This window comes from Pan paniscus, chromosome 10 (assembly GCF_029289425.2).
Source record: "Pan paniscus chromosome 10, NHGRI_mPanPan1-v2.0_pri, whole genome shotgun sequence".
Lineage (NCBI taxonomy): Eukaryota > Metazoa > Chordata > Mammalia > Primates > Hominidae > Pan > Pan paniscus.
The window spans coordinates 26,607,153-26,679,241 of NC_073259.2; the positions used below are offsets into that span (position 1 = coordinate 26,607,153).

Consider the following 72,089-nt stretch of genomic DNA (forward strand, 5'->3'; position numbering starts at 1 on the left):
GCATCCATCACTAGATCAAGCATTTATTGAGCAACTACTATGTGAGGGATGTAGAGATGAATAGCATTGTCCCTGCATTAAGGAAATAAGGAAAACAGAGTAAAGAGAAACAGACAGAGAAGGGCCATAGGTAATGAAAGATAATAGATTTAAAAGAAGGAAAGAAGATACACTCAAAGAAAACTTTGTCAAGATGTACAGGTGGAAAAGATTCCAGTCTGTTCTGCCTCACAAAAGCTGGCTGGGCACCCAATCTTTAAGAACATGGCAATGAATTGATTATATCTTTTTTAAAAGTGAATTCTGCAAAAGATTACAATTTTGTTTAAGAAAATTAACCATAACTAAGTAATTATATTAGAAATTTTCAGTTATTAAAGTGGGCAGCAAATTCTCCGAAAGCAATAATGAAATAGAAAAATATCAGTTAATGTTCATGATACATTTCTGAAGCAAATATGTATAGGCCCTAAAACAGCTTACACATGATTCTAAAACTAGAGAGGATCTAAAACTCTTCAAGTATGCCATTGGAATATGCATTGCATTCTGTCATCTCATTTGCAAAAAAATGTGAACAAATTGTCTTCTGTGAAGGAATATGAAGGAAGGAAAAATAAATGGAAAATTAGAAGCTGCACTCAGAGGCAAGCTCAGCACCTGGGAGACAAGCTTCGGAAACTCTGAAACATGAGAGTTCTTGGAATATTGGAGATTGTCATTGCCTTCTGCCTGCCTGTCCTTCTCCCTCCTCTCCACCAACATGTACCTTTGGTTTATCTCCAGCTCATTGACCTTCTTTATTCTTAGAAAAGGAAGGTCTCAGGTATAGGGTTTGATACAGTTTGAGTATTTGTCACCGCCCCCAAATCTCATGTTAAAATGTAATTCCCACTTGAACCTGGGAGGCAGAGGTTGCAGTGAACCGAGATCAAGCCACTGCACTCCAGCCTGGGCGACAGAGCAAGACTGTCTCAAAAAAAAAAAAAAATGTAATCCTAATGTTGGAGGTGGAGCCTGGTAGAAGGTATTTGGATTACTGGGGTGGATCCCTCACAGTATGGTGCTGTCTTCATGATAGTGAGTTCGTTCTCATGAGATCTGATCATTTAAAGGGTGTGACACTTACCCCCCTACACTCCCCTCTCTCTCTCTCCCTCTCTCCTGCTTTTGCCATATGAAGTGCCTGCTCCTGCTTCACCTTCTGCCATGATTGTAGGCTTCCTGAGGCTCCTCTAGAAGCCAAGCAGATGTTGGCACCATGCTTTCTATCCAGCCTGCACAACTGTGAGCCAATTAAACCTCTTCTCTTTATAAGTTACTCAATCTCAGGTATTTCTTTATAGCAATGCAAGAATGGCCTGATACAGGGTTTTACCTCCTAAATATTATTTTCCCTTATGCTGATTTTTGTATTGGGTTAGCCCCTCCTTTCTGCTTTCATACATTCATTTTTCAGCAAATATTTATTTAAATGAGTTCATACCACACACTGTGCTTTGAGTGTGGGGGCACTCAGGGCATCTGCTAATCCCTCCAGCTTTATTGAAATAAGATTTATTTTCTTTTCTCAGTCATCATAGATTTTCTAGGTTTTTATTTTGCATCTTGAAAAATATAGATGATTTTTTTACTACCTCAGGAAAAGAAAAAGACACACTGATAAATTGTGTGTCACAATGACTGTGGCCGGTTCCACTGACTACCATGCTTCAGATTCTGCCACTTTTTTGACAGGTATAATGTGTTCCCTGTCTGCGTTGTTGGGATTTTATCGGTGGGACTATTATAACTTGGTGTGGGGGAGGGTGCCATTTCTCCTCTTTCTTCTGTTTCATTCCAGCATGAGAGTTCGTGCACAGAGGCAATAGTTGAATCCATAGATTCAATGACGTGCCCAGAAGGAGCACACAGCAGGGAATGGCAAACTTTCTACAAAGGACCAGAGAGTAAATATTTTTGGTTTTGTGAGACATAGAATTTCTGTCGCATCTAGTCAGTCCTGCCATTGTAAGGCAAGAGCAGCCACAGCCAATACACAAACAAATGAGTGTGACTGTGTCCCAGTAAAACTTCTTTAATGGACACAAATTTGAATTTCATATAATTTTCCCATGTCACAAAACATTATCATTTATTCTTTGATTCTTTTCTGTAAAAACTGTTATTAGCTCATAGGCTATAGAAAAGCAGGTGAGGGGGTCTGATTTGGCCCACAGGCAGTAATTTACCCATACCTGTTCTAGTGGAAAGAGAATAATCTCAGTGTGTGATCAGTGTGTGAATATCATCTGTGTCACCTACCAGTCAGGTCCATGGGAACTAATCTAATATATTTGGGCCTTTATTTTCTTATCTGAAAATGGAAATAATAAGTTTGACCTTACCTGATAGTTATAAAGAGGTTAAATGAGACTAGCAATACAAGTAAGGTATTTTCTAGGAATAAAAGAGGCTGATGTGCTGGCTGGAGGTGAGCTGAAGGAACACATTGGTGGGAGGAAGGACAAAGACATCAGGAAACACCATTCCTTCCCTGCAATGTAACAGTTGCTTACCTAATGACAGCTGTTCTTCTTCTTCTTCTTACTATTAGTCAAAGAATAATAGAGAAAGAGAAGTAACAAGTAACAACAGATTCAGAGGAAGGAAAAGAAAGAAGAGCTAGAAAAATAAAGTAAGAAATAGTGAGAGAGAGAGGAGGAAACAGCCATGAGAGCCTATTGTTCCAAAATCTTCCCCTTGCTCTGATCTCCCTCCCAAACCTCAGAAATGGGTTTTCCAGTGCCCTCGATATATTCACCACTGTATCCTGCTGGCATCTCAAATTGAGCATGACCCAAGTGAATTTATCTCCCTCTAATCTTAACTTTCCTTTTCTCCAACAATTTCCATTTCTATTAATAATAACCTCCAAGCTTCAAACAGCTAGGTCGTATTTGATTCCTCTTTCACTTTTACTCCTAGTCTTTTTGAGTTTACTTTGAAATGTTTCTAAGGTCCATATTCTCCTAGTCTTGACACTCACAATGTCTCCTTAGACTCTCTTGGTAATCCGCTGTCCATGGCAACCCTGCCATCCAGCTCTCAACATCCTAATTTCACCTCCAATACATCTTACCTACAGTTTACCCACAGGGGATTGTCCCAGTCAGAACTAAGGCACTGTGCTGTATCCCCATCACTGCAGAATATGCCCTCCTTAATCAGAGGATCTGATCCTCCAGGACTGCCCCAATAGCCAATCTGATGTGATTTCCAACAAAACTCCTAACTACTCCATCTGTACCTCAATTCCTTGGTATCTGCTGTTTCCTCCACCTGGAATGCCCTCTTAATTGTATTTCTAAATCCTGGGAATTCCTCAAGGCCTAATGTAAATACTTCCTTGCCCAGCAAGCCTTCAGCTGAAAGTGATTATTGTCTCCTGTGAATGTCTACAGCGTTTGTTTATCTGTATTTCTTTCTTGTCAGTCATCATTTGCTATCTTTGTGTTAAGTGTGCATATGTTTTATCATTTGTAAAAGACCAGTGGTTGTCAAATGGAGACGATTTTGTCCCCCAGGGAATATTTAGTAAGGTCTGAAGATGGTTTTGGTTGCTACAACTCAAGACGGGGGGTACTACTGGCAGCCGGTAGGTAGAGGCGAGGGTAGCTGCTAAAGATCCTACAATGCACAGAAACCCCCCACAACAAAGAAATGACAACAGTGTGAGGTTGAGAAACCCTGGACCAGACTCTAGGTCAGCAGGCCCCAACGTTTGGGCATCAGGGACCAGTTTCATCAAAGACAATTTTTCCACAGACCAGGAAGCGGGGGATGGTTTCAGGATGATTCAAGTGCATTACATTTGTTGTGCACTTTATTTCTATTATTATTATAGTGTAATATATAATGAAATAATTATACAACTCACCGCAATGTAGAATCAGTGAGACCCCTGAGCTTGTTTTTCTGCAACTAGACGGTCCCATCTGGTGGGTGATGGGAGACAGTGGCAGATCATCAGGTGCTAGATTATCATAAGGAGTGTGCAATCTAGAACCCCCACATGCACAGTTTACAATAGGGTTCGTGCTTCTATGAAAATCTAGTGCCACCGCTGATCTGATAGGAGGCAGAGCTCAGGCAGTAATGTGAACCATGGGGAGCAGCTGTAAATACAGATGAAGCTTTGCTCACTTGCCCACTGCTCACCGCCTGCTGTGAGCCCCAGTTCCTAACAGGCCACAGACATGCACCCATCCACAGCCCAGGGATTGGGGACCTCTGCTCTAAGCTATTGAAGAAAGGGGTCCATAACCGATTCCCTTGTGTTTCCTACAGTTCCTAACTCAGTCTTACATATGGTCATTGACGAATACATATTTGTTGAATTAATGAAACAATAAGAATTTTTAAAGAAAACATACAGTCCTGAGGGATAACACATCCTATCCGTTTCCAGTGGTATATGGGTGTATGTGTACAGTATATCTTCTTCATTGCAGATGAGGAGCCAGGGCTTTCCAATATCTGCACATTTTCATCATCTCGCTTGGTGCAGAAAGTACAATTGACTGCCACAGAGGGTCTCCTGAGCATTGTTAGTGGAGGATTCAGGTTTTGAACACGTCTTTCAAAATGAAGATTCTTCTATAAAACATGTAAAATGATGCTTCATTTTCTTCTAGCATTTTAGCATTCTAGGCAAATAGCTTGATTCTGAGTGAGTTGCATGATTTTAAGCAAAACAAGGTCCTGACACCATGCAAAGCTGGCCTCTCTCCTTCAGCAAGGCATGCAGTTCAGACATCCCAGAAAGACTCACCTTTTGAAGACTTTCAAAGATTATGTTTCTGAGGTTACCATTAACTTGCATATTGTTTAAATAACCATCTATGTTTTTTTTAAAAAAAATCCTTGCTTGGTTTTTTCCTAACTTAACACTCACTGGTGTTTAAACCTGCTTTTTAAAAATCTGCTCTGAGAAATAGAGACTCATTCATGGTAATATAATACAAATAATAGTAACAAATAACAACAAATTCCTTCGGATTTATAAAGCACTTTCTACCATATGCTTGCTTTCCCATGTACTGAATGAACAATGCATCACCCCTGCGGTGCCAGAGCTGCTCCAGACTCATCCATTTTCCTCCCCTCTATTGTTTCTTGGCACTTTCTCCACAGAGGGAACCGGAAAAATAAGAGGAGATCTTTACCAGTCATTTTTGCTAAATCCTGGTTTTAAGTAATGGTTAATTTCAGATTTGTTGATAACCTAGGGACTGCTTAACTTCTTACCCATTAACTTAAAAAAACTGCAAGCTGTTGGTAATCACACTTAAACCCAATTATATCTTGAAAAAATCTGAATTTGTTAAATAATTTTCAGCTCCCAGATCTCATTTATTTCCTATCAAATCATTTCCCAAGTATTTTTTACATTTCACAGGAAGTAACATGTTTACATTGGTATTTCTAATATAGGATATGATATTAAAAAGTAAAATACAGGCTGGGCGCGGTGGCTCACGCCTGTAATCCTAGCACTTTGGGAGGCCGAGGTGGGCGGATCACGAGGTCAGGAGTTCAAGACCAGCCTGGCCAACATAGTGAAACCCAATCTCTCCTAAAAATACAAAAAATTAGCCGGGCGTCGTGGTGGGTGCCTGTAATCCCAGCTACTCAGGAGGCTGAGGCAAGAGATTCACTTGAACCTGGGAGGCTGAGGTTGCAGTGAGCCGAGATCGTGCCACTGCATTCCAGCCCAGGCAACAGTGCGAGATTTCATCTCAAAAAAAAAAAAAAAAAGTAAAATAATTCCATGATTCACATATTTTAAAAGTTTTTAATGCAAGAAGGATTAAGTCTCTATAAGAATTTCTAACCCAGGTCTTCATAAAACTATGAATTGTGTATACCATTATTGCAGTTTGCCTATGAAAATATAAGTAAAATTAATATAAATTAAAGATAATTTTCAGTATCTTGGTGACCTCGATTCCTAAATACGAAAGCCTACTCCCTTTTAAATGAAATTTCTATTCCCAAGTGTCACTTGTGATGGCTCTGCCTGTGACTGAGAGTCATTAAATTTGAGGCTATTGCTAAGAACATTGTGAAGTTGTAGCTCATAAGAGAAACTGATAACTTAGGGAGAGGCTGGGTTTTTTTTAACATACAAATCTGGAAAGCAAACTTTTCTGAATTTGATCTTGATTTATTTCTCTTAAAGATATATTATTGTCAACACTAAATAAGGATTTTCACTTTTTTTTTTTTTTTTTTTTGAGATGGAGTCTCACTCTGTTGCCCAGGCTGGAGTGCAGTGGCTCGATCTTGGCTCACTGCAACCTCCGTCTCCCGGGTTCAAGCGATTCTCCTGCTTCAGCCTCCTGAGTAACTGGGACTTACAGGTGTGCGCCACCACACCAGGCTAATTTTTGTATTTTTTAAATAGAGACGGGGTTTCACCATATTGGTCAGGATGGTTTTGAACTCCTGACCTTGTGATCCCCCAACCTTGGCCTCCCAAAGTGCTGGGATTACAGGTGTGAGCTGCTGCACTCGGCCTGGCTTTTCACTTTTTATTTCAGAGTTGCTAGCTAAAGTTGTGTATGTTATATGCATAGGGTACCATTTCACAAATATTACCACACACCTTCCAGCACCTTACATGCAGTATTATTTAATCCTCTAAACAACACTATGATATAGATACTGCTATTATTCCCATTTTATAGATGCAGAAACTAAGGCTCAGGGTTAAGAGGCTTGTCCAAGTTCACATAGCTATGTAGTGCCAGGGCCAGACATGTATTCGAGCCCAGGTATGTCTAATTCCAGACCCCACATTCTTCAAGCCTTTCTGGTCCCCTCAATCTTGGCACCAGGATAATGTAATTAGACTCTCCCAGGTCCCTTAAAAATACCTGAAGACGGCCAGGTGCGGTGGTTCATGCCTGTAATCCCAGCACATAGGGAGGCCGAGGTGGGCAGATCACTTGACATCAGCAGTTCGAGACCAGCCTGGACAACATGGCGAAATCTCGTCTCTACTAAAAATACAAAAAATAGCCAGGCATATTGGTGCATGCCTGTGATTCTAGCTACTCAGAGGCTGAAACAGGAGAGTTGCTTGAACTGGGAGGCAGAGGTTGCAGTGAGCCAAGATCACACCACTGCACTCCAGCCTGGGCAACAGAGCGAGACTCCATCTCAAAAACAAACAAACAAACAAACAAACAAACCTGAAGAGTTTGTTTTAACATAAGACTCTATAAGGACAAAAGAAGTAACAATTGAGGTAAACTGAATTATATTTTGGATGAATTGTATACATATTTTGACAGTTTATTAAAAAATATATATTCATATGTACATGTGGATATATACATAATATATGTAATTATAACTGCATAAAGTTTGTATTTTTATATACATATATAATATTCATTATTCATGTTACAAGCCCAGGATTTTGGTTTGAGTCTTAACAGTGTCATTTGATGTTTATCAAATTACTTAAAATTTCTAACCATTCTCATTCTCTTCATAAGTAATGGAGATATTAGTAGGATATATTCCATTGGGTTGTTATTGTGACAATAAAATGAGATAATTGTTTGAAATGTAGTAAAATTAAAAATAATTTTACCTGCCTCACGCCTGTAATCCCAGCACTTTGGGAGGCCGAGGCGGGTGGATCATGAGGTCAGGAGATAGAGACCATCTTGGCTAACACGGTGAAACCCTAACACAGTGAAACCCCAACACAGTGAAACCCCGTCTCTACTAAAAATTCAAAAATTAGCCGAGCGTGGTGGTGGGTGCCTGTAGTCCCAGCTACTCGGGAGGCTGAGGCAGGAGAATGGCATGAACCCGGGAGGTGAAGCTTGCGGTGAGCCGAGATTGTGCCACTGCACTCCAGCCTGGGCGACAGAGCGAGACTCCGTCTCAAAATAATAATAATAATAATAATAATAATAATAATAATTTTACCAGCTGGCACCAGAGTCATACTACCAGACAGAACTATCTGGTGTAGGAAAATGATATATATCAAGGGGCTTGGGATGGGGGTGGGGCCAAGGGCTGGAATAATGCAAGAAAAATAATGAAAATGATCAACTTCTCTGCACCATACATAAGCAGGACTTGGAAGGAAACATTGAAGGGAGGAAAGGAAAGAGGGTAAAAGGAGTAGGGAAGAAAGCTGCACAGCTTGGGAGGCTTAGGAGAAAGGCACCCAGAGAAGACTTTCTCAAAGGTGAGGAGGCCAAATAATTTTACAAAGAAAATCAATGTCTCCTGTCTGATGTTAGATTTTCTGTTTTTCTGTGATGTAAACTCCCTCTGTTACTCCAAAGCTTCAGAAAAGTCTGGTGCACACACACACACATTCATGCAGAGTAGCTTGAGAGGGAAGTCAAGGAAAGGAGCCACGTGCCCCCATCTGGGTGGGTGCAGAGGACACAGAAGGCACCAGCCACGGAGACAGGGTGTGGGTGAGACAGAGATTCAGGCCAAAGGGTCCCATGGAATGTGAATCCCTAGAAAGTCATAGAAATCTAAGGAGGACCCTGGGTATTTCCTCAAGATGTGGGAGAGGGGCTTCCACCAATTTCTATTAAACCTCAGAGTAACTAGAATCCGGATTACACATTCATTCAATCAACATTTATTAAGTGCCCACTGTGTACCAGGATATTTACAGGCACTGGGATTTCTGTGTTGAAGAAGGCAAACTTCCTGCTCTTTTACCTGACTTTCTAGGTGGGGAACAGAACAGGAGCAGATGAGGAACAGACAGTAAACAAATAAAAAAAAAAACTAACAGGATTGTTTCAGGTAGTGGGTGTATTATGAAAAAAATAACTAAAATAGGGACTGTTGGGAGTCCTTCAGTAGAGGGGTAGGGTGCCCAGGAGTAGAAGTGGGGTGCTTAGTTAGATCAGGAGACCAGGTGCTGTTGACCTGGGACCCGAAGGACAGGAAGGAGCTGGCCATGGGTGAACCCTGGGGCTTTTGCTCCAAGCAGAGGGCCTGAAGGCATGTATAGAAGAGAGCAGTGTGACTGACCCTAACGGGCTAGGGAGAAGGGGACTGTAGTAGTGCCCTAGGGTTTTGCCATAAGAAAATACCACAAACTGGGTGGCTTGAAATAATATTTATTCTCACAGTGCCAGAGGCTAGAAGTCTGACACCAAGGTGTCAGAACCAAGGTGGTTCCTTCTGAGGGCGGTGAGGGAGAATGTGTTCCCAGTCTCTCCCCTAGATTCTGGTGGCTTGCCTGTCATCTTTGGTGTTCCTTGGATTGTAGATTGATCACTCCAATCCTCTACCTCACGTGGCCTTCTCCCTGTGGCTTATCACATAGGCCTCCCTCTGCGCATGTCTGTCAATGTTCACATTTCCCCTTGTTATAAGGACACCAGTCATATGGGATTGGGTCTACCCTAATTTTAACCTTGTTTGAATTAATTATCTCTTTAAAGACCCTATTTCCAAATAAGATCAACATTCAGAGGTAGAGAAGATTGGGACTTCAACAGATCTTTTTGGAGAGACCCAATTCAACTCATACCAGTAAGATATGGAAAGGAGTTGGATTTTATTCTAAGCACCCATGTGAAATGCCTGGCACAGTGCCTGGCACATGGAAAACAATAAATTTTAGTATCATTATTATGCAGAGAATTTATTTTAAAATACAAAATTTAACAGGAGAGTCTTTAAAAACATGAAATTGGATTATGTCACTGCTCTGGCTAAAATCTCTCCAATGGCCCCCTTTTGTACTCCAAAAAAATTCCAAGTCCTCACAGGGCCTTCAAACCTGCTAGGGTCTGAGCCCTTGGTGATCTCAGACCTTGTCTCCCACCAGCCCCCACCTGTTCCGTCCACTCCATTCACCCTGGTCTCCTTGCTTGTCCTCAATCACCCCAAGCTGCCCCTCCCACCTCAGAGCCTCTTCCTGTTTGTTGCTTCTGCCTGGAATGCTTATCTCCCAATATTGGCAAGGCTGGCTCTGCAATGTCATCCAGGCTTCACCTCAAATACCTCCCAACTTCGCCCAGAGAAGCTGTCTCCAAGAGCCCTCTTTAAAATAATGCCCACATCACTTTCTATCTCCTTCTCTACTGAACTTTTCCTCATACCTTTTACAACTACTTAAAATTATTCTCTTTCTGTCTTTCTGTCTCTCTCTCTCTCTCTCTACACACACACACACACACACACACACACACACAACTACACTATATCTAAAAATATATAATTAATTAATTGTGTCTGTCCTTGCCAACGTAATGTCAGCTCCATGAGAACAGGGAAAGGTATGTTCGACGACAGAACCTTAGCCCTTAAGAACAGTGCCTGGCACCTAGGAGATGCTCAATATATGTTTGTTGAATAAATGAATCAAGGATGTGGATACAATCAGGAGTAATGAAGTGGTTGGTGAACCTGTTCTCATTCAAGTGCAGTTTTCCCTGTGTCTGTGCCTGCAACCCATAAGCTTCCCATTATATTTTTGTTTCACCAATGATGAGTCTTGATCCCCTATACATTTGCCTTTATTCATTGTAGAGCACTCAGAGATGCATATTTAAAAGACAGATTTTTATCTCAGGAACATGGAGTTCAACAGTGTGTTTCTATTTTATTTTGTAGTTTTCATCTTGCTGTTGCATAAATCTGAGTTATGCAGAGATGGGGGATGAGATGCCTTTAAAATACACCTGAATATCTGCAGATGCTCTTTTCTGTACTGCAGTGGTAAAGGGATTCCTGAGCTCCAAAAGAGTAATTATGTCAGATGATTACTGGGAATCTAAAACATTTTCCTCTATAGCATAGAAGTAAATTAAACAGCAATCAAATAGGAAACAAATATTTATCGCAATTTGAAAAGTGACTTCAGATGCACTCGGAACCACTCAAGAAAATTAATGAAATAGCTTTAAAATCCTATGTTCTTGTATTGCTTTGTCTATAGTTCCAAAGATTATAACACAAGTTGATCTTTTATTTTATAAAACTGATTTAAGAACAAATACATTTTGACTATTTCCAACATTCAAATCAGTCTTTGATGGAAGAAAATCTGCCATTAACAATATTCAAAAGAACATGCTATAAGTTCTTAAATGAATTACAAAGACACAGCCCAAAAATATTTTGGAAAACGCAACATTGCTGAAATAAATTAATAGCTTTCCAATGTGACTGCTCAATTAAATGCCAAAATTTTGCTGAGATTTCTAAAATACACACACATCTCATGATAAACTTACACATATTTAGTTTGTGGTACATTAACTTTTCCAATATACATCTTAGCCTATTTAAAATGGTTCTTTACAACTTTTACAAATTACAGTAGTTATGACAGAACTACATATTCTCCAGGAAAAAGAAAAAGAAAAGATTATTTAATTTGAAAATGCATGGTACTGGTCAAGCATTTTAAACTATGCAAATAGTTATAAAATGTATTTCATTATTATATAACTCCATTAATTCCCTTGAAGTTCTTACTTTTAAAGAGGCCTTCCTTAAGGGTGTTTATTCAAAAGACATCCCTGATTAAATGCCATTATAAGTAATGAAACTATTAAGAGGAAGGAGGAAGGGAAGGAGGGAGGGAGGGAGAAAAACAAAAACTTCTGCGTGACTTAAAGATTTCTAAATCCCAGCCAACATACCAGTAATTTCAAATAGTATTCACTACAAACGTTTTAGCAAACCAAAATCATGAAGCCTTTAGAATTTCATTCCCAAACTTGATTGGCAGTGAATTCAGATGTGTATCATGTGTATCTCTTTTGAGCTATTATTATATTTATCATTTGAATTTAGTAGCCAGTTCACCCAGGCTGGCCCATTCCTTCAAGTCAACACTCTAGTATTTTTCCGCATGGCCTGGATAAGCAACTTCAAATAATTTACCAGCCAATTCAGCTTAAAGAGGCAAATCAGTAATATACACAAGCTCATTCATTATAATCTCAGAAAAAGTCACACTGGTATATTATAAGTAATTGCAGCCTAGGAGACTAATAAAGAAAGGCAGCCTTAGGAAGTTCTCTGCATCATAGAATGCTCCCCTTTATTACTTTGCTAAGGCTTGTTTGGGCTTCATTCTATGTGACAAAAATTTTTCATAATGGGCTGGTAAATGCCCCATGGCGTATTTAAAGGAAAAGAAGATAATGATTAATGGTAGGATAGCTTCATGCTAAGGTCAAAACCCCTTTTGTGGAGGCAAATAACACACAAGTTTCTACTTACTAGAGAAGAAATGGGAGGGAGGAGGGGTTCCATCATAGACACAATAAAACAGAGAATGTGTCTTACTCCAAATCATTTCAGAGACGTAGATTGCTCTAGAAACCTAGAGCTAGTTATAGAACACTGGCCTTGAAATGAAACTGCCACTGGGGAAAAATGGAAACAGAAAGGCTTAAATACATTTCCTCAAAGCTCCCCAGGGCTTTTCTTTATGCCCAAGGCATTTCTGGTGGAAACAGCCTAAAGAGACAAGAGCGATGTTTTAAAAATTATCCTCGTTTCTTTGGAACATTGAGAAAAATACTTACATACTTTAGTTCTTCCACGCCTGCCTGCTTTTTGAGTAAAATTTATATTTAAAATATTTTATTTATCTCTTAGTTGGCAAAATCATTTAATTTTGCCACTCTTCTAAAATTTATGTATTTATTCAATATTTCAGCAATTTTAAAACTTCATAGCTAAATGTATTACTTAATCATTTATACAAGATATAATTACTGAGCTCCTACTAGGTTCTAAGGATACAGCAATGAAAAGACTGCCAAGTTCCTTACTCTTCTGAAGGTTACTTTGTAGTTAGGGGAGAGGAAGAACTAAAAAATAAAAAAATAAATAAATAAATAAATAAATAAATAATAAAATAGCAGGTGGTGCTAATGCTGCAAAGAATCAAAGTAGGGCAGTATGATAGAGAGGGACAGGTGGCTACCCTAGACCGACCGGTCAGGAAAGTCCTCTCTGATGAGGTTAACAGCTGACCTGAGAATTGAATGACAAGAAGGAGCCAGACATACAAAGATCAAGAAGAAAAAGCATTTCAGGCCGGGGAAACAGCCAATGCAAAGGCCCAAATGTAGAATCATTGTGGTCTCTTCTGGGGACAGGAAGAAGATCAGGGTGGGAAAGTGGGACGGAATGAGTTCAGAGGAATAGACATGGACTAAATCCCAGTCCAGAAATTACGATCTATGGCTGGACGCTTGATTGAATTGGGAAACATCAGAGCAACACATTTTAATCTGATTCTAGCCTCTTGCAATTAATACTTCTTCTCCTAATCTGTCCCCTTCCAAAATAGCCTGCACTTCAGTGGCACATTAATTGATTCAACTTCCTTGTTCAAAAATTGTCTTATAGACACCATCTGCTCTATAGAAAAAGTTCAAATTATTTAACTTGACATTTACAGACCTCCAAAAACTTACACTAGCTAAACTATCCACCTTTATGTCCCCTGCTCCACTAATGAATACTCTCCTCTAGCCAAACCTTTTCTCCAACACTCCTTTTATTTTATCCTCTTGATTTTTTTCTCATGCCATTTTCTATTGTTCAGCAAGAGCTTTTCCTCCTGTCACCAAATTCATATCCACTTTTATTCATTAAAATATTTTTGTAACTAGCAAAAGAAAACCCAACACAAAGTGGATTAAACAAAAAGAAATTTCTTGGCTCAAGTAAACTAAAAGTCCAAAGTAAAACTTACATTCAGGCACAGTTTGATTCAGAAGTTCATGATGTCATTTATTTTGAGATGATCTTGGCTCTGTGTGTTGATTTCATTCTCAGGCTGGTTTCCTTCAGAATAGCAGAAATGGCTGCAAGAGTTCTAGACCCTGTGCTCAGTTGAATCGTGTTCCCCCCAGATTCCTGTCCATCTGGGACCTGAGTATGTGACCTTATTTGGAAATAGGATCTTGGCAGTGTAATTGCATTAAGATGAGGTCATATTGAATTAGGATGGGTCCTAGTCCGGTGACTGGTGTTCTTACAGGAAGAAAGGAATATGGATTTAGAGACACAGAGGGAGAAGGCCAGGTGAGGACAGTGGCGGATATTTGACTGAGGCAGCCACAAGCCAGGGAACACCAAGGATTGTCATCAACCACCAGAAGCTAGGAAGATGGAAGGAAGAGTTCTTCCCTAAAGCCTCAGAGGCACCTCAGAAGGCACATCACCTGTCAGCTCCTTGATTTTGGACTTCCAGCCCCGAGAACTATGAGAGAATTAATGTCTGTTGTTTGCAGACAGCCAGTTTGTGGTGATTTCTTACAGAAGTGTTAGGAAACGAACACAGGCCCCCGTTGGTCATGGGCCATCCAGGAGAATAGAGAACCATGTATCTGGCAGCTCCCATGCAAAAGAGCAAAAACTTCTTTTCAGAAGCCTCAGCAAATTTTCCTTGTTTCTCCTGTGCCCATGTCTGAATCAATCACTGCATCCAGAGAACTGCCACCTGGAGCTGAAAGAACATCTCTCCTGTTCAAACCACATGGCAAAATGGTGGAGGAGGGATCTCCAAAATAAAACCAGGGTTCTGTTGGCAAGAAAAAAGGGAAAGAAATGCCAAGAGGGCAACCGGCTTATGTCCACTCTACTATTGAAGACAGGATGATTTTGGCTGAAAGTTACAGAAAGCCTTTCTCTCACTGGCTAGAGCATTGAGAGAATATATTGTTTCACACAATAGGCGATCTGGAGGCAGATCAAACTTCAGGCACCACAGGAATGGGCTCCAGATCTGCATCTCCCCTGTTCTCCAGCCTCAGCCTTCCTGCAGGTATCAGCTTTGTCTTCATGCCATCTCTTAACATGGTCACCAGAAGAAACTGGGGCAACTGATGATGTCTTTTTCATGTCCAGTGGGAGAGAGTACCAATCTGATGCCCAATCATGAAATAAACGTCTTTCCTCTTAGACTGCTTGGACCCAAACTTGGATGGAGTTTGCTTTTCCTGAGACAAGTGTGCTGCACTCCTGTGCCCATTCCTAGATCAATGCCAATTGCTAAGGAACTACAATTTACTGATTGGCATAAGCCTAGTTCTCTGAATGAATCATGAGGGAGGGGAGGGAAGAGATGTTACTATCACTGGCTTGGCATTAGACTAATTAGGATTCTCCCTTGGAGCTTAAGAGGGAGTTTGCTTTCCCTGAAACAAGTGTGCTGTATGTGGGATGGTTTCTAAAGTATGAAAAGAAGAGTGAATAGATGCTGGTTAGGCAACTAACTCAGCCACCACACCATCCTTCCCAGTACATATTGGATCCTGCCTCCTCCATGAAGTCTCTCCAGATTACCCAGAAGCAAACTCTTAGTCTCTGAATTCTTTCAGCACTTACTGCTCATACTAATATTTCACATTTACCTTATATTCTTTTCTTCTTATTCTCCATCTGCTTTGAATTACCTTATATTCTTAATAATACTTTTATGTACATATTTCTCATCTCCTGACTTAAATTCTTAAACTTAGGGTGTTACCCTTCCCACTATGTTGCAATATATCTAGCACATTACCTTGCCCAGAATATTTTATGCTCAATAAAAACCTGTTGCTTAATTGACTTTTAACAAGCAAAAAGAACCAGGCAGCCTTTAAATTTAGCAGGAGACATATAGATCCAGCTCACTAGTTCAGTTCTTTCTTCTTCCTAATAGAAATCTCCCCTTGCTCATTATCTCCCAGGAGTCGTTCATGAAGACATATTGGTAATTCATCTGTACTTAATAAAATGGTTAGATTTTGGACCTAATTAAATAGTGAGAAACAGTGAAAATACATGACTTGACTAATATTTTGAGTAAAAATCTGGACAAGATACAAAAACTAAAGCAGGAATACAAATTTCATTATGGAAGCTGAATACGGTAAAGGAAACAAGACCTCTCCAATTGGAAAAAGATGTTTTAGTCACTTTTTCTATTTTAATAATAGGAAGCACCATTGTGCCTATCCACTCAAACTATAGATTTTTCAGCATCTTCTAGGTCTAACCTAGCACTCAGACATGAATGTTATGAGTTCCATTGCTCAACACTATACTTTTAAATTTGTATTCTCTCTGAAAAATGATTATATCAGATTTAGTAGCAGAACTTTTAGAATGATTTCTTAACTAAAATCTCAGTGATCTAGCACTTTGATTAATAATTTATTTACAGAATTGTGACCACCTTGAGGATATCTTGAGGACATCTGAAATTTTCTCTACAAATAAATTTCAGTAATTCTGATGGTAATAGTTACCATTAATGAAAAACGTAATGTCCTGATTTAGACATTTACTATGGTTTGAATGTTTTTCCCCTCCAAAATTCAAGCTGAAACACAATCCCCGGTGTAACCATATTAATAAATGGGGCCTTTAAGAAGTGATTGGGTCATGAGGGTTCTGCTCTCATGAACGGACTAATCCATTCATGGATTACTGGATTAATGGGTTAATGGATTAATGTGTTATCATAGGCTTGGGTTAGTTATCAGAGGGTGGGTCTGTTATAAAAGCCAGTTTGGCTCTCTGTGATGCTTTCTGCCAGTTATGACACAACACAATGCCCTCACCGGAAGCAACCAGAGGCAGACCCTCGACCTTGGACTTCCCAGCATCCAGAACTGTAAGACATGAATTTCTTTTTTAAAACAATTACCTAGTCTCATGTATTCTGTTACAGCAACACAAAATGGACAAAGACAATAGACAACCAAAAGCGATAAAAGAGGTCAATGTTTTCAAAAAGAATTCATCTTCCAAAGAATGAGAACAAACAAATTATTTACTAAAAAGTAGAAAGAGTTGAGGCTCAAATGTCTAGATGAAACCACCTTATTTCCCTCAATGGGAGCAGGAAAATTGGATGCACACTCTCATATTAACCTTTCTCTAGGTTAGTGGAGATAATCAAGCCTGACTTGAGTGCTGAATATGCATTACCACTTATTTACTACCTGCGTAAACTTTGTTCTTATTTTATAAAAGAATTTGAACCAAGGATGAGTTGGGCTTTAATAGTGATTCAAGTCTCCAGGAACATTTAATGTCCACTGGCCATCTTCAAGTCACTAGACTGAGTAAGGCAAGAATACTGCCAGTAGGTTCAAAACCCAAATTTTAGTTCTAAGCATTTCCAGGGCCATCCTTCCCTCTTGTTTTCACATTAGGTAGATATTTAATTCTTCTGTAGACCAGCTTTAAGAACTAGGGGAGGTGGGAAAGGAGACAGGTGGAAGGAGAGTATTTCAAACACAACAGCATAAAAATGGTCTTGGCTTGACAGTGACTATTTCTAAGCCATCAAATTAGAAAAAAAGCGGCTCAATTTGAAACTAGAGGATGAAGCCCCTGGTGGATTATAAATAATAAGGCCCTTCTTACCTAGCAAGCTTTTAGAAACAATAGAATGTAGTGGTTCAGGAGGCCGTAGGCCTCAGTCCAAATGCCAGCTCCGCTCCTTGCTGTGTGACCTTGAGAGGTTGCCTAACTTTCCCAAGCTTCAATTTTCATATCTGTAAAATGACAGTGATAATAGTACTTACTCTGCAGGATGGCAGTGAAGATTAAATTACATAATCCATGTGAAACAGCTAGGAAAGGGCCTGGAATATATTAAACATGCCATAAATGCTAGCTACTATGACAATTACTAGGGGGAAGCCAGCCTGCTTTGGGCCCACTCTACAGCCTCTGGCCCAGAGCTGTCAGCCCACCATGCAATTATTTACAGACAGAAAGGGCTGCTTCACTCATTTCTCACTTCCTTGCTTCATTTTGCTTCTAGAATGGTTTATGTCAATGGTTTCATCCAAAGAGATGAAAATAATAATGTCTATTTACATAACATTATCCTTGTTTTCCTTCTTCCCTCAGAAATGCTCTGGTATTATCAAATTAGTTGCATTTTGAAGATGACATCCACTAGAACTAATCAAACTCAACAATCTTTGTTCCTTGATATTACCCTGGATCCTCACCCATTAATGTAACAGCTGCAGTATTTTAAGGGAGACCGGGAACACTCCCACTGCAGACTGTCTGCACTTGGTGACTGCAATCATGATTATTTACTGAATACTAATATTCTGTATGTGTTCTGTGGTTTAGCTTTCTAATGCCAGTGCTTATTCAAGGCAGAGAATAATAAATCGTCAGGGAGGAGAGTTGTTCCTGCTTAATCCAAAATCTAGTTCTCTCTAGTTGTCTGCTAATCTTTATAACATTAAACTCTTGCAGACCAAATTTCTGAATAAAGTGAAAGATAACCATTTAAATCTTAAACCTCTTGAGATATTGTGGTTTCTAATAAGATATATATCTTTGGTCTTCCTCCCGGCTTCCTGACACACAACTCCTAGAACCTCTGGGGTCTCCAGAGTGACAATAGTGTCACTGTATGCTAATGAGATGGCCAGTAGCTGCCAGCCCCTGGGTAGCTTCAGGATGGGCCTGCTCACTGAAAAGACCAAAACACAATGAGAGGGTTAGGACTTTCAGCCCACTCCCCAACCTTTGGGGAGGAGAAAGGTGCTGAAGGTTGAGTGGATCTGCAATGGCCAATGATGGTAATCAATCATGTCTACATATAAAGTCTCCATAAAAACCCCAAAGGACAGGGTTCAGAGAGCTTCCAAATAGCTGAACACATGGAGGTTCCCCAAAGGTGGTGCGCATGGGGAAGGCATGGAAGCTCCCACCTCTTCCCCCAAACCTTACCCCACACATCTCTTCCATCTGGCTGTTCACCTGTGTCCTATATTATATTCTATATCAATAAACCAGTAAACATAAGTAAAGCATTTTTCTTAGTTCTGTGAGCTGCTCTAGCAAATTAATCAAACCAAAGGAGGTGCCATGGGTCAGAAGACAGGTCACAACTTGCTCGTGACTGGCATCTGAAGAGGGGGGTAATCCTGTGGGACTGAGCCATCAACCTGGGGTATCTGATGCTATCTCTAGGTAGATAGTGTCATAATTGGATTGAATTAGAACATACCCAGCCAGTGCCCACAGGAGAATTCCTTGCAGACTTGTTTTGGTTGGTATGTTAGAAAAACACCCACACACCTGGTGTCAGAAGTGTTGACTGACTGCGAGAGTACAGAGTAGAGAGCAGGAAGCAACAGTTTGGTTTTTTCCCTATATCCTTGTATCTCTTGAGCATCAAACTGGGATTTGAGCATTGGGTAATCTTCTATTTCTAACAATGAAGTGCTGTTTGAATTTTGTCACTAGGTCTGAAACATACATCTGATGATGTCCTGTGCATTGAAACTTCCTCTGTGTTTGAGATGTTACTGACCCTGTTACTTCTTTTGCTTACAAATGTCTCCAAAAAAACAGGAGCAAAATAAAACGCCCTTACCTCATTCCCTTCCCTCTGGGCTGTAGCTCGATAATTCTAACAATGTCTGCATGACAAATGAAAACTTCATTATTTATGTACTTTTCATACATGATAGAAAACAGATAAACATTTGGTATTATTTAGACTAAGGTTTCAGATGTTTGGCTGAAATTTCATCTTTATATTCTGCTTTTTATCTTAATATCTTGGTGGAATTCCATTCAGAGCCTATATTTATACACACCATTCAAGTGGTAGAAAAAATAATTTAACACAAGATCACCAAATTGAAGTGCCTTTACAAATCTGTTATTCTGTTGAGAAAGGTTTTTACTTTTTCAAACCAACTGCTGCCACTACTGCTAATGATTATTACTCTGCTTTTTTTTTAATGCTGTCTAGCTTTCTTTCTTCCAAAATGTGATATATGCTTCATATAAAAATTCAAATAGTGCAGAAAAGCACAAAGAAGACAGTAGAAATCACTTGAACTCCCCTTCTCTGAAGACAGCCACCATTTATTTATATTTTGCTGAAGACAAAATCTTGTCTTGAAGATAAGATTTACATTTTGCCTTTGGGACTTCTTTCTATGAACATGTACATGTAAATGCGATTGGACATAATGTCCTCAACTTGGCCTTTCTAGTCAACAATACTTTTGGACATTTTTCTATGCGAATACATGTAGCTCTGCATCTGTGATTCTCATTAAGTCCTTCTTTCTCTTCTAGATAAGAGTATGATGCATAAATTGAATGACATGGAAACATGTATAAAAATGGAGAGACATCAGCATCATAATTCATAATATCATATATCCACTGAATTGATATGCCATACTTTTTTAACCTTATTCCTTCATGGTTGGTGTTTGTTTTCAATAATTTATAATTAAAAGTTTTTTGGGTCTTTACTTCCTTCAAGTTTTTAATTTTTTAACCTATTTGTAGATACTACTTTTATCTTTACCCTGACTCTTATCTATGGTCTGAAATATTTTACACTTGAGAAAGCAAATTCTGATAGCGCTGGATCTGTTCAATTGTAAACCCTTTGTTTGATGCCTTTAATCTATTAGAAAGGGAGTGCCATTCCTTGATAACATGTAAAGCTACCTATGTGAAGTAAAATCTTTATTAGAATATGAAGATTTGTTCTTAACTGACTTTCCTATCTAGCAAACAATTCAAGCTAATGGAAAATTGTTGGTTTGCGTGCCAGTTTTCTTTTGGTAATTCTGATAAATTACACAAGCTTATGCAGTTTCCTTTTTATGCTGGTAAGCTCAAGATTTATCAGGGCATGTGGTCACTCATCATTATATTCCAGTCCTCAAAAGTTAACACTTGAAATAAGGTTGAAAAATTTACCTAAGTTATAGGAACAATCTAATTAGTTAGATCAAAATTCATTTTCAGAAAGGAAGGCAAAGAGATCTATTCGAAATTAGCATTTCAATTTATGTTTAGAAATATTCATTCTTTTGGACAAACTTCCATATATTTACTCTGCCTTCCAGAGAGAGAGGCAAATACATGTATCATTCACTTATTTATTCAACCCACTAGGCTGTGATGTGCACATCATTGTCCCAGCAGACGCTGTACAATTAATGGTCCCAATATACACTGATGCCTTGGGGCTGGGCTAGCCTCAATGTTTTTAGTCTTTACCTGGTTGGTTTCTTGACTTGCTCTTGAGCCAAGTCCATTCTCTTTTCACAGCCATGCCTCTTTCCAGATGAGTCCAGAAGCTGAGTAGTGGCTCGAAATATATCTGACTTGAAGTGAGGAGACCTGAGTGGGATCCCTAGGGAACCTTGACATACATCTCAGAGTTGCTATAATATATTCACATCAAAATGGGGGCCATTTCACCTATCTCACAGAGCTTTTGTGAGTGCTAAATAATGTATACGAAAGACTTGGACACACTGAGGGCCTGTAGGAAGTGTTGTGCTGAGCTACTGTTTTCAGTGTCAAAGCAGAATAATAAAATTCCTTTCTGCTTGCTATACTGGATGGTTCAAGCCACAAAAGAAAAACAATAGGTAAATCCATCCAGATCCATGTAACTCTCACCTAGCAGAGAATTTTAAGACAATTATTTTCTTGAAAGCCAGACTGCCCTTTTTCTTTTTTCAACACATTGAAAAATATGACGTAGAAAACCAGAAAGCAGACACCTTCATTTAGATGCTTCACGGCAGTGGCTAATGTTTAGTTCCTGATTCTTACATCTTCCCTGGTTCTGAATCACATTTCATAGGTCCATGTATGGTGATTGCATGTCCTTTATTTAAGAGGAGAATCTTAAAAATCAAGGATGGAGAATCTGCAATCTTAGACTTGATTTTATCTTGCCCGTGGCGTGATGGTGCTTTGGCTACCTCCACCAATAACCAGAAAATCATTTCTCCTTGTAGCGAGTTGCTGCTGTGACTGTCTCATTCAGAAGAAAGCTTCTCAAGAAACAGATATTAGAGCTGCAAACAACATTGAATCAGCTAATGATTGTGGCAAAATATGTCCCTCATTCCACAGCCCAAGGAATGGGAGAAGCAATAAGAGGATATTTTTGACTAAGGTTCCTCTTATTACCTACCTATCTTCCCATATTTCCCATGTTTCTCCAAGTATTTCTGACATCTTAAAGTTTTCCATCTCCAGTTCAAGTCCTGTCCTAATCCTGTGTCTCTCGTAACAGAGTACATTGTAGATATAAATCATTTTAGTCATTAGACTCACACAATCTTAGAGGAAAAATCATTATAATCATTTACTCTGACCCTCTCCTTTTCAGATGAAGAAAGGATGTCAGAACTAAAATTTATTTTATTTTGTTTCATTTTTATTTTTTGAGATAGGATCTGGCTCTGTTGACCAGGTTGTAAGTGCAGTGGCACGGTCATGGCTCACTGCAACCTCCGCCTCCCCAGCTCAAGCCATCCTCCCACCTCAGCCTCCCAAGTTGCTGGGACTACAGGCATCACCATGCCTGGCTAATTTTTGTATTTTTTGTAGAGATGGGGTTTCACCATGTTGCCCAGGCTGGTCTTGAACTCCTGAGCTCAAGCAATCCACCCGCCTCAGCCTCCCAAAGTTCTAGGATTACAGGTGTGAGCCACCACGCCTGGCCCAGAACCAAAATTAAAATCAGGTTCTGGGACCTCGAGTCCAAAGCGTTTCAAATTTGCTGTATTTATGAAGTAAATGTTGAAGTTACCCATAGTTAGTTTTAAATTAGGTGAGCTAAACATTTCCTGTTTGTCTAGGGAAGAAAAGAAAAGATAGAAAGGCTTCTCTGCCTACCCTGTGGCATCATGCCTCATCTAGGACAGTGTATCCAGCCTCCCACAATTCATGTCCACTCCAGCAGTTGGACCCTTTTATTGATGGGCTATATCTACACCTGATTAAAAAGTGGAGAAATTCAACCAAGTGACTGATTGTCCTGAGTACCCTTTTTTCTGTCTAACTTAACAAAATCTAAACCTACTGTCTTCACTTCCCAGGCAAGAAATGTCTGTTTATGATTCCTGCCCTTCAGTGACTGGTAATGAATAACCATACGTGGAAATCAAAGTCTATATTGCAGTGTTTTGACAAGCATCTTTGTCCAATATCTTCTTCTCATAGGATATTAGATTTTATTTGAATTCTCATGCCAATTTTTTGGCCTCTGTTAGAGTATTGTATATTTAAGAAAGGCATTATTTTAAAATTATGGTTTTTATTAAAAATTACTTAGGTTTTTTCTGTATTTGCTATTTTTTTGCAGTAAATTGTGATATTTTCCTATTCTTATTGTAGGAAGACAAATTCACTTTGGGAAGGTAAATGTTACATTTTAATAAAAGTCAGCTTACAGTTTAGATGGGGATAGTGAACCTAAAAGGGGAACAAACAGTTGTAAATTTTGACATTTCTCATTCTTCTTAACTGCAGCATAAGATTTACCTTTATTTTTTAATATTGGAGAACTTGCCATGTAAATCCTAACATGTGGATGAACTAAATACCTGGGGAGTTCATCATCTCTCACAAACTAAATCCAGAGAAAAAACTTCCTGACACAAGAAAAAATTGCAGTTAAATGGAAAATAAATAAAGCAAATGAAAATTGGAATGTGGAGCATTTTGCATGCCAGATAAGAAAGGGCATGTGACAAAGGAGAGCCATTTCTTCCATTTGAGATTGGAGGGGGAAGAGTCCAAGGCTAGAATCATGTGGCTGACCAGGCTCCTGGGACTTCCACATCTGCACAATGGATCATGCAAAGGTGAGCTACATAACTAAATGAAGTTTTTACTTATAAATTCGCATAGTTCATACAGTGGACATTTATCATCTTTTTAGGTGCTCAGCATCTGCACTTGTTTAGGGATTTTTTCTATTGTGAGTCATGGTGGGAAGCAGGGCCTACCTTCCACTACAGAAGTGGAAGAGAGCAGATAGCAAGCTTCTACTCTCCAAGGAATAAAGTGCAGGTGTGTTGCCTGTGCTGCCAACCAGGTGCTCTCACTCAGGTCTTAGAGACTGGAACAATTACGGTAATAGGGATTCACTCCAGCTGCACAGACTACAACACCCAGTGACCATCAGTAGCCGTGGAAGCTGAGGGCCTGAATCTCTAGAAGCCCTCGCTACTCAAAGTGTGGTCTGGGGACTTGTTAGGAAGGCAGAATCTGGGACCCACCCTAGACCTACTGAGTCAATATATTATAGTGCCTTGCACATAGTAGGGCCCTAATGAATATATCTTGATATATAGACATATGAAAATATATTGAAATTTGATCTTGTGGAAGCTATCTGAATTATATTTCTTCAAAATATAATTATGTAAACAGCCCTTAACCCATTGACTGTACTCTTGAAAACATATTACATGATATCGTGTATAATAAATTGCATTTTACTTGCATTTCATTGATATTTAAAAGACTCTTCCAGTGAATCCTTCTGTAAATTCATTATGCCTTTTTAAAGTGAATAATCACTCCTTCATTTATCTGTTGTTAACATATGTTACCTAAAGCAGGGCACACCCACAGTAAAGATTACTGTAATCATATGAGTTGTCACTGAGATGACCAGTGGAATTCTCTGCATGGCCCTTGTTATTTTGGTCCTTGTCTGTCTTTCTTTCGGTTCCTGAAGTGCCAGCTCCACATGATCTTGGTGTGTACTAACACATAGCTAAGTAACCAAAATGGATAAGGAAAACAGTTCCCTTTACAAGGTCAGCCAAGTGCTGTAATTCCAAAGCACTGCACTGTATTCGGCTACCTACAATTCCTGGACATTGAGGGCAACCTGCCCCTCCCGTTGGCATTGTGCCAGTCTCAAGAGCCTTCAATGGCCATCGCAAGCCCATGTTGGTAGAGTGCCACTAATACAGTGCCTGAGAGAACATAAAGCTCTCCCACTCTCACCTGGAAGAGGATGGCTCCTGAAAAGCAAACTTATTGTTTAAAAGCATTGTTGAAACAAGCTGGAGAAGCAATAGAGTAAGAATTGTGAGGAGGGACAGGAGCTGTTACAACTTTGCAATCAGACAATCAGCCAGTTACCTTCTTAACTGTGTTCTCAGGGAAGTTCCTTAACCCCCTAAGACTTCAGTGTCCTCCTAGATAAACTGCAACTAGTAAGGATGCTTATCTAATAGGTACCATGGGCAGTAAGTGTGAGAATGGATATAAAATACAGTATCAGACGCATCATTATTGCTCTAAAATTATTAGCTATTATGACGGTTATATTTCTACTGCACATGCCAGCTCATCGACAATTTATGAAGCCTTTAAAACCAGGCTTGACAACACATATGGCATAGATAACAGGATGATTTTCAGTGGCTTAGAATTTGACCCCATCCTCCTGCTCCCAAAACCACAACTTTTAAAAGCTGTAGCCACCATAAATTTTAAGAGGTGTTGTGTTGCAGATAAATAAACACAGACTTTGCCCTCAGATAGATAGGGATTCAAATTTCAGTATCATAGATGAGACTTCCCTTTTCCCTTCCTAAAGATATCCAGATTTTTTATTTAGACATCAGTCCCTCCTCCCCACAACCCACATGCTTCAGGGGAACTGGCCCAGACAGTAGACTTAACGGGCCTATGGGAAATTCCAGCCCCCTTGCCAGGGTGATTGGCTCAAGAATTCAGGCCTCAGCCAATGAGGTCATTAATCCCCTGAGACAAGGACTGATTTAATAATAGACCAATGATATGTGAGGAGGGAAGTAGCAGTCACGAGAATGCACCCAGAACACCTCCTTCTCTGGCAGCATAATTGACCAAGGGCCCCAGCTGCTGCACTTTGGAATCCATCCCCAAGTTTGTGAATCCTAAGGAATACTAAGACAGACTAATTTCTGGGAGACACAACTCCTTTGTCAGCTGATTTGGGGTGAAGGATTCCCCTAAGATTTGCTTCGACTGCACAGTATAAGGCACTTCCATTCGGCCTTTCTCTCCCTTTCCTTTAATTGAAGTCAAATTTCCATCAGTGCCTGACGCTCTTGCAGCCTTCCCAGCTCCCTGCCTATTTCCATTTACACATTCATTTTCCCTAGTAAAATCCGAGCACATATCAGTCCATCTTAACATCTGCTTCTTGAAAGACCCTGACTAACACCAAAACTTTCCTGGAAATTTTGAGGAAATAAGTTTCTTTGTTCTTAAGAGGTAGGCACTGGGGAAATGCTCTTTTTTGCTCTGGATTTTATGAATATCATGGAAAGCCTAGAATTGATCCAGCCATTTTCCTAACAAGAGTTGTCTTCTCCAGGTTAAATATTCCTAGATTCTTCTACCTTTCTTTATACTAAATGGTTTTCAAACCACTTACTATTGAGAGGTGACAGCGTGCTGGCAGTCCTCACAGCCCTCACTCGCTCTCGGCCTGGGCTCCCACTTTGGCGGCACTTGAGGAGCCTTTCAGCCCACCGCTGCACTGTGGGAGCTCCTTTCTGGGCTGGCCAAGGCCAGAGCCGGCTCCCTCAGCTTGCAGGGAGGTGTGGAGGGAGAGGTGCGAGCGAGAACTGGGGCTGCGCGCGGCGCTTGAGGGCCAGCTGGAGTTCCGGGTGGGCGTGGCCTTGGCGGGCCCCGCGCTCGGAGCAGCCGGCCGGCCCTGCTGGCCCCGGGCAATGAGGGGCTTAGCACCCGGGCCAGCGGCTGCGGAGGGTGTACTGGGTCCTCCAGCAGTGCTAGCCCACCGGCGCTGCGCTCGATTTCTCACTGGGCCTTAGCTGCCTTCCCGCGGGGCAGGACTCGGGACCTGCAGCCCGCCATGCCTGAGCCTCCCACCCCCTCCGTGGGCTCCTGTGCGGCCCAAGCCTCCCCGATGAGCACCGCCCCCTGCTCCACGGCGCCCAGTACCATCAACCACCCAAGGGCTGAGGAGTGCGGGCTCACGGCGCGGGACTGGCAGGCAGCTCCACCTGCAGCCCCGGTGCGGGATCCACTGGGTGAAGCCAGCTGGGCTCCTCAGTCTGGTGGGGACGTGGAGAACCTTTATGTCCAGCTCAGGGATTGTAAATACACCAATCAGCACCCTGTGTCTAGCTCAGGGTTTGTGATTGCACCAATGGACACTCTGTATCTAGCTACTCTGGTGGGGCCTTGGAGAACCTTTATGTCTAGTTCAGGGATTGTAAATACACCAATTGGCACTCTGTATCTAGCTCAAGGTTTGTAAACACACCAATCAGCACCCTGTGTCTAGCTCAGGGTTTGTGATTGCACCAATGGACACTCTGTATCTAGCTACTCTGGTGGGGCCTTGGAGAACCTTTATGTCTAGTTCAGGGATTGTAAATACACCAATTGGCACTCTGTATCTAGCTCAAGGTTTGTAAACACACCAATCAGCACCCTGTGTCTAGCTCAGGGTTTGTGAATGCACCAATCGACACTGTATCTAGCTACTCTGGTGGGGACTTGGAGAACCTTTGTGTTGACACTCTGTATCTAACTAATCTAGTGGAGATGTGGAGAACCTTTGTGTGTAGCTCAGGGATTGTAAACGCACCAATCAGCACCCTGTCAAAACAGACCATTCAGCTCTACCAATCAGCAGGATATGGGTGGGGCCAGATAAGAGAATAAAAGCAGGCTGCCGGAGCCAACAATGGCAACCTGTTCGGGGCCTCTTCCACGTTGTGGAAGCTTTGTTCTTTCGATCTTTGCAATAAATCTTTCTGCTGCTCACTCTTTGAGTCCACACTGCCTTTACGAGCTGTAACACTCACTGTGCAGGTCTGCAGCTTCACTCCTGAGCCAGCGAGACCACGAACCTACCAGAAGGAAGAAACTCCGAACACATCCCAACATCAGAAGGAACAAACTCCAGACGCGCCACCTTAAGAGCTGTAACACTCACCGCGAGGGTCCGCTGCTTCATTCTTGAAGTCAGTGAGACCAAGAACCCACCAATTCCGGACACACTATCCTGGGGGTACGTAGAAATGAGAACAATTAGAGAAAACAGAAAGTGTAGCTAGACTATTCTCCTTTGCTTCTCATATTGCAGCATTATATGGCTTGAGCTTTTGGAGGAACTGTAAATCCTTTTTTTAGGAATTTGGTAGGCATCTCCACATATTTGAAAAACTGACACATACAATGCAACAATCAAATGTTGATTCGTTAACTCTTTGGTAAATAGAGCAGCAGAGAACCTGGACTCCAGAGCCAGACTGAGTTTTACTCACAGCTCTGCCTCTTACAAGATGCGTGTGCTTGGAAAATTTAATTAACCTCTCTGTGACTCAGCATCCTTCCCTGTAAAATGTTCTTCTACCTCATAGTCTTCTGTGCGTTACTTGGAAAGTTCTTAGACTAATTGTATCATGTAGTAAGTGCTAAGTTTGTATTAATTTTTTTTTTTTTTTTTTGAGATGGAGTCTCACTCTGTCACCCAGGCTGGAGTGCAGTGGCGCGATCTCAGCTCACTGCAAGCTCCGCCTCCCGGGTTCACGCCATTCTCCTGCCTCAGCCTCCCGAGTAGCTGGGACTACAGGCGCCCGCCACCAAACATGGCTAATTTTTTTTTTTTTTTTTTTTTTTTGTATTTTTAGTAGAGATGGGGTTTCACCTTGTTAGCCAGGATGGTCTCAATCTCCTGACCTCGTGATCTGCCCGCCTTGGCCTCCCAAAGTGCTGGGATTACAGGTGTGAACCACTGTGCCCGGCCTTTTTTTTAGTTTTTTGAGACAGGATCTTGCTTTGTCACCCAGGCTGGAGTACAGTAGTACAATCACAGCTCACTGCAGCCTTGACCTCCTGGGTTTCAGCGATCCTCCTACCTTTGTCTCTCAAGTAGCTAGGACTACAGGCAAGCACCACCACACCTGGCTAATTTTTTTATTTTCTTGTAGAGATGGGGGTCTCCCTGTGTTGCCCAGGCTAGTCTTGAACTCCTGGCCTTAAGCAATTCTCCCACCTTGGCCTCTCAAAGTGCTGGGACTACAGGTGTGAGCCACTGTGCTCGGCAAATAATTAAATAGTTTAAAGCACCTATTATTTGCCAACCCCTGGCCATGCTGAGAGTAAAACTAGGACAAATAAATGAACATCAGAGGATTCCCTTTTAAGTAAATATTTCTAAGAATAGAACAGCTGTACAAAAAATAAGACTGCTGACTTTAGCCAGGTATGTGTCAGGGATGTTGACAAGAGGCATTCTAAATAGTCTTTCAGCTCTCAAATTCCAGAATTCAACTTCTGAATTCCAAAACTAAGATGTCACATCATACTACATCTGAGGTTGGCAAACTTTCTCTGTAAAGCGCCAATAATAACTATTTTAGGCTTTTCAGGCCTTGCAGGTTATGTTGCAACTATTTAACTTTGTCACTGGAGTGTGAAGACAGCCATAGACAATGTGTAAATGAACAGGCAAGGCTGTGTTCAAATAAAACTTTATTTATAGACTCTGAAATGTTAGCTTCATATAATTTTTGTGTCACAAAATGTTATTCTTTTTTAAACTATTTGAACCATTTAAAAATATAAATACCATTCTTATCCCACAGACTGTGGTCGGGCCAATGGGCCATAGTTTGCCACCCCCTGTGCTAAATGAAGCAAAGGAAAAAGGAGGGTCCTAGTTAAGGATGAGATGTGAACTGTGGCTGAGAGTTCCCAATGACAAGCAAACAGCTCAGGGGAGGAACTAATGCAGAACCATTCTTACTATCATTGGCATAAAAGAAGTTCTAGGACACAAGAAAACAAAAATTGCAGTGAGCTGGGGTTTTGCCATATTTGCAACAATCTTTGTTGAGTTTGTTTTATCTGAATAGTAGGGTATACACTCTTCCTGTCTTCTATTTTTATAAATTTTGAATAACAATTCTTTGCTTATGAGACAGTCTTGTATTTTTTTCCTGCATTCCCTAACCTCTTTGAAGGATATCTACTTGGAATATGTTTAATTCTCAACTTCCTTCTCTTCTCAGAAATAACTATCCTAAAGGGCAGAACTTATTATGAATTCCACCAGCTCTCTTAACTGGCTTCAAATAAAATATATTTAAGGAATTGCTGACATGTTACCTTTTATTACTTTTTTTTTTTTTTTTTTTACTGCTAACAGGAGCAGCCTGGCCCTAAAAGAGACTTGTGCGTGACCCCAGGAGACCCACTGACATGGATCAGGAAACTGCTTTAGAATCCCAGGAACAGGGCTACGACCAAACTCCGTACTCTCCCATTTGCCTGTCATGTGTCAGTATCTCTGTATTGTCACTGGTGTATTAAAAATCTTGGCCTAAACAAAACAAACAAACAAAAATGAAATCCTGCTGTTTACCTAGTTTAGCTGCAAGGACCAGAAAACTCAAAATAACAGTGGCCTAAACAAGATAGACATGCATTTCTATCTTACCTAAATGAAATCAGTAGGTGTAAGAAGTCCACAACTGCTGTTACGGCAGTCTCAAAAAGTCCTCAAGGGTCTAGACTCAGCCTCCCTCTTCCCTCTTTGCCATCACTGGAGTGGTCCATGTTCCAGTCCACAAAGTGGGGAAAGAAAAAGGACATGGTTTTCTCTTAGAAAAGGTGTGAGAAGCTGCGAAACATTTCTGTTTACATCTCATTGGCCAGAATGTAGTCACAAGATCAAAATCATACCTAGCCACAGGGAAGCTGGAAAAACCTAGTCTCTCAGACGAAGGAGTGTCTTCGAGGGAATGACAAACTGTATCTGTCTACCATGCTTGAAATGCAAGAGTCCCGTCAGCTAGGGTTCATTCTTGGGAACCACTTCAACTTGTCTTCTTCAGAGAAGCACTTCAGTGGGACCAGAGAGAACACTGCGCACCCCAGGATTGCAGCCACTGGACTCCAGCAACTCGAGGAAGAGGCAGCCATTGATACCAGACCTAGAATTCACTAAAGGTCAATGCCTTCAGGAATTTTCATCTGATTTGATGATTGATGCCCTCCGCATCATGAGCCCAGGAAGACTCCCATGCCATGTGAGTCTCTCCCCTTCAAACCTCTCACTTATAAATCACAGAGGGATATAGTAGGCATATATTCTTGTTTTGAAGGGAAATATTTACAACTTCTTGTAGGTAAGTCACATAAGTCCTGTGAATAAATATACATTCTTTTCTCCACTTTTCCCACCTCCAAAATGTTTCTAAAATTCTTCTGGAATCGCTTCTGGAATCTAAATGTAACATCCGTTCATTTTCTTACTATATATTTTGCAAGTGTTTTTCACTTACGGAATCATCAGCTTTGGCTTTAAATAATAAAAAAGGAACCATCAGGCCTTTTCTTTAACCTGAGTGTAAGGTACAGTGAAACAAGCAAATACCTCCAAGACATCTGGACACAATTAAAATCACATTGCTCTGGCAAGGGAGGGTGAAGAGGTGAGAGGATGATTCATGTACTCAGATAAATAAACCTGCCAGAGAGACAAAGCTTCTTGTGGTTTAGATTATCTGATGGTTTGTTTACAACGAGTAAACAAAGTGGTTAATTCCCTAGTTTTTCATTGTTATGTTTTTTGTTTGTTTTTGTTTTGTTTTCGTTTTGGTTTTAAGGAGCAGAGGGTTTAATAGGCAAGAGGGAAGGGAGAAAACAGAAGGAAGAAGCTCCCCAGTACAGAGACAGAGGGTGGAGGCTCCAAAGCCACGAAAGGAGGTGGCAAGTGTGGTGGACACCAGCCAGGTATAATATGCAGAGGCTGGAGGAGGTGGTGTCTCATTTGCATAGGGCTCAGGGGATTGGTTTGACCAGGCATGTCATTCACGTGGCCCTGGAAAGAGCTGGCCCTCCCACTCTAGCCTTTTAATATGCAAGTGCAGGGCACCATGATGTTCTACACACGTGGGGATATGTGGGGGCGGTCATGTTGCCAGGAACACATGGGCCAAGGGCAAGAAGGCTGCGGGAATCACCATGTTGGGTAGACCCAGTTTCTAAGGGTCTGCTTAGATTTTCCTTTACTATACTAGAGATGTTAATCCAAAAGCAGCATGTTTCATTTAAAAGTGCATCACTAGACCCAAAAAGAAGTCCTAGCAGACTCAGTGATAGTAAAACTTTCATGCTTCCTTTTTGTCCATAACTATTATCCCTGCTATAAAGATAATAAGCAAAATACAACAGCAATGGAAACTTTGTCTAATATTTCAGTTAGAAGGTGCTACTGTGTATAACCCTATTGCAAATAGTAGAATGAGCATAGCAATTCCCACAAGAGTGGTGTAGTAGATAATTTCCATGTAAAGTTTTATTTGCCAGATACAGAATTTCCCGTTGGTGGTTTATGAAGCCTTGGTTTTATTTTCCCAAACAAAGAAACCTCCGGGTTATGGGTACCCTACTTACTTTTATTACCCAGCAGAATTTGCAGGATAATTGCCCAAAATAGTATATTGGTCCAGATTTTTACATTACCCATCCCTTTTTCTTTCTTCCAAGCTGCAGGAGATTACCACTTGATTCACAGGAATAAGCAGGGTTAATCTAAAATGTAGGCAAAAAAGCTTAAAAACAATTAATGAGACTAGGATTTAATGACAAACGCATGATAAGCTTTGGAGCGAAATTTTTCTCTCCAGTCCTCATTTTTGGTAAAAACTAATTATGAATGAACTTTAGTCTTATACTTGGCCTGATTATTTGCATGAAGTGCAGCAAGAATGGTTATTTCCACATAGGCCTTTTGGATTGGCTTTGATGAAACTCTGTTCCATCAAGCAATCTCAGATAAGACCTTTAAAGCCGAGCCCATCCATGGGTTTGTATCCTCAAATACCCATGAGTTGGGCGATCCTCTCCGCTTGAGGTCCCAAGATAAATTCCGAGCTTCCACACCAGTCTGATGATTGAATTTCCTTTCCCGGCCAACACACCAAAATGATAAGGCTCTGATAAGTGGAGGAACACCAGGGTTCTTGGTCCTCATGTCAAATTAGAAAAAATGACACGGACACACGTGGAGTGGTTTTAAGGAGTGGAGAGTTTAATAGGCAAGAAGGAAGGGAGAAGACGGAAGAAGCTCCCTCGTACAGAGACAGAAGGAGCAGGGGGCTCCAAAGGCGAAAGAGGAGGTACCTCCTTGCTGTTTTTGTTTAAACACAGATTATAGTCCCAGAGAATATACTATACAAATGACATAAACTAGAGGACTTAAATGCACACTTTTACACTAGGTTAGCACTGAGCTTTCTTTTTTTTTTTGAGATGGAGTTTCACTCTGTCGTCCAGGCTGGAGTGCAATGGTGCGATCTCAGCTCACTGCAACCTCTGCCTCCCAGGTTCAAGCAATTCTCCTGCCTTAGCCTCCCAAGTAGCTGGGATTACAAGCACGTGCCACCAAGCATGGCTAGTGTGTGTGTGTGTGTGTGTGTGTGTGTGTGTTTATTTTTAGTAGAGATGGGGTTTCACTATGTTGGCCAGGCTGGTCTCGGACTCCTAATCTCAAGTGATCTGCCCGCCTCGGCCTCTCAAAGTTCTGGGATTACAGGCATGAGCCACCGCTCCTGGCACTGAGCTTTCTCTTTGCTGTTTTCCTTTAAAATGTCTGCACAATGGGTAGTGTAAGGAATAGCTCTAAACTGGGGCAATTTTGCAGGAAATTATCTTTACCAGACCTACATAATTAGACACTAGAATGGTGATTGCAAAGCTGAAAGCAGTTGATTTAGGTACCTTACTTTAATCGTAATCGCAAATATTCTACTACATTATAGTTGATAAGTTTAATAAATAAATGGTTAATGTTTATCTGCACCCATCTTCTGTAATGTCATATACAAATTTTTTGTTGATAAAAATTAAATCTACATTAGAGCATAAACTATATATTTTTGCTACCTTTTAGTTTAAGCCAAAAGTTCTAAAATACAGAGACATAACTACAAAGTAGTTTTGAGACTAATTTCCAATCTTCCCCAACAATTTTGTTTTCTTCATCATCTTTTCTATCTATTTATCTATCATCTATTTTTTTAAGGCTCTTTCATTCCACATATATAGTGAAAGCCTAGCTAGGCAAGATTCCTTTTGGTTGACTGAATCTTCCCCACCAGCATTCCCTCACCCCATAAGGTGTTCCTGGTCCCTCCAGAGGCAAGCTTCTTACAGTTCTCAGGCTCAGATGGCCCTGTCCCCCAAAGCTCTACCTCCTCAACTTTTCTCCTGAGGATTGAGTCTCTCTCCTTTCCCCATGCAAGCTCTCCACGGAGGAAAGTCTTGGTTTCTCTTTGATGACTTGGCCTTCCTATAAAAATTGTAGAGAAGCTGATTAATAACAGCATGAGGGGACTTTAATTAATTCACTTTCTCCCACCAGGCATTAGACATATGCAGGCTGTGCTACAGCTAAACTTTAAATAACCATGAAATGTCAAAAGAGAGATGTGGCATCCACATTCCCAAGATGATATGGTGCAGGAACAAGCATTTGGCTGGGTTTTAGGAACCTTGTGTTCCATCCTCCCTTCTTCTGCCACAAACACACTGATGGCATGAGGTGGGTCCCACTGATAATGTGCATGGCACATTCTTTACAAAGCATCTTCAGATCCGTAAGGACATCCCATCTTCTGCCTGAGCTTTATTTTCTCCCACATCCACTCCCCCACACCATCCCACACACCATCATTATCCCAATTCCTCCAGCTTGCCATCACTCTAAGCAGAAGATAATATTTTAAATTAATCTTCCGAGGCAGGCGGATCACTTGAGGTCAGGAGTTCGAGACCAGCCTGGCCAACATGTTGAAACCCGGTCTGTACTAAAAATAAAAAAAAAATAGACGGGCATGGTGGCAGGCGCCTGTAATCCCAGCTACTCGGAAGGCTGAGGCAGGAGAATCACTTGAACACGGGAGGTCGGGAGGTGGAGGTTGCGGTCAGCAGAGATCATGCCATTGCACTCCAGCCTGGGCAACAAGAGTGAGACTCCGTCTCAAAAAAAAAAGGAACTACAACTTATAACTACAACTTATATAGCACCTACTACATACTACCTATGGCAGTATTTAAAGTTACGTCCTTTAACACAGTGTTCTAGAGAGGTGGGCATCATCAACCCCATTTCACAGGTAAGACCTGGAGCTTATATTTGTTGTTTTAAGTCACAAATCCACTTCAAGGTGGAGCCTGAATTTGAGCCTATCTGTCCGTGCTGTCTACACTACACTCTCTAAGCAGCAAATGTCACTCTGGTTTTATTTTCCACACTGTGATTTGGTCCTTCCTTTCACATTCTTGCCTACATAATTATTCTGTCTTCTCTAAACTGCCACTCTCGTCTCCAAAAGAGAAATCACTTTTTAAACTTAAAGTAACATAGAGCAAACACTACCATTTTGAAACGGGAGCACCTCTCCCTGGCTCCCACAGCACACCCTGAATCTGGTCTATGCTGGGTTTGTCTGGAGAACTAGAGGCCGGGCAAAGATTGTGGACAGCTGTGCCTTTATGAGGGTCAAAGTCTGCCTCCTAGGACTGTGAACAGAAAGGAGGAAGTTTACCCATGGCCATATGCTGACTACACAGTGTCCTCCTTCCCTCCTCTCATTCTGAGTCACCAGGGAGTCCCGTCTGTTTTTCACAGGTTCCAGCTGAGGCACCCAACAGCAATGATGTTTTGTGAAAATAGTGAGTGATTTGGATGCAAATGATCCTGGGTTCAAGACTTGCTTCTGTAAAGAAGAGAATACCACACTCTCCTCTCCCAGTCACGTGGGGAGTTAATCGAAACCCACGGAAAGTGCATTGCATAAGGTGGGTGTCGGATAAATGCCCACACCTTTGGCTTCTCCTCTACTGATAACTCTTTTTCCCTCATCTTCCTGATGTAAAAGGTGAGTGGGAGCCTTTATGCCTTTCCCTGAAAGTAGAAGCCAGCCTCACCCCAGCCTGTGAGGCTGCTGAACCAGCCTCTTGCCCTTTCCTGCGTTTCTCAGGGCTTCCACCCTCCCCTCAGGCCCTTTCACCTCTCCATGTCATCTCTTTATTCAGTTCTCCACCAAGCCTTCCCCGCTACCTTCAGGAAGCTTTGCAAACTGGCACAAAACCCTAAATTCACAGTATAGAGTCTGGAATGCACTCCCCACTGCTTGGTGATCCGTCATACCATACTGTTTTCTGCTTATCTTTCTCTAAGACAACCTGTACCCTCAATCTGGTGCCACTTAACATGGCAATAAGAGTGTAGTAAGTAGGGCCACTTCACATGGTCTCATTTATGTAGATGCTTGTTCTTTCAAGCTTGTCACCCCCAATTCAGTATCTACTACAGATACATTGACAGGGCTTGGAAATTGACCAGAGTATGATCTTCCATGCCTTCAAATTGCTGTGTGGGGCTTCTGAGAAGACAAACTTTGGAAATTGCCCCTCTTTTGCAGAGGATTCAGCGGAACTCAGGAATATGCCAGTACCCACCTACCCTGTGGTAGCCAGCCTCTAAAAAATAGTCTCCAGCGATTTCTGGCTTCCAATACTCACACTCTAATATGGTCCCCTCCCACACTGTATCAGGGTTGGTGTGTAACCAGTAGAGTGCAGGAGGAGTGGTAGATACCACTCTGGAAGAGAGACTATGGATGTCATTTGGCCCTGTCTTGCTTTCCCTTGGATCACTTGCTCTGGTGGAAGCCAGTGGCCAGTCTCATGGACAGTTGGGCAGCCCAGTGGACGACCTAACAGTTCGACTGCCACTTCATGGAAGACCCTGAGCCAGAACAAGTTAGTTAAGCTGCTCCCAGATTCCTGACCCTCAGAAGCAGTGTGAAAGACAAATACCAGACTGACACATTTTTGGCAAGTTTTTGTGCAGCTATAGATAACTAACACAAACTTTCTATTCCAAATTACCACTACTTACCTCCCCCTGCAGAAATGTCCACCACTTACAAAGGTATAGCTGAAGCCCATCTAAGGTGAGCCAAGTTTACTTATAATTGAAAACAAATTATATGTACTTTAAAAGTATTTGAGCACCATTTTATTGCCAAACAATACACCCAACAAAGTCAAACAACCTAACTTCCCTTAACAAGAATATCAGGTTTGTCTATATTATGATTGGAAACAAACATAAATTATATTTGTTTTCCTAGACAGTCTAAGGTTTCAATGGATTGCTGTAAAAGAATTTGAAGAAAGCTGCACCAACTGGTGTTTTGAAATTCAAATACCCTTAGTTTAAGCCACAATAAATGAAATAAAACCAATACATGAAATCAAACCATCACCCTATAAGATTGTTTTTATCATCCAAAGAGAACGCCTCTCACAATAGATTGATGTCATGTACATGACGTAGTTCACACATTCCACTGTCTTCTCTTGACTATTCACAGTGTGCTTGGCACTTGTGCTACCGATAGAAAGAAATATTTCCTTCAGAAATTCAGAATCAAGATCATTTAGAGGGAAAATAGTAGTAATCCCAATCACCAAGTCACTATTTTGCATTCTGCTTTACCTAGAAACTATTATATATTATATACTTTAAAATAGTTCATATATATAAAGTATTTTAACCAGAAATATTAATTTATAACTGTTTGCTCCATGGAGATCCTCAAAGCAAAAGATTAGGAATGAAGCAAATTTCAAGGAATTTAAAATCAGGGATTTTATTCTAAGTTAGAAAGAAATGGCAGCCATCACTGGTTCCCTAATCTGTAAGGCCCAGTCCAAAATGAAAACACAAGCCCCCTCTTCAAAAATTATTAAGAATATTAAGAGGACAGCTAGAGCATTAAACTAAGCCCTGGGCCTCTGAGCATGGGAACCTATGAGATTGCACAGGTCATATGCCCATGAAGCTGGCCCTGGGGGCAGGATACATTTTGTAGCTTCTTGAAGAGGTCTCTCCAGAGGTAGGTGCTAGAAGCAAAGGACAGGTAGGACCAGAAAGCATCAGTGTATGGTTACTGAGTGACACAGATAATCCTTTATTTATTTAACAGTAACTAATATTTCTATTGTACTTTATAGTTTACAAAGCTCTTCTGCCAGATCCAGTATCTCATGTATTGAAGCAACAATTCTATGAGATATTCATGTCACCCCTCTTACATACAAGGTGAAGTTGGGTCCAAAGAGGTCAAGTGACTCATTGAAGGCCACTCAGCCAGCCAGCATGGGACCTAAATGCAAGTCATTTGACCTCAAATCCAATTTTCATTCCACATGCTCAACACAGCCTGGTGCTAAGAGTTGTGGGTTACAAAGAAGCACAGAACATGAGGTCTGCAGTCTAGCAATTATTCACTAATGAAAGATGGAAGGTACACAGATGGGCATTGACAGTTTGCGTTTATGGGTTGTTTTCACATCTGTGGGTGTGACACAACTTCACGGCAAACACCAACCAAATTCCAGGTTCTGATTCCTAATTCCTTCTCATCTAACCAACTACCCTCCCTCCAGCAACAGCGTCAGACCTTAGTTCTCCAGCAGTTTCTGGACTGGACAAATACAATGTCAGCCTAGCAATCTCCAGCTCATATTGGCCCTATTATGTTACAAGATCCAGGACTCTGAATTTTCTCTTTGACCATTGCACAAAGTCTTTTAAAATATAAAGTACACGGCTTTATCTTTAATAGAAGCTTAGGCTGGGCATGGTGGCTCACGCCTGTAATCGCAGCACTTTGGGAAGCCGAGGCAAGCAGATCACCTGAGGTCAGGGGTTCGAGACCAGCCAGGCCAACATGGTGAAACTCCATCTCTACTGAAAATACAAAAATTAGCCGGGCACAGTGGCGGGCACCTGTAATCCCAGCTACTCAGGAGACTGAGGCAGGAGAATCGCTTGAACCTAGGAGGCGGAGCCAAGATCACGCCATTGCACTCCAGCCTGGGCAACAAGAGTGAGACTCCGCCAAAAAAAAAAAAAATTCTTTATTAGTACTACTCTTAAATGGCATTATTTATGATATGTTAGCTTTTAATTGGTAACTATATAAGCTTGATTAAAATATTTCCTCAATTCTAATTTATAATTTTTCTCATTTCATAATTTTTCTCATTTTATATCTTTGCCAGGACAAGAAGTCCAATGTCCAGTGTAAGATATTTCCCTTAAATTCCAGCTTTATTTCTGACTTGCTCTAAGGCACTGGCTCAAGCTCTTAACTTCTATATTTCAGTTTTTCACTGGTGGGTATTGCTTGCCTGGCTTGCAAGAATGCTTGAGAAATTCTGGCTCTAAGAGCATGGGGCACTTTAAAAGTACAAAGTATCATTATATTTATGATTACAACTTGCTTGACAGTTTCATAGTGCTATAATATAGGAAATATGTATTTCAAAATAATAACAGAAATTGTACTGTTTTGGGAATGGGTATTCTGAGATCCAGCAAGAGTTAGAATGCCTTTAAAAACACTGCGAATCTTCAAGTGCCAAGTTAAAACTCAAATTCAGGGACCATTCACATCTCACAATAAAACAGAGAAGACTCTCAAGAATGGTATATGCTTATTCTCAACTGTTAAACTAATAGTAATATACTGTGCATTAATATATAGAATATAGAATAATGGTATATATTATACAATAAATCATATACCATAATACATGTAATATCTAATAATATATGTTATCACCTTTGTTTTTATTACTATTATTCTACTTCCTATGGCTATTCCTATGGCAACTGGATGGGAGTAAGAAATATCAGAAGGGACAAGATGGGAAAGCTTCATAAAATAATGGAAAAAGCATGGCAAAAATTGAGAGAGAGGATGAGAACTCAAAAGGACAGAGAGAGAAAGACGGAACTCTCTTGAGAGACTGCCTCTGGTAGGTTTTGGGGCCTTTCTCTGTTCAGCACGTGGCTGTTTCTGCTATTTTCCTGGAGCCAAATCTCAAGAGAAATATCCCAAATATTAAATGAAGAAGTCAAGGTCCAAGCCTTTGCAGAAGATGCTTTTCTAGTGAATGCTCATGGCCCCACCCCCACCCCAGCAATTACATGTGTTTAGCTTTTTCTAAGCTCCTTTTTTTTCCACATTTTTCCCTGGCTTGTCCCCAAGTAGCCGCTTCCTCCCAATTCATCATCTGCTTTATCCCCTCCCTATTTCCCTTCATTTGTTTTTCTTAGCATTCTCCTACACTCTGTTTTGTTTATCTTCTGAGCCATCACATCCTCTATTAACTGATGTTATCTCTGGGTGTTGACTCCCATGTAGACAGTATTCATATTCTTCTGACCCTACTTTAAAAGGGAATTGTAATTAATTATTTATGCATTTTTTTCTCCCAAAGGGGTGATCACTCAGATTTTCTAAGGTCCCTGCTGTCCTACTCTATGACAGAATTCCATCAGCTTGAAGACAGCTGGCAGGAAGCACTGCCCATCCCTGTCCTTATCTAAGGATAGAGATGACTGTCCAGCCTGCCTCCACACCTGCCCGTCCCTTGGCTCTCTTTTAAAATACTCCTTTCTCAATCACTTGGCATCATCAGTTGCAAATTCAACCATGAGAGAAAAAAAGTAAGCTGAACTCTATGCCTTCCTAGGACACTAAATATTATCAAGTTAAGCTCAGCCTTAATCTTATGGCAGCATTAACTTGTGGCTTTTAACTTTATTCTGTACAAATGACTTCTTATAAATCTGTGTTCACCCCAGACTGCTGGAGCAGATGTGGAAGGAACCATAGAAGAAATGGCATGAAAGCAAAGTGACATTTGCCCTAGATATCCTTCCTCAAGGGATTATTTCTCAGTAGCTTTTGGTAGTATGTGGCCCTGTGGGAATTTCTTCTGCCTCCTCATCTTTAAAACAAAACAAAACAAATAAAAAGTGATTGTGTTGATTTTTCAAGCATACACACGCCATTTTTTTTTCTTTTTTTCCCCCCTTCTACCCCTTCCCCAGCCCCTACGCACCACTTTAAATGAGTGAAGGGAACCTCTGTGGTACCTCTTTTTAAATGGGCCAAGTTAGTCAAAGGTTGCCTTTTGTTCCAAGGGTTTAAAGCACGTAAGACAAATCTTGCCACTAAGATGAAGAATAAATGCCAGAACCAGAGAAACTGATGCCTAGAGAGGTTAAATTACTCATTACAAATGAAGGGCTGATGGGGGAAGTGGAATTAGGCATTTAGCTGCTGGCTTCTTTCACTAATTCTGTGTCTATGTGCTGAAGGCTCAGGTATGATATTGATAAACTACAGTGTTTCTACAGAACACAGTGAACTTGAGCCACAGACTCCTAATATTCCCTCTTATAACAGCACTATGGGTTTTTTTCCTTTATTACTTTACATAATTGCAATTTAAAATGTTTCCATTGTTCCAGGTGATATGGAATCACTGTGCACTGTTACTCCACATCACCTGGAACTACAGCAAAACAAGAAAGCCCAAATTAAATGCAGAAATCACCTGTTTGAAGGCAGTGGTGGGCTGTCAAGGCTAAGAGAACCGGAGGGGCTAAGACTTGAGAGAGCAGAGAGGTGAGCTGATGGCAGAGCCGAGAATCTGAGGACAGAGAAGCCAGAGAACTTCTAAAAGAGACCTGAAGGGTTTCAAACACACAGTTGGCTTTCCCTTCAAAGCATGTGCTGAATTGGGGGTATATAAGGAGTAGAGGTTGAAAAACAGAAGTAGAAGGCCTCTGAAAATCATCAGAGTTTCTGGCAGTCTCAGGAGATGAAAATAGGAACTCAGGACCTGCCAAGGAAGGGATCCCGGTGAAGACACCAGGTTCTCCGTTGGGCCAAGGATAGACAGTAACCTGGCCTCACTGCCACACCAAAAACTAAATAAATCAAGATGGATCATGACCTAAATGCAAAAGATAAAACAATAAAACTCCTAAAGAAAACAGGAAAAGATCTTCATAATCTTGGAGTGAAATTTCTTTTTTTTCCTCCCAGTTTTAAAAACAGCATACTCTACTTTGCTTCAAAAGCATATCAACATTCTGAGAGAACTCAAATCTATGTATTAAGAGTAGGATGTAGGTTGTCTCTGGGGAGAAGGGGCAGCTGGAGCTTCGAGGAGCGTGCATGGGGGCTTGTCATCCTGGGTGGTTGTCACCCAGGTGTGTTCATTTTGTGGAAACTCACAGTGCTCTATGCCTCCTATATGCGTTCTTCTGTGCTATGCTGTGCCTCAATAAAAACATTAATAGGAAAGGGAGTCTTAGCGTTCTAATGATACCAAAAAAATAACAGAATGTTGCAAAGTGTGTGCTTGAGGTCAGAAGGCTTATGCACCTTCCTTGAAGCAGTACCTATGCAGTTTTCTGACAACGAAGACCTCTACAGTTTGTTTTCAAACTACTAGATTTAATTAAAAATACTCAGAACACTTCCCATGCCAGCCAGTGCCCCTTTTCCACAGCTAAGAATGTCAGCAGAATGTTATGTCACTGTATAGAAAAACAAGACAGCCTGAAGCAGTGTAAAGAGGTTTAGCCTCATCCTTGAGCTACAGCCCCCTCCAAAAAGTGCCACCTTCTACAGCATTACACCATCAGGCACAGACCATAAAAAGTCATCTAGTTTGTTTTGTTCTTTTTACAAATTACAGCTGAGGTACAGTTGATAACTCAAGACTTCTAATCAATAACACTACCTTACACATAAGTTTTTTTTTTAATTTCAGGAACATTTTTAATTGCCTTCTCTCACAGATCTCTAAATTCATGGAGTGAGGATAACAAAAGAGTTTCTTTTCATTTTAAAAATGTTTAGAAATATGGACAACTTCGATTGAATTTCTGGATGCTTGTGACACCCATGAACACAACATAGAAACCACTTGCATTTCCTGGAGTGCTTCAAAACCTACAGTGTAATTATATTTCAATTGTGGAATGAAACCCAGTGAGAACAACAGACTCTCAAATAGGAGGTGGTCAGTTACTGCAGTTGTCCTGTATACATGCACATGGAGACAGACATGCAGTTTTCCTCATTATTCTCTTTCGCATCCTCTTTTTCCCTTTCTCATACTCCTCACGTTACTCTTCCATCTTTTTTTCTGGTGTGTGCTAGATGATCTCTTTATTCCATCTGTATCAGGCAGTTCTTGCACTGCTATAAGGAAATACCTGAGACTGAGTAATTTATAAGAAAAGAGGTTTAATTGGCTCACAGTTCAGCAGGCTATACAGGAAGCATAGTGGCATCTGCTTCTGGGGGGGTCCTCAGGAAGCTTCCAGCCATGGCGGAAGGCAAAAGAGAAGCAGACGCTTCACATGGCAAGAATGGGAGCAAGAGAGAGAGCATGGGTTACAGGGGAGCTGCCGCACACTTTTGAGCACCCAGATCTTGTGTGAACTCAGAGTGAGAGCTCACTTACCACCAAGGGGATGGCCCAAGCCATTCATGAGGCATCCGCCCCCTTGATCCAAACACCTCCCACCAGGCCTCTCCTCCAGCATTGGGGATTACAATTCCACATGAGATTTGGGTGAGGACAAATAGCCAAATTCTATCACCATCCCTTTGCTTTAGATTATAGTTGGCCACCTACTTCCTATACATCTCCTTCAACTTTGTTATAAGGTAGCTTTTCACCATCACTAAAATTATCCTGCATGTTTTAGTTTTCTGTCACTGTATAACAAATTACCACACACTTAACAGCTTTTAACAAAGTCCAGCACGATGTCACCTGGTTCTCCTCTCAGGGAATCACAAGGCGGGAACCAAGCCATCAGCCAAGCTGGGTCCTCACCTGGAGGCTCTAAGTAGACATCACCTCCAGGCCCACACAGGTTGCTGGAAGAATTCAGTCCCTTGTGGTTGTAGGACTGAGGATCCTCTTTCCTTGATGCCTGTTGACCAGGGCCTCTCTCAGGTCTTTTAAGGTTTCCTGAATTCCTTCTCAGGTGGGCCTGCTGCAACTTCAAGCCATAACCCCTTTACTCTTCAAATCTCTCTGACTTCTTCTGCCACCAGCTGGAAAAAGCTCTCTGCTTAAAAGGTCTCATGTGATTAAATTGGATCCTCCAAGATAATCTCCTATCTTAAGGAGATTACCTAACCCTGCCATGAAATATGACAACCACACTAGTGAGTGATGTCTCATCATATTCCCAGGTTCCCGGGATTAGGGGGAAATATCTTTATGGGGGCATTTTAGGAATTCTACATACATAACAGTCATCCAGGTTTTTGGCCACATCTCCAGTAGAAATGCCTAAATTTGTGGATTTACTATTGGGCAGAGATCTAAGTAGAAGAGGAAGGTGGAGCATGAGAGGAGGGTGTTATCATCTTTCTTCTTGCCTCCCTTAGTTGGTCTATAATCCTTTATTTCCTGCTCATAGTATACCACACCATTTCATCAAATTTGTATTTCTCTTTCACCACACATTGTATTCCACCTGTCAGTGTATTTCCACTTCTTGGAAACTGCAGTTTACAGAGGCCTCTGGATTATTATTTGTATTTTCCTCCCAGCATTGTCTTCATAAAGAAGGCATGAGCAGACATCTTGCCTTTTGGTTTCTTGGGGTCACCTTTAGCTATCCTGACTGTGCTGTTTGTACTCTAGGCAACATAATGTACAACAGTTTCTCAGTGTTGCACTAGCTGTTTCCACAAGAACTGTCTCAGGCAAAGATTTCTTAAAACACAAAAAGCAATAACTGTGAAGGGGAAAAATATTGATCAATTGGACTACATTAAAATTAAGAGCTTCAGTTCTTCAAAACCATTAAGAGAGTAAAAAGCCATACACTGAGAGAGAGATTTTCAAACATATATCTAACAAAGGACTATTATCTGGAATATTTAAAGCACTCCTTCAAATCAGTGAGATACAGGAAAATAACTCAATAGAAAAATGGGCAAATGTCAGAATAGATACTCTATGAGAGAAGATGTTCAAACAGAAAATAAACATATGAAAAGGCACTCCATTAGTCATTAGGAAAGCACAGATGAAAATTAAAATGGAAAAATCCCAGTGACTCAGGAGACGTTGAGCTGGGAGGACTGCAGTCCCAGTAACTCAGGAGGCTGAGGTGGCAGGATTGCCTGAACCAAGGAGCTCGAGGCTGCTGTGAGCTATGATCACACCACTGCACTCCAGCCTGGGAAACAGAGCAAGTCCCTGTCTCTGAAAAAAAAAAATGTTTTTAATCATAATGCAAAAACTACAACATACCCTCCAAAATGACTAAAATGAAAAAGACAGACAATATAAAGCAACCAGAACTCTCTTATTCTGCTGACCAGAGTGTAAATTGTTACAACTACTTTGGAAAGCTGTTTGACAGTATCTACTAAAACTGAACATACCCATACCTTATACTCAGCAATTCCACTCCTAAAAATATGCCCAACAGAAATACATATGTATATCTAACAAATGGCATGAACAAGAATGTTAACAGCATTAATAGTAACATAAGCAGTATTTGTAATATTCCCAAACTGGACACAACCCAAATGTCCATCAACAATAGAATGGATACAAAAATCATGGTAAATTCATACAATATAGGAGAACAATATGCAAGAATGAGAATAAATAAACTATAGCTACATACAAAAAAAGGATGACTCTCACAAACATAATGTTGAGTGAAAAAAAAAAAGCCCATTACAAAAGAGTACGTCAGGATTCCTTTTTCATAAAGTTTTACAACAGGAAAAAGTAATCTGTGGTTGTATTATTTTGGTGCAAAAGTAATTGCGGCTTTTGCCATTACTTTAGAGTTCGAATCCTGGCAGTGAATACTATACTGACTTTTATTAGGTTGGTGCAAAAGTAATTGTGGTTTTTGTCATTAAAGTAATGTGTGCAGGAAAACTGCACATTACTTTAATGGTAAATGCCGCAATTACTTTTGGACCAACCTAACAGAAATGAGTATAATATTTACCCTTGGAAGTGACTGTGAGTGGAAGGAGGCACAAGAAGGCATCTGGGGTTCTGGTAAGATTCCGATTATTGGACTGGGTACTAATTATATGTGTGCATTCATTTCATGAAAATGAGTTGAGCTGTGCACTTATTTGTGCACTTTCTGTATGCACTTCATACTGCAACAAAATGTTTACATTGTGCAGAACAATGTATGTATCCAATATCTTTCCCACCCATGAGTGCAGAACCACACCTGGTTTGTTCACTACAATATCAGCATTCCCCGAACAGTGTCTAACACACATTGTTGCTTGTTGAATGGAAGATTAATGACTTTTTAAGAGAATTTCCTTAATACAGCTGATTTTTTTTTGTCCTCATCAGTGGAGCTATATTTACCCGTTTTATCAGATATCTCTTGATATTGCAAGGCAGTTGTTTCAGGTAGACCAGCTTGCAGACGGGAGAGCTGAGAGCAAAATGCAGTGAGGGAGATGGAAATTAAGCTCCCTGAGGTCAAGAACTTTTATACTGCTTGCTCACAGTGCAAGGTGGTGCTGTTCAGATAACTTTATATGGGTAAGTCATTTAATCCTCATAACAACTAATGAAGCACCTCACAAATGAGCTAACTGATGAGAAAATTAAGGCTTAGAGAAGTTTTATAACTCAAGTAGGGAATAACACTGCCAGGATTTAAACCCTAAGTATTAGTTTAACTATGGTACTATCTTCTTACCTCTGCACATAGTATGCACTTGAAAAATATTTGTGTAAGGAGTACATAATGGACCTCTCCATCATCCCTTGTGTTTCTCCTCCCCACTTCCCCACACAGGCATAATTGTGTACTTACGATCTGGTCTCAGTGGTGGCAGTGGGTGGGGGGAGCTGGGAGAAGGAGGGCAAGGGAGCCTTTTAGCCCAGCCTCCTAGTTTAGACAGGGTCGCAGACATGGACATTTGACATCATCCCCAAGTGAGATTATATGTGCAGTAACTTTCACTCATCTGACTGGAGGGAGTCGTCCCTCATACAACCTTAAACTTGGGTCCCACTGCCTATAGTATACCCTGTAGAAATGCTTCTTTATGTTGTAAATCTTTTGAAAAGCAAAATAATTACATTGCACTTACTTAAATGCATGTGTTAAGACTACTAATTTCTTAAACATAAACATTAAAAAGTATACCACAATGTTTGTAAGTCTGTCTTGGCATTTCTTCACTTTCTAACACATCATGAGTATTAAAAATAAAAAAACGGAAGTGGCTCAGGCACTTTTACTTCAGAGAGACCCTGACTAATGCCTAAGAAGTTGGTTTCTGTGTGCACGGCAGGATTTTATCTCATGCCAACCAGGGGTGTAACTACTGCTACATGGGGAGACACAAAAAGCCCTTGGGCTAATGTGAATCAGTGAAACCCACAGAAAACTGAAAGCCTCATTCAATTTCAACTCTTTACCATGCAAGGCTTATTCCTAGGGTGGCTTTAAATAGTCACAGAAATGCTTGATTTTACTTTCACTTCCTTCCTTCCCCATCTCAAACCTCTGTAGAGGTTCTTAGGAGGTTTCGATGACTAAATCAGATGATAACAGCAACATCTTTCACTTAAAGACTTTACAGAACCTTTCGGTTTGGTCTCCTTTGGTCCCCTCAAAAGCCCAGGCAACAGCAATGACTACTGTTGTTTGATAGTCCTGCTGACTAACAACCCCTTCTCTACCCCAAAAAATGTGGGAGCGACTTTTCCTTTCATTACAGAATACTAAACAGCCAAGAATGGATCTCATTCCCCGTGATGGGGAGAAGAAAAGCAATACAGTCCAAAGGCTGAGAACTTTAGTATTGCCTTAAAAGTGCTTTGCTTATTGATGCCTTCACCTTCAATTATATGGAAAATTTTTTAATGCAGTTTAACAATTTTACTGTTTTCATCTACTGAAAAAAAATCAATCCAACACTTCTTTCAACATGCACTATAAGCTTGTGAAACTGTCCATGTGAACGAGGTGAAGGAATCAATTTTTATTTATTGAAGAAACCAAAAGTGGGGTAGGGGTGGGAAGGAATACATTTGGCAGAGGATGAAGCCATGTTACTTCAAAAGGGGAAAAAAAGAATATAACATAAAAGGGAAAATATTTCAAATTTGTAAGGAAAAATTGTTTTCACCAGAAAAATTTCCTCATGCTCTCATTTTTGTTTGGCTTTGTCTACCCATGGCATTCCAAGCAATCTGTCTCTTAGCACCACAGCTGTGAAATATATGCACTTACGGAGACTTCCCGGTTAGCCTCTTCACATTTCACTGGGTTTCATTGTGTGCAATGTCTTGCCATTGACTCTTACACTGTGCTGTGTATACTGTTTCATAATTCTATTTTACAGAATAGCATTTTCATCTAATAGAAGTTAACATAATAAGGGAAATGGTGACAATAATATATGGTCACTAAACCATATTGCCATTTTGGAACAGTTTATTATGTACACTATGATCCATGTTATTCTAAAAGAATGGGTGCATTCATGAGTAAACATAAGTATGGACTTTATAACAGAAACTTGCCTCTACTAGATTAGGAGTTGGCAAACTTCTTTATCAAGGGCTAGAGAGCAAATATCTTAAGCTTTGTGGGCTATGCTGTCTCTATCTCAACTACTCAACTCTGCCATAGCAGGGAAGGCACCCAGAGACAGTACACAATATATGTAGACAGTAGACAGTGGACAATATGCAATGAATGACTGTGGTTATCCTAAACTTTATTTACAAAAACACATGGCAGTTGTGTTTGTGACACAGAGATGTAGTTTCCTGACCTCTGATCTAGAAGATAGGTATGTTTGCAACCACAACACAAAGGCTGCCCTGAGACTCTAAGCACTAAACATCTGTTTGGCAATTTACCTGAAAAGTTGTGGTTTTTTTTTTTTAAGTTAAAATTAAAATGACTTTTCTCCTGAGAAAATATTTAAAAGAGTAGGTTTTGGCAAGTAAGTTGAAGGACACACTAGTTATTTTTCTACATCACAATAAAATTAACATAAAACAGGTCATTGGAAATAAAAGAATTTTTTTTATACATTGAATACACTGCCAATGCCTGGATGAGCCTTGAGCATCACAGATCTTTGGCTTAAAGCTTTGCCCATGTCCAGAGTCTCCCTCACAGGAAATCGATTGTAGAAGGTCAAGTTCATGTGTTTCCAGACTCACCTCCTCCTTTAATCTTGGTGCCATCGTTGGCCAGTGTACTGACTATTATTAAGGCAAAGCCAAGACTTGTAGAGATTCTGTATGATTTTTCAAGACATTGAAAAATGATTTAATTTTCAATTTGAGGTTGATGGTGATAGTCCTTTCCTTTATTTGGGAGTCTTCCTGATGTTTTAACAGACATTTCCCAGTCAAAAATTTGTTTGTTTATTTTACTGTATCTTTCTTGAGACAGGGTCTTGCTCTGTTGCCCAGGCTGGAGTGCAATGACACAATTACGGCTCACTGCAGCCTCTATCTCTTGGGCTTGAGTGATCCTCCCATCTCAGCCTGCCAAGTAGCTGAGATCACAGGCATGCACCATCACACCCGGCTAATTTTATTTTATTTATTTATTTTTATTTTTGTAGTGACAAGGCCTCCTTATGTTGTCCAGGCTAGTGTCGAACTCCTGGGCTCAAGTGATCCTCCCACCTCGGCCTCCCAAAGTGCTGGGATTACAGGCATGAGCCAATGCTGAGCCAGGAATTGGTTTAAATTACAAACAAATGAACTGAAAAGAATCCCATGTCAGGTGGCACATTGTTGAGCATGAAGGGAAAGCAGTGTTATTCCCTTGCCTACCTAAATTTCTTTCTGCACTGAGCTGCAGCCTTAGACATAAAACACTGGCAGGAAGTAGAAATGATTGTATTACAGTATTAGTGCTTGCATATTAACAGAATTTACTCTAAAATATGCAAGTCACATAAATTGAAAGATTGTCTTGTTAAAGAACAGGGCTGCCCTGCTGAGTCCCAAGATAACAGGAATAGACCTGCCTTCTTATTTCTCAGAAAACAGGAGGCAGCATCTTGGGCTGGAGCAGAGGGAAAGGATTCTGTCTCTAGAATTCCTTTCCTATCTTTCCCTGGCTGACCCTGGCTTACAGATCTTTCCTTGTCTTAAAGTGGGCTTCTCCAATGGCATAGCGATTAAGACAGCAATTTTACACTACTTTTTATTACTCAACATCTGACTGCGATATTTATTTTCATATTTGGCACTGGACTTTTATTAGCCTTCCTCCTTGAGGTGTTCAAACAAAGCAGGCAGGAGGACAGGTAGCTCATCTCCTGTGTGGTCAATGTCTCTTGAATAAATGAATGAATGAAAATCTGCATTTATTCATTCATCCATTCCGTGAAAATTTATTGAGTACCTACTGTATACTAGTAAAGAAAACAGGCAAAATTCCTGTCCTAATGGAACAAACATTCTTTAAATTCAGAAAATTTTAAATAATGATATTAATTTAACAAGTGGAAAGTTCTACGGAGAAAAGTAAAACAGGAAAGGGGAAAGGGAATCCTATAGGAACTGAGTAGCCTAGTTATGGTAGCCATGGAAGCCTTAAATATGGTAGCCAAGGAAGCCCTCACTAAGGAGACATTTGAGCAAAGACTTGAAAGAGGTGAGAGAGAGAGAGTGCCTTGTTGACTTCTGAGGGAGAGAGCTCCAGGTGGAGACAATAGGGGTAGAGCAGAACCCTGAGGTAAAAGCTTGCCTATGGGAGAAACAGCCTGGGGCCCGGAGGCTGAGAATATAAAAAGGACAAAAAGGAAGAGGCTCAGACCATGGAAAGGACTTGGGCATTTATTCTAAATGAGGCAGATCAATCGCTTGCTTTTTCAGGTTTTCAAGAGTCTATTAGGGCATGACGTGTTCAATGGCTTTAATCCCTCATTCCGATAAAATGAGTTGACCCTACATGTCTGTTATTCTTTCATTGTCTATGTTTAATTTTCTGATGCATGAAATAGGAATAACACCTAGATTTCCTTACAGAGGTGGTTGAAGGGATCCAATGACCATCAATATGGAAGCATAAATTTAGACTGTTCAATAAATTGGCAACACAACTATTTCAACAACTTTCTATTAAGTGCCTACTATGGGGAAGGCAAATTAAACCTTTGTGTAAGAGAGGAAGGAAAAAAGATAAAAGAATTGGAAGGGGCTGGAAAGGAAAGCAAAACCAGTAAGATGGGGGAGGAGGAATAAGAAAAGGGAAAGAAAGGTGATAGTTTCATGTGTCTAACCACAGGGATAAAGAGCGTGGCATTTGGGGTTGGATTGACCTGGTTTCAAATCTCAGATAGTCCACCTACTGGCTGTGTGACCTGGAGTAAGTCCTCACTTTGAGCCTATTTCCCTCTATGTAAAATTGGGGTTTGACATCTGCCTTATGGCACATTGTCAGGATTAAAAGAGAGATTGCACTAAATACCTAGCACAATGCCAGCACTAATTTACTTAGTAAATATTAACTACCTTCTTATTATAATTGTCATCATCATCAGCAGCAGCAGCAGCAGCATCCCAGGAGGACAGGAAACTAGAAGCAGCTCTGCATTTTCTGACAGGGGAAGATAAAAGTAGGAATAGGAAATGCCTCTTGAATGGAAACTCAACTGAGTTTAGAATTCATTTTAAAAGCAGCTGACTGTAAGATTATGCACTGGGACTCAATTTATTACATGAATTGGGATGAGCCTAAAGGGACATCTTTTCAGTAATTCAAATCCCCAGGAAGTTGGCTTAGCTGGGAAACAGGAGTTATCCTGGAGAATATATATCTATAGGAAAGAACATAGAATTCTGGAAAAACTTGGAGATGATTCCAAATTAAAAACAAATATAGAAGACCTTGTGTGACTTGGATAAAGACTGTAATGTACTAGCAGTTCCAGGAAAAGTAAAAGACAGATTTGGAACTGAGCAATACAAAAATGAAATAGTGCTATGCCAAGGAAGAAGGGATTGAGTTAATCAGCCGCCAAGTGCCTTTCCATTTGGGACAGACAACGATTGTAGCTGGCAGCAGGAACAGCCAAAGACTTGATATACATGAATCTCACAAAATTGTCTGAATATATTTTGTTCTGTAATGGGCATCTGCCACTTTTTTGTTTGTCTGGTGTTCCTTACTGCAGAAAACTGCCCCTCCCGAACTCCAAATCATTCTCTTGAGTCTATGGATCAAAGGGCCCTGCTTCTCCCACTACCCTGTGATCCAGGGTGTTCAATCAGAACACCCCATTTCCTGAGTCACAGTGATTGGTCCAGAGGAATACACATGACCCAAGCATGGCCAATCAGTGCTCTCTGGAGTAATTGTCATGGATGCTGGCCATTGAGTTTCTCCTTTTGAGATTGCTAGCTGTCAGTACCATACAACCCTGGAGCTACCTGAAGCCTTCTTGCCACCATGTGGAACAAGACTAAACATTAGGTCCAAACCTAGGCAAAAAGAATCAAAAGTGAGGGGAGAGGGGAAATGAGAGAGCGGAGAGGGCAGAGGGGAGATTTTGCTACTTTAACTCGAATTGGGATTCTTTTCATTTGATTAAGAAAAGCATGAAAGATAAAGCTGATTAGGGAAGGACCCTGCTCTGGCCTCTGGATTTCACCTTTTCTAAATCATTGTGATCCTGAGGATTTGCATGAATGGAATACTTTGGGTCTAATGTGATTTATTGACTTGTGTTTTACTTGTATTTTCATCAGTAAATATTTCTGAATATATCTCTAAAAGATAAAGACTCTTAAAAATACCCATGATACCATGATCACCCCTAAAAGAATGGTGAACAGTAATTCCTTAATGTCATAAAACTCCCAGTTAATGTTCAAATTTTGGATTTGTACACAAGATTTAAAGTCAAGCTGAAAAAAAAATGTGAAAGAAATGAAGACTTTAACCAAGTGATAAAAGCAATTTGTGGCAACCTAAATAAGGTACACAAATCTCCACCCAGAAAAGATAAGATAATTAATGTTTTAAGGTGTTATAAAAGATTTGGGAAAAAGTACAATATGGGGTTAAAATGCCCAGGAGACATTGTCTGCCAAATCAATCCCAACAAAAAGACAGGATCTTGGCCCCTCATGGACACAGCATATAGAAAAAGACTCAGTGTGTCTGTCTGTGGCTTGGGCAGAATCATTCTAGAAGTTTGTAGCCTATGAACCATGTTTATCTTAAACATCTGATAAATAAGTAACTATATCACAGCCCCAGGTCTTTCAACCGCGTAACCGCAGCCCAGCTGGGATGGTAAAACTGCTCCCCTTCATAGGGAAATGATTTTACAATTATAGGAGTGCTAAAAATTGAACATAAAGATCATGAAGTAAATTGGACCCACCCAAAGCATTAATACTGTTAAATAGGTTTAGAAACAGAAGTTATAATTTTTGTGTTTAAAGTATTAGTAATGTTTAATAAAACCTAACATTAGGAAATCTGACAAATTGATCTTCATAACTTCTATGTGAAATTTATAATCAATTTTATTCTCATTATCTTAAGTCACAGAGTTGATAATTTGATAATGTTTATAGACAGTATTTGAATATTTTGACTCATTATGGTTTTAAGGGTGAATTATGAGATTTACAATTTCTTTGATTTTGCTTTTTGAGGCTTAAGTTGGCCTTGTGAGGCAACTCAGTTGCTTGATATAATAAATTAGAAGTGTTTTTAAAATTTTAGGGGAACTTAATTGATGGCTTATTACTATGACTATAAAGGATTTTAATCTGCTAAAATTGAATTAAATAAGTGGAAGGATGATTTCAAATTATGTAAAAATTACTTAGTTTATAAGTAAAATCAAAATCACAAAGTGAACTTAAAGTCCTAAGAAAATTATAGTTTCGTTTGCAACTTAAATTAATTAAATGTTATTGTAATATTCAAATACCTATACATGGTTCCTTTCTATGCACAAAAGCCTCCACTTCCCACTTTAAAAACACATCAACACACATGGTAAGGAAAATCACTATGCATATAGAAGCCCAGGATGCAACAGCACTTCCTGTATAGTAAGAAATGTGTGGTCTTTGTGGGGCATGAGGTAATGCAAACTACATAAAAATATGCACCACACGCAATGCTGATCCAGGCAGACCAGCTTCCAGGAACTAAAATAAAAGCAAAGAATCAACAACTGAGGCGATAATTACCAAACAACCATTCATTCATTTATTGTTTTCTTTTATTCAACAGATATTTACTGAATGTGTATTACATGTCAGGCTCTATTTTAACAGTTTAAGATATAGCTGAAGAAAGGAAAATATAGATTACAGGTTGGATGTGAAAAAGGCAAAAAAGAGTAGATAAAGTAATTGAGAATGAAGGACAGCTGCCAGAAGAAGGCAGCTTTGATAGAGGAAAAAGCAGCTTGTCTTGTCGCAGATTCTTAGTTTTGCCCTATGTCAGCAAACATGGAACATAAGAAGCAAGAACATCTCAAGACATCCACTGAAGGAAGAAGAGGAGAAAATAAAATAAGAAGACAATAACGGATTCAGCAATAATAGATGGCAGACACAAAAGAAGGAACATTGGAGGGAAAAAGTAGTAGGGCCTGAAACAAGTGGCAGAGGTGGACAGCACAGTCATCACCCAAAACAAAAGCAAGTGGAGGTGGGGAGTTCAAACACAGTCTTATGGAACTGATTAAAATGACATAAATATGGGTAAAACACAGCATAAAGTAGGAACAGGCAGTTTAAAAAATAAGAAGAAAAAAGTAAAAACCCCCAAAGGGCTAAACCTATGGAATTCTGAGAAGAAAATATGGATATGAGTTGAGACACAAGAAAGAACACTGAATACTAGCAAATCTTATTCCAAAGGACTGCGGTCGGGATCTTCCTTTTGATCTGGAAGGGAGACCCATGGTACAGTTGCAGCTCGAGAGGAGAGGCACACAGTCAAGCCACAGAGGAAGGAGATGTGCTTTTGGGAAGTCCTGATGACCACACCCCTGGCCGGGCCTTCCAGTGGTCCATAGGCTGCCAGCCAGAGAAATGGAATGAGTAATGAGAATGATGATAATTGAGGAGAGCAGTTGTGTTCTGATTATTTAAAAACTATTCCTAATATACAAGTAAAATATTCATTCTAGAAAAATTCTTTGAAAGAAAGATAATCGAATCAAATATGAGTAAAAGAAAATTCACGATCCTAAACAGCGATGTTTCTGAGGGAGAAAATGCCACTGACATTTCTAATTAGTCATTTGAAGTTTTTGCAGGAACTGCCCACCCAGTCCCATCCCCCCCCGCTAAAGTTGGCAGTGATATTCCATATACAGGACAGGTAGTAAACAGGACTGCCAAGTACCAATCAAGAATAAATATTTCAATCAGCTAATGCAAGATATTCTCTATGAAAAATATGACGGCAAGTTCTGTAAAGGGATCCTCTCAAGTATTCATCACACTACTGATTATCACATGCATAAGAGGAAACAACCGCAGATAAGGAAAAGAACCATCCCACAGGATTAAGGGGAACAGTATCAAGTTCTTACACATGACTGGAAAAGGGCTTACTTTCATCAGCTAGACTAGAAAATCTCCTAATTCATGAATCACTTGGTAGAGTACTCAAAGAAATCTTGCCTCAGTAGTGGAGCATAATTAGCCCTAAACTAAACACTTCTCTGGTCCTGATTAACAAATCATAAAGGTTTGATCCCCAAACACAAACTGTTTCCAAACAACTCAACTGCTCAAGAATATTTATAGAAATAAAAAAATTCAACACTCAATAGGAAAAAAATATACAATGTCTGGCATACAATAAAAAAATGACCAGGAAGGCAAAGAAGCAGTAAAACATGACCATAATGAAGGGACAACAATCAACTGAAACCAAACCAAACCTGAGGCAGATGTTAAAATTAACAAACAAGGATATTAAAACAGCTACTACAGCTATATATGTTCAAAAACTTAAGTAGAGACACTAAAAGATATTTAAAATGTATACATCAAACTTCTAGAAATGAAAAAATATGTTTGAGATTAAATGTATTTTAATGTATCCCTTTATCTCAAAATACAGTCAAATTGGGGGTTAAGGTTTTGCCATATGAATTTTGGAGAGACACAATTCAGTCCATAGCAGCATGGTGTACCTTTTCCAACCTTTTACATTTAACCTTTTTTTTTTTTTTTAGTATGGGAAGTATTTTTCTTTTATAGGAAGAATAGAGTTGAATTTTGCTTTTTTATGCAATCCTGACAATCTCAACTGGGGGAGTCAAAATAACACGTGTGTGTGTGTGTGTGTGTGTGTGTGTGTGTGTGTGTATCCATCAAAGTTGTAGTTAATAAACCAACAGAGAAGATAAAATGAGTTAATAAAAATAATCCAAAAGAAGGCAGAAAAAGTACAAAGGGAAAACAAATAACACTTGGAATAAATAGAAAGCAGATAGCAAGGTGATAAATTTAAACCTTAGCATATCAATAATCACATTAAATGTTGTTATTATTTTGACCCCCCAACTGAGATTGTTAGGACTGGGTAAAAATGCAAAATTCAACTCTACTCTTCCTATAAGAAAAACACTTCACATACTAAAAGAAAATGAGTTATATGTAAAAGGATGGAAAAGATATACCATGCTGCTATGGACTGAATTGTGTCTCTCCAAAATTCATATGATGAAATCTTAACCCCCAATTTGACTGTATTTTGAGATAAGGGCATTAAGGAAGTGATTAAAGTCGAATGAGGATATAAGGGTGGGACTCTAATCCAACAGAACTGGAAAGGAAGAGACACCAGAACTTGCTCTCTTTCTCTCTCTCCCCAGCCTGCTCTCTGCTTGCACACAGAGAAAGCTGTGTGAGGACACTACAAGAAGGTAGCCAGTTGCAAGACAAGAAGAGAGACCTCACCAGACACCAATTCTGCTGGCACCTTGATCTTGGACTTCAGTCTTCAGAACTGTGGAAAGATAAATGTCTGTTGTTTAAGTTACCCAGCCTGTGCTGTTTTGTTATGGTAGCCTGAACAGCCAGGTTAACATGCTAAGACTAATCAAAAGGAAGCTAAAGTGGCTATATGAATGTCAGAGCAAGAGCAAACAATATTAATATCACTGGGAACCAGGAAGTTCGTTTCATAATGAATAAGGGGTGAATTCATTGAGAGTACGTAACAATCCTAAATGCTTATGTACCTAATAAAATCAATTTAAAATACAGGAAGCAAAAATTCATTTAACTGCAAAGAGAAATAGATGACTCTACAACTATAGACAAATATATCAATACCCCTCAATAATAATAGAACAATATCAGTAAAGATATAGAAGACTTGAACCAAACTACCCACCAACATGACAAATTGGCATAGAACACCTCACCAAACAACAGCTGTATAACACATTTTTTTTTCAAATGCACATGGAACATTAAAATGATAGTCTATATTGTGGACCATAAAACATGTCTCAATATGTATGAATGAATTCAAGCCCAACTGAATATTTCTTCTAACTATAATGGAATTAAATTGGGAATCAATAATAAAAAGTTTTATGGCAAATTCCCAAATACTTGCCAACAAAATAATACACTGCTAAACACCCCCATTGATAAAAGAAGAAATCAAAAGGCATATTAGAAAGTATGCTGAACTAATTGAAAATTTAAAAAATAACATATTGAAATTTGTGGATGGCACTAAAGAAGTACTTCAGGGGAAAATTTATAGTACTAAAATTTATAGTACTAGTATTACATGTATAGTACTAAAATTTATAGTACTAGTATTATATTTATAGTATTAAATACCTCCAGTAACGGAGAAGAAATTTCTCAAATCCATGATCTCAGCTTCCCCTTAAGAAGCCAGAAAAAGAAGAAAAAATAAAATGCAAAGTAAGCAGAAGAAAGGAAATAATAAAGATCAGAGTGGAATTCAGTGAAATAGAAGTCACAAAAACAATAAAGCTTAATGAAGCCAAAAGCTGAATATTAGAGAAGGTCAATAAAAATAATAGGTGTCTAGTCAGACTGATAAGGACAAAAATGGAAAACAGAAATTACCAATATCAGGAATAAAAAAGGTGAAATCACTACAGATGCTATAGATATTAATAGGATAATGAGTATGTTGTGAACAACTTTATGCCAAAATTATTATTTTTTAATTTTCACACTATTGGAAGTTCAAATGCCAAAATTATTGACAACTTTGATGAAATGAAATAATTTTTTAAAACTTTGGGGGGTACATAGTAGGTGTATATATTTATGGGGTACATGAGATGTCATACAGGCATGCAATGTGTGATAATCATATATGGAGAATGGGGAATCCATCCCTTTAAGCATTTATCCTTTGAGTTACAACCAATCGAATTATACTCTTTTAGTTATTTAAAAATATACAATTAAGTTGTTATTGACTACAGTCACACTGTTCTGCTTTCAAACAGTAGGTCTTATTCATTCTTTCTATTTTTCTATACCCATTAACCACCCCCACCTCCTCCACAGCCCCCCACTACCCTTCCTAGCCTCTGATAACCATCCTTCTACTCTCTCTGTTTGAGTTCAATCGTTTTAATTTTTACATCTCACAGATAAGTGTGATGTTTATCTTTCTGAGCCTGGCTTATTTCACTTAACATAATGATCTCCAGTTTCATCCATTGTTGCAAATGACAGTATCTCTTTCTTTTTGATGACTGAATAGTATTCCATTGTGTATATGTACCACATTTTCTTTATGCATTCATCTGATGATGGTTACTTAGGTTGCTTCAAAATCTTGGCTATTGTGAACAGGGCTGCAACAAACATGGGAGTGTAGATATCTCTTTGATATACTGATTTCCTTTCTTTGGGATATATACCCAGCAGTGGGATTGCTGGATCATATAGTAGCTCTATTTTTAGCTTTTTGGGGAACCTCCAAACTGTTCTTCATAGTGGATGTACTAATTTACATCCCCACCAACAGTGTAGAAGGGCTCCCTTTTCTCTACATCTTCAACAGCATTTGTTATTGCCTGTCTTTTGGATATAAGCAAATTTAATTGAAGTGAGATGATATCTCATTGTACTTTTGATTTGCATTTCTCTGATGATCAATGATGTTGAGCACTTTTAATTTTTCAAAGGACACAAACCACCAAATCTCGTTTAAAAAGAAAAAGATAATGTGAACAACCCAATATCTGTGAAAGAAATTGGATTTGTAGATAGAAAGCTTCCTACAAAGAAAACTCCAGACTCAGGTTCAGTGGAGAATTATATCAAACATTTTGAGAAGGAAATAATATCAATTCTGTATAAACTCTTCCAAAAATTTGAAGACAAGGTAATAACTCGCCACTCATTCTATATGGTGAGCTAAATACTCTAAATACCAAACAAAGACATGAAAAGAAGTAAAACCACAGAGCAATATATCTCATGAACATAGATGTGAACGTTCAAAACAATATTTTAAGGAATCAAATCCAACAACACATAAAAAGGGTAATACATAATGACTAAGAGGGGCTCATCCTAAGAATGCAAGATTGGTATAATAAAAAATCAATGTAATTTATTAACATATCAAAGAAGAAAAACCACATGATTATATCAGTGGATTTAAAAAAAATGACAAAATCCAACAGCCATTCCTGATGAAAATTTATAGTAAACTAAAATAAATGGGAACTTCCTCAACCTGATAAAGGGCATATACAAAAAAGTATAACTAATACCATACCTAATGGCAAAAGACTGAATGCTTTCCTTCTAAGATCAGGAACAAGACAAGGATGCTTGCTCTCAAACTTCTATTCAGTACTGTATCGGAGATTGTGGCCAGTGCAGTCATAGAAGAAAAAGAAATAAAGAGCATCCAGATTGGATAAGAAGTAAGACTGTCTTTCCTTGCCAACAACATGATCATCTATGTAAAAAAACTGAAGAAATCTATAAAAACAACTTGCAGGACTAATAAGTGAGCTTAGCAATTTCACAGAATATGCCATCAATATGCAAAAATAAATTTTATTTCTTATATTCTGTCAACAAATAATTGGAAAATGAAATTTTAAAAATAACACCATGGGATGAAATTATGAAATATTTAGGAAAAAAATCTAACAAATATAGGCAAGCTCTTTTCATTACAAATTACAAAACCGCTGAGAAAAATTAAAGAAGGCCTAAATAAATGGGAGAGATGTACATTGGTATGGGTGAGAAGACTTCATATTGTTAAGATGTCAGTTCCTCCTGAATTGATCTACAGACCCAATGCAATCCCAATAAAAATCTCAAAAGGTTTGTTTGTAGAAATCAACAAGCTGATTCTACAATTCATATGGAAATGCAAAGGACCTATAAGAGCCAAAACAGGCTGGGCACAGTGGCTTAAGCCTGTAATCCCAGCACTTTGGGAGGCTGAGCCAGGCAGATCACCTGAGGTCAGGAGTTCGTGAGTAGCCTGGCCAGCATGGTGAAACCCCATCTCTACTAAAAATACACACACACACACACACACACACACACACACACACACACAATTAGCCAGGCATGGTGGCTTACGCCTGTAATCCCAGCTACTAGGGAGGCTGAGACAGGAGAATTGCTGGAACCCAGGAGGCAGAGGCTGCAGTGAGCTGAGATTGCGCCACAGCATTCCAGCCTGGGCAACAGAGCACGACTCCATCTCAAAAAAAAAAAAAAAAAAAAAAGAGCCAAAACAATTTTGACAAAGAAAAGCAAAGTTGGAGAACTAACTGTGTACTTTCAAGGCTTATTATAAGACTAATCAATACAGTCTGATATTAGAATCAAGATAAACAAATATATCAATGGAACAAAATAGAGTCCATAAATAGACCAACACATATTTCAGCAACTGATGTTTGGCAAAAGTACAAAGGCAATTTGGTGAAGAAAGGAGAGACTCAACAAATGGCGTTGGAACAATTGAATACATGTATGCAAAAAAAAATAATTTTGTTTCAACCACACACAAGGATTAGCTTTAAACTGATCACAGACTTCAATACAAAACCTAACACTAAACCCAATAGAAAATCTTTGTGATCATAGGTTATGCAAATATTTGGTAAACATAACACCCAAGCACAATCCATGAAAGGAAAAAAGGTAAAGATTGAGCCTCACCAAAATAAAAAATTTCTATTCTTCAGAAGGCACTGTTAAAAGAATAAAAAGTCAAGCTACAGATTGGAAGAAAACATTTGTAAATCATATCTTTAATGAAAGCTTTGTATCCAAAATACATAAAGAAAACTGAAATCTCAATAAAAAGAAAAAAAAAAACAATTTTTTAGACGACCAAAATATCTGAACAGATACTTTTCCATAAAGATATACAGATGACAAACAAAAACATAAGAAGATAGTCAATATAAATAGTCACCAAGGAAATGTAAAATAAGACTGCAATAAGATACCACAACATAGCTGTCAGAATGGCTGATAGAGTTGACTGCCAAGATAAGGATGTGGAGAAACTGGAATTCTCATATACTGTAAAACACTTTGGAAAACAGTTTGACAGTTTCTTAAAAATTTAAACATATGCCTATCATATAATCCAGCCATTCCACTTCTAAGTATTTATCCCAAAGAAATGAAATCCCAGCCCATACCAAGACTTGTACATGAAGGATCACAGCAGTTCTATTTGTAATAGCCAAAAACTGGAAAAAGCAAAACAAAAACTAGATTTCCATCAACAAGTAAATTTGTTAATTGTGGTTTATCCACAGAATGAATGTATTGTTACACAGTATAGTGTGAATAATCTCAAAATAATTATGCTGAATGAAAGAAGTCAGATGTAAGAGTACATACTATATGATTTCATTGATATAAAATTCTAGGAAATGCAAGCCAATTTATTGTCACATAAGCAGAACGGTGGTTGCCTGAGATTGGGGGAGTGGGAAGAGGTAGGAAGAAGAGATTATCAAGGTGCATGAAGAAACTTTAGAGCATGATGGTTGGTGGTTATGTTCATCATCTTGATTACTGTGATAGTTTCAGGGGTGTGTACCTAAGTCCAAAATGTATCAAACTGTTCACTTTAAATATGTGCAGTTTATTGTATGTCAATTACACCTCAGTAAAATTGGTAAAAACTAAATAAAAGTAGTGCTTGCATATGAATTTTTAAAAACCCTTAAAATAGGACAAAATAGAAATTTCTCTGAAGATTGCTTCCATAACGCTGAATATGGTTATGCCTCTCTTTACTAATTTGTCAAGTTTAAACATTCGTTGATCTCTCATTTTAAAAAAATTGAAAAAATAAATTTTCTCAAGCTACTACCTCCCTTTTCTGATCTCTGCCCATTAAATTTTTATTTTTTAACTTTTTCAATGTTTTGTGTTGTATTTTCGTTTAACTTTGTACCTGACAAAGAATTGTATATATTTATCATGTCAATATGTTGTTTTAAAATATGTATATATTGTGAAATAGCTAAATTGAGCGAATTAACATATGCATTAGCTCACATACTTAACATTTTTATGGTGACAACACTTAAAACCTATTCTCTTAGAGCAACTTTCAAGAATATAAAACATTGTTATTAACTATAGCCACAATATTGTACAATAGATCTCCTGAATATATTCCTCCTGTCTAACTGAAACCTTGTATCCTTTGACCAACATCTTCCTAATCCCCCTCCCCGCATTTTCTTTACCCATTCATCCACTGATGGACACTTACATTGATTTCATTTCTTGGATACTGTAAATAATGCTGCAGTGAACATGAAAGTGCAGATGTCTCTTTGGCATACTTATCTCATCTTCTTTGCATATATACCCAGAAATCCCATTTCTGGGTAATATGTAGATTTATTTTTAATTTTCTGAGGAACCTCCAGACTGTTTTCCATAATCAATGTACTAATTTACTTTCCCACCAGCAGGGTACAAGGGTTCCCTTTTCTCCAGATGTTTAGTTGTTTTCCATCATCATCATCATCATCGTTATCATCGGTAACATATGATGATATAGAATAATTTTTTATGTGCCAAAGACTGTTCTAAGCACTTTATATATATCAACAGTTTTTATTTTCAAATAACTTCGTGAAATATTAACTATTTATTTTCAATTTTTGCTGAGAAAACCAAGGCACAGACAAGCAATTTGCCCAAATTGAAGTGTGTGGCAAAAATTCAAACGCAGGTGTTCTGGCTCCAGGATCCATGCTCTTAACGACTATGTTATACTGCCTCAGTGTGATATCACTAGAATTAACAAATTTATATAAGATACTTGAAACCCTATTTTGACTTCTCAAATGTAGACACAATATCTCTTAATTCTTTTTATTTCTGATGAAAAGAATCCAACATCATTACATCTTGTTCCTTTGCTCCTTCCCTCTCTCCTAACCTCCATTCCAGTGTACTATTGTTTTCACACTTGTCCTATAACTACAATTAATCTTTGATGCATTGTCTATAAATTGATTTTTTAAACTGAAAACTGAAAAGTAGCATTCATAATATTCATAGGGAGATCATTGTTCACTGCAGAACCAAGCACAGCTGTGCCCTTGAGCCTGTAGAGGAGACGTAACTCTTGTCAATAAACCTTTGCTATTGGAAGAAGAAAATTACTTCACAGTTTGGAGAGTGTTTGGATGATACCTTATCACAATGACCTACCATGCCTTTGCCTTGTCACAAGACCACTCAGCTTCCCAGTCATTCAATTTATAGAAGAAATCCATGTCCTCCTGAAAGAGATTCTTCACAGAGCATCTGACTTCTGGTTCTAATTCAGACTGATGGCTTTCTAGGCCTGCCTCAAGGTTGTCATCCTGGAATTATATTCCATTACAATCTTGGGTAAGATCCACTGTTCCTTAGAGGCCATGGCTTCCTCCTACTTGGATTCTTTTTTGTTTTGCTTCAGTAATTCTTTCAGAAATAGTCTGTGGGTGGTAAATGGTCTGAGTTCTTGCATGCTTGAAAATGCCTCACTCTTGATCGATTGATAGTTTGGCTAAGTAGAGAATTTTAGGTTCAAAAAACTTTATTTTACACATTTTGAAGGCATGCTTCTTGTTTTGTTTTTCTTAGCATTTACAGTTGCTGATGATCTATCTAATACCAATTGGATTCTCACTGAGTAATCTATTCTTTTGGCTTTTAGACTCTTCCCTTTATTCTCAATATCTAAAATGTCACAAGAATGTGCCTTGGGCTAAGTTTGTTCATTCATCCTATTTTGCATTCTCTAGGGTTCTTACAATCTCAAGTCCTATTTCCTCACTTATGGAAAATTCTCTCTTATTCTTTGTTTTGTCTCTTTCTGAACATCCCTTTGGATGCTTCTCTAATCTCTTCACTTTTCTCCCACATTTTCCATCCTTTATCTTTTTGCACTACATTTAGAGCAGTTTCTTCAACTTTTTCTCCCAGGTCTTCCCTTGAATATCTAACTTTAACAATTACTTTTTCATTTTAATAACTATTTATTTTGTTTTAGTTGTTCTTTCTTAGCAATCTAATTTTGCACTAAAAATGCTTTCTCTTGACTTTGCTTCCATGAGGATACTACATAGAATAACTTTAAAGAATTTTCTATGTCCTGAATTATCTATTTCCTCCAGATTCAGTGTATTTTTTCTCTCAACCTGCTCTTTTGTCCTCATTTTTCTTCAGGTTTTCATAATCCTTGGCTATAGATTCATACCTACAACTGAGGTAGGTCACCTCATTCAATGCAGATAGCTCGGCCTTGTCCAGCTCTCTCTTGTCTACACAAGTGGCTGTCACTGGAAGCCTTTGCTTTAGACCTTGTAGTGAAAGAAGAGGAGGTTGGAGGTCCCCCTCCCTACTTCTCCCACTTCCCAGCAAAAATGGGAAGAAGTTTACTCAGATGAGGCATCACCCCAACTAGGGCTCCTTCTCACGAAGACTATTCAATTATTTTAAATATTAGTCCTCTGGTTTTAGCCTGAGCATGTGATGCAGGGAAGGAGAACATGGACTATGACTCACGCAGTTATTCCACAGTTGATTTCTTTCCAACTCTCCTTTCATACTCCAAGTGTTGAGCTTCTCTCTGGGTCTGTTGCCAGGAAAAATAGCTCTAGCCTCTACTGCAGCCTTCTCCTGTGAATGTGATTTAAGCTGTTAATACAATTCCAAGTATTCCCACTTTCAAGAAACTTGTCTATATCCCTAGTTCCTGATGCCCTTTCTTCTGTACCGAGTAGTCTTTAATTTATTACCCTTAGTTCTTCTTTGCTGACATTTCTATGAGATTTAAAGTAGAAAGGAGATATGTGCTGTGTCTGCCATCTTGAATGAGAATTCTCTTTGCCTCTTTGGACATCTTTGTGCTTTTCTCATTTTGAGGCAAAAGACTCCATATAGCTTCTTCTCAAGGCCATAGGACAATACAAACAATTCCTTAATTTATCTTCTACTTGTCAGCTCTCCAAATATTTGAAACTAGTTTTATATTCTCCTATGGTGTCCAGGATAAATATTTCTAATTCCACTAACCATACCTCACTGAAATTTTGGTACTATCATTCCAATCATTTTCTTCTGAACTTTCCCCACCTTCTTAAATAATTCAATGCAATACCTAAGGTACTAATGCTCGAAACTACTTCAGAGTAACCTAGTCTTCCCTACTACATCACATACACACAATGGCCAGCTACTTCCTTCCCTTCCCTAGGCAAATAAAATTAATATTACATCTCTACCAGCTGCTGTGAAAACTCTATGCAATGGCGACATATTTAAAAGCCATGAAATTATGAGAAAATAGAATTTCTGTCCGAGAATTTCCAGGCCCCCTAGCATAACTTCTAACTTGTACATAATTACTTTATCACAGAAATAAACGTTATTCAAAAATTCTTAGTTTTAGTCACTTTGGAAAGAATAATACTATGTGATAAGAAAGAAATTTGGGATAACTGTTCCTAAGCTGATTAAAGTATGCAGTTGAAGCCACTATATACATATATACATATATTTTTTTCTTCAGTTATTTGAACTGGAACTCCAAAACTCCAACACATTTCCCATTTCTCATGAGCAAAAATGAACACTTTTCTAAGAGCCTCACATTATTGTAAAATTGCCACTAATTAAAATGTGTGTAATATTTAAAAATCAATAAAAAGAGGGTAAAGGTAAGTATTATATCCACCTAAAACAGTATCACTATAGTGACATCCCTTTCTAACAACGTTTAAGAAAATTAAATAAAATATTGTCTTACAAAGTTACATGGTACAGTTCTCAACTAACACAAAGATTTTTCTAATACGTGTAGCTTCCTTGGAATGTTCTTTGCCCCAGTTCCTTGGAGAGCCTATTTGTAAACCCCAAAAGAAAAAGGTTTTTTAATATGTGTAGGGAAAGATTTATTTCAGATGTATTTTTAAAACGAGATATTTAATAGGAATTTAAAAGATGTTTTCAAAATCTACATATTTGTTTATCTGTTGAAAAGAATTAAGAAACTATTTCACGCTAAGCACTAGTGATTTATTAATATAATGAAAAAACTTTCAGTCTCTATTCTCATAGATCTTGCACAGGTGAAAGATATATTGATTCAAATTTGTTAAAGCACTTTTTTTTCTACACTTTGTTTAAGGGAGATTTAAATGCGCACCAAATATATGCCGGCCTGGAGAAGGCAAAAAGCCTAGCAGCGGCCGGGCGTGGGGGCTCACACCTGTAATCCCAGCACTTTGGGAGGCCGAGGCGGGCGGATCACAAGGTCGGGAGATCGAGACCATCCTGGCTAACACGGTGAAACCCCGTCTCTACTAAAAAAATACAAAAAATTAGCCGGGTGTGGTGGCGGCCTGTTGTCCCAGCTACTCAGAAGGCTGAGGCAGGAGAATGGCGTGAACCCGGGAGGAGGAGCTTGCAGTGAGCCGAGATCGCGCCACTGCAGTCCAGCCTGGGCGACAGAGTGAGACTCCGTCTCAAAAAAAAAAAAAAAAAAGCCTAGCATCTTTTCCATTCTCTGGGTCCAATGCACTGTGTCAATAACACTTGTGCAGTGTTGGCTATGAAGATTCAGCAGTGAAAATTTAGTTGGAAGTTAAGAATACACCTCAGGAAAAGATTATTTCATTACCCCATTCTTATTTTCTCTGATCAATGAGAATTTGGAGACCAGACATCCCCGTTTCTACAGTTGCATGGCGACACCTGCATGCCCAGTATTGGTGGTCCTGTTGAATCTCCTACTTGTAATACTGGGTCTCCTGCAAGCCTCGTAAAATGCATGCTCTTTGCCCTGGACAGCCATCTTTAGTTCACAGGGCACACCTGCTCATTCACACTTCCTTTCCTTTGCCTGAAATGCACTTGCTATTCTCATTTACCTGGAGTCTTCTTACTTCTGTTTCAAGGCTCAGCTCAAACACTGCTTCCTCGGGGAAGCCTTCACTGACTCCCGGGGGGTGGTGAGTCAGCTCAGTGGCCTTGTAGCAACAACTGTGAGAAAAGACAGAGCAGGAAATGGATCTCGGCTCTAGTTCTTACCAGATTTGTAGTTATGTAAACTTTCTGAATCTTAGTTTTTCCCATCTATAAAATACAGATACTTACCTTGCAGGGCTGTTTTGAGGATGAAATGCAATGGTGAAGATAAAGTCCCTACACAGAGAGCTTGGCATGACAGCACACAGTGTTTTCTATCCTGCTTGTTTTTAGCCACACCTTTGAAAGGCAGGAACTTAAAATCTCATGCTTAGATCCACCATGGTCTCTATTATGGAAATCATTTGGAAAACAATAATATGAAGTTAAAATTAAAGCCAGCATTATTAATCAAAGCTTGTTAAAGATTTTCCAATTATTTACAAAGCTCTTTCATGTAAAGTATGACTATGAAATAATTAGAATGATCTTTTACTTGAAATGTATACAAGCAATACTTTCAAAGATGCTGATCAAAAGCCTCAGCACTCTGTGTGAGAACCTATAAATTTTACATAGAGGTCAATGCTATATTCTTAGCAATCACATCTGCTCTTTTACCTACTTTACAAACTCAGAGGTAGGCAGGAAGTACACAGTACACTGATAGCAAAGATTCCCAGGGACAATAACAATATAAAAACAATAACTTTTTTTTTTTTTTGAGATGGAGTCTCGCTCTGTCCCCCAGGCTGGAGTGCAGTGGTGCAATCTCAGTTCACTGCAACCTCCACCTCCCAGGTTCAAGTGATTCTCCTGCCTCAGCCTCCTGAGTAGCTGGGATTACAAGCACGTGCCACCATGTTTGGCTAATTTTTGTATTTTTAGTAGAGACAAGGTTTCACTATGTTGGCCAGGCTGGTCTCAAACTCCTGACCTCGTGATCCGCCCGCCTCAGCCTCCCAAAGTGCTGGGATTACAGGTGTGAGCCACCACGCCCGGCCAGCAATAACTTTTGTATTTTATAAGAATTTGCATTACTTCAAAGTCTTTCACTCATGTCTTAAACATTCCACAAACTTTCATTACCCCTCACAACATCCCTGAGGCAGGTCAGTAGTGCTCAGTTGTCCCAGTTTCCAGAAGCGTATGCAAAAGTCCTTCAACTTCAGTATAACAGAGTAACAGAGTGATGCTGGGTGTGGTTTTTTTGTTTGTTTGTTTAAATAGGAGGTCAGGAAGATGGAATACTCCTCAACAGGTGAGAAGCTGTTATGCCTTTCCAAGTAGTATTTGTTTCCCATGGGCTATATGTTTTTCGTCAACATTTTTACTCTGTTTCAAGAAATTTGGGAAACATAAGTGCCTTACTCACTCACTCACTCATTCTGGTTAAAAACAGACTTTCAAGTGTGAATCCTTGGTTCAATTCCAACTCTACCACCTTTTAGCTATGAGGCCTTGGATGAGTTACTTCCTCTGTGTTATGGACTGAATGTATGTATCCCTCCAAAATTCATATGTTAAAGCCCTGTCCCCACTGTGATGGTATTAGGAAGTGGGACTTTTGGGAGGTAATTCTGTTTAGATGAGGTCATGAGGGTGGGAACCCAATGATGGGATTAATGTCCTTATAAGACGAGCAAGAGACCACACTCCCTCTATCTCCATCATGTGAAAACACAGCAAGAAGGCAGCTGTCTGAAAGCCAGGAGGAGGGCGCTCGCCAGAACCGAATTTGCCAGCACCTTGATCTTGGAGTTCCCTGCTTTCAGACCTGTGAGAAATAAATGTTTGTTGTTTAAGCCACCCAGTGTATGATATTTTGTTATAGCAGTCCTAGCTAAGACACTCTGTCTATGGTTTAGCTTCCTCATTTGTAAAATGGGGATAACAATAGTACCTGCATCAGAGGGCTATAGGGAGCAGTGCCTGGCACATAATTAGTGATCCTAATTATTAGGAACTATTCTTGTTAGCTCTTCTTCCTATTCTAGGCACTGAGATGCAATGATGAACAATGGTACTCAAAAGATATTTAGCAGATGAATAATGCAAAACCATAATACAGTGAAACCATAAATATAGGTTTTGGATACCCAGGTGGTTTTGATGAATGACTGATATCAGAGGAGAAAAAATTTAAACATTCATATGAGTAAGCCTCAACAACAGGCTCATTTGCCCAACAGCAGAAATTTTAAAAAATGAAATTATTTGCCTAATATCACAAAAGACAACCCAATGAAAGTAAGCCAAGTAGCTTTGTGCCCAAGTGTTACTTTTTCAACTTTGCTGTAGTATGCATCCCTTCTTGTAAGCTTATAAACTTTATTTAGTTGTCAGCCAAATACACTGACTCTCCAATGAGGTCATATTTGGAAATATATGTATCCACATTTAAACAACTCAAAACCATAAGAAAATCTTAAATACTTCAGCCAAATTCTGTCTCAGAATTGAAATGTGTGATGTAAAAATTAGGGGAAGGCATATTATGAATTGGATCATTGTGTTATGCTACCTTTTATATATAATGAGTACAGAGTACAGGCATTCAGGATACCATCACTAAAACCGTTTGCAGCACAAACCAGTTCTAACCACTGCTGAAAGTTCTAACACTACTAAAAAATACTCAAGAGAGTATAACTACAATATTTACATCTGCCTACAAGAACATGATCATCTTAAGTCTCAATTTTAAATACTGGTATTTTCTTTTAAAGTTCTTCAAAGTGTGTGTACTGTGAAAAGGGGAATTTAAAAAGAATTACTATCGAAAGCTGCAGGGGAGTTGGAGCAAATTACGGAAGGTGTTTAAAGAGTAAATGTAAGTAATTGATACAAAGTGAAAATAGCACAGAGGGCTAAGGAACAGAGAGAGGCTGGAGGGAGAAAATTACTTCCAATTGAGAAAAGGAGAATGTGTGCATTTGACTATGTGCTCTCTTCCTTTTTATTTTTCCAGAGATGATAAAATATTAGGAACTGTGAGTATTTCAAAAGTTAATTGGTATTAAGAAAGGCCTTTTCAGAGATCAGCACAGGTAATACTGTATTTACTGTGAAGGAAATTAAGGGTTGGTTTATTTAATAACTAATAAAAATGGATTATTGACAAGAGAGAATAGAAAATCCAGAGAGAACAGTGAAGTCTTTTTACAAAATACAGTAATGGAAAGCTGCCTTCAATGGCTGTGAGTCCTGAAACCACAAATGGTTTCTCAAAATCTCTGAACAAGCCACACACACAATATAGTACAATACAATACACCACACACACACACACACACACACACATAGTACAATACAATACACCACACACACACACACACACACACACACACAAAACCTCTTTCTCTTTCTCTCTCAAAAGTAATGATTATAAAGGTGAGAATTAGCTATTACTCAAAAGTTCCTTTGCAGGCAGGTATTACGTTACCCTCAATTTTGCTTTATTTAAATAGCGAATTAAATTTAAATACAGAGTTCTTTAATATTTTTGCTTCTGGTGGGTTTTGGTTTTGGCAAAGAAAGAAAAATAAACTGAAAGGGCAAATTTGTGCTCTTTTTTATTCCATTTACTCAGTGTTCTCATAGTGGCAACTTATAGGGGCTACAGATAGAATAAAATTTGTCATTTTATTGTTCCCTATATCAATGTTTCTTTCTGGAGGAAATGAATCCCAAGTATGCGTGTATATCCAAAATATTCATTAAAGTGTTATTAAACAGATAATATGCCCTAACATGTTTATACTGATTTTCTCTTGATATTGTAATAAATTACCAAAAATGTAGTTGTTTAAAATAATGTGAATTGATTATCTTACAGTGTTTTAGGTTAAAGATTCAATACAGTTCTCACTAGGTTACAACCAAGGTGTCAATAGGACTTCATTACCTTTGCCTTCTTCCACTTTTAAGGATTACATTGGACCCGCCTAGATAATCCAAGCTCCTCTCCACATCTCAATGTCAGCTGATTAGCAACCTTAATTTCCATCTGCAACTTTAATTCCTCTCTGTTATGTGTACTCAGTGCTCTGGCTACCATAACAAAATACTGCAGGCTGGTGGCTTAAGCAACGGACACTGATTTTCTCACAATTCCGGAGGCTGGAAGTCCAAGATCAAAGTGCCAGCAGGATCTGTTTCTGATGAGGCCTCTCCTTGGTTTGTAGATATCTGCATTCTTGCTGTGTCCTCACATGGTGTTTACTCTGTCCATACGTAGAGAGAACGTGAGCTCTGATGCCTCTTCCTCCTCTTATAAGGACACCAGTCCTATTAGATTAGGACACTGATATGGTTTGGCTGTGTCCACACCCAAATCTCATTTTTCATTCCCACCTGTTGTGGGAGGGACCTGGTAGGAGGTAACTGAATTATGTGGGCAAGTCTTTCTTGTGCTATTCTTGTGATAGTGAATAAGTCTAATGAGATCTGACACGCTCTCTTTGCCTGCCGCCATCCATGTAAGATGTGACTTGCTCCTCCTTGCCTTCCTCCATGATTGTGAGGCCTCCCCAGCCATGTGGAACTGCAAATCCATTAAACCTCTTTTCTTCCTAGTCTCAGGTATGTCTTTATCAGCAGTGTGAAAATGGACTAATACAGTACATTGGTATTGGTAGAGTGGGGCGCTGCTGAAAAGGTGCCCGAAAATGTGGAAGCGACTTCAGAACTGAGTAATAGGCAGAGGCTGGAACAGTCTGGAGGGCTCAGAAGAAGACAGGAAAATGTGGGAAAGTTTTGAACTTCCTAGAGACTTGTTGGATGGCATTATGCTGATAGCAAAATGGACAATAAAGTCCAGGCTGAGG

The 72,089-nt window shown here is 39.4% G+C and overlaps 1 long non-coding RNA gene across 1 annotated transcript; it reads left to right on the top strand.

Annotated features, from left to right (window-relative positions):
• Window positions 1-16,604: 16,604 nt before the first annotated feature.
• On the top strand, window positions 16,605-45,757 carry LOC134728435 (uncharacterized). Its single transcript, XR_010108817.1, has 5 exons — window positions 16,605-16,684; window positions 23,359-23,693; window positions 27,682-27,880; window positions 30,023-30,905; window positions 35,513-45,757. It is a non-coding gene; the product is annotated as an uncharacterized LOC134728435 (long non-coding RNA).
• Window positions 45,758-72,089: the final 26,332 nt, after the last annotated feature.